The sequence below is a fragment of the Dipodomys ordii genome, unplaced genomic scaffold (assembly GCF_000151885.1).
Source record: "Dipodomys ordii isolate 6190 unplaced genomic scaffold, Dord_2.0 Scaffold93, whole genome shotgun sequence".
Lineage (NCBI taxonomy): Eukaryota > Metazoa > Chordata > Mammalia > Rodentia > Heteromyidae > Dipodomys > Dipodomys ordii.
The window spans coordinates 4,996,774-5,068,862 of record NW_012267309.1 but is presented as its reverse complement, the minus strand read 5'-3'; positions in this window follow the sequence as shown (position 1 = coordinate 5,068,862).

The window sequence follows — 72,089 nt, the reverse complement described above, 5'->3', positions numbered from 1 at the left end:
AATTAATTGCATCAGCAAAGACTACTTCCAAATCTGGTCACATTCTTAGGTTCTAGAGTTAGAATCTGAACCTTTCCATCTACTTTATTAAAAAAAATCTACAAACTTGAATGCCAAGATATGAGGAGTCATAAAGTAATCTCTCCTGCTATACAAATTCCATGATTAAAAAAAATTTTTTTTCGGGTCTGGGAAGTTGGCTCAGTGGTAGAGCACTTGCCTTGCATGCCTGAGGCCCTGAGTTCGATTCCTCAGCACCACATAAGCAAAAAGAAAAAAAGCCAGAAGTGGCGCTGTGGCTCAAGTGGTAGAGCGCTAGCCTTGAGCTGAAGAGCTGAGGGACAGTGCCCAGGCCCAGAGTTCAGGCCCCATGACGGGACCCCCCCAAAAAAATGTTCCCCAATTCTGGGGCTTGAACTCTGGACCTGGATGCTGTCCCTGAATTTCTTTTGCTCAAGGCTGGCATTCTACCACTGGAGCCATGCAGCACCACTTCCAGCCTTTTCTGATTAGGTTTTTTGGAGTTAAGACTCCCACAGACTTTCCTGTTCTGGCTGGCTTTGAATGTGATCCTCAGATCTCAGCCTCTTGAGCAGCTAGGATTACAGGTGTGAGCCACTAGCACCCATGGATTTTTTTGGGAATTGAAGGAATAGAGAAGCAGCCCCTTTGATCCTTGGATAATATTAGCCACTTATTAGACAGGCCCGAGCCCTATGCTGTTCTTCTCTGAATCAGACAAATGTGGCTGCTCCTGCCCTGTGGTTGCCATGGGTTTCAGCTAGAGGAAAGTGGCTCTCCTCAGGCACAGAAAAACAAAGGCTTTGGCAGTCAACCAAACACCCCCCCCATCACTCTCCCACACCTCTCTCTCCTGTATCTGTCTGTGCCTCAACTTTCTATAAAGCAGCCATTATGAATTGCTGTAATTTTATTTACTATACATGTAAACACTTGATACATGTGATTAAGTACCAAATATTAGTTATTATTGGTATTTCATTCATAAGAGCCATCATCTGATCATTGTTTCTTTAGACCACTTCTCAGCTTCTATGACAGCCTTACTTTTTCATCTCAAATTGGTATCTGTGTGTAACCCTTCTTGGATTAGTTTAATACCACAAGGCAAAAGTAAAAAGAGAAGATGTAGATCTCTTAACGCCCTAGCCCATAGTATGGCTCCGACACTGTATCCACATTTCACTTCACTCTCTATTTCACAAAAGTTTTATAAGTATCTACAAACCATTAGGTATATTGTAAAAACTCATAGCTAAAATTCCATTATGAAAAACTCCAGGGGACATTTGAAACACATTTGTTGTACTAAAATTTTGTTGTACTAAATGTCATTTGAAACTTAAGCCATAGCTGAGAAATACTTTCCTGAATAGATTGTTACAAAAAGCACTGCTGTAATGGGGGCTCTCGCCGTCAGCATCACTTGAAAAGATCTCATTGTTCCCACCTGGTGGCTCTATCAGTGTGATTCGTATACACTTACTAAGAAAAGTCATCAGAAGATAGAGCCACTGACTCATGAAAATTAGTACATTGGTTAGTACAGTAGGCTGTTACTCCTCAAGTGCAGGGAATATATGTCACTCATCTTCGTACCACCAGGTGTCTGCCAAGCACTTTGAGGGTATTAAAATTATTTGAGTACATTTCCTATTGAGCATTGTTACCCTCTCCTTCATTTCTTCCCTATCCTTCCCCTTCCCTCCTCCCCCAAATTACTTGATAAATGAATGAATAACTAAATGACTAAGTGCTGAATTAATTAGATTCAATTTAGAGAAGCCCTCAAGAGACCATGCCCTAAATCTGTTTACATATAAACATTTACCCAAATTATTTAATATATACTTAGTATCAATGTAGAATTAGGGTCCTATAAGAGCAGACTGTATTGTGAATCATCTGAGTATCTGCAAGCCAATCATGTCATTATTGCTTCTAATTGGTATTCCTATAAGTGGTTAATTTTTCCCCCCTATGCTTGACTCAAGCAGTCAGGTGCAGATTTTGTTCCTATCTTTAAGACCATCTTCATAATTACTCCCCATTTGAATCTTGGAACCAGAATCCCCCACTGATGGGTACAAATGAGGGAGAGGCATGTCAGCACACATGGGCAATGGCTTGTGGCAATGAAGATTTATTTGATCCAGCCAGCCAAGTGATCACTAGAAGCACATAATCAAGAGAATAAAATTCCAGGATGGGTTCTGCCAGGACTTTCTTTGTTCAGTAGCATATCCCAGCACCATCTATAACAGAGCATAGAGTCCAGGGAACAGTGTGCTTATTCACTCAACTCTTACTTGAAGATGTTGACCTTGAGAATATTAGAACGTTGGAACTCAATTTTTTTGTTCATAAATGGCTTTAAACTTTGTTGCTCAGTAGATGTCATTGGGATTTATTTGGCTGCCAGCTCTGAGTTGCTATTTGGAAAGAGCAGCACCATATGCAGCACATGCATATTCAATGGTGCAGTTCTTTTTGTGGGGGGAAGGGGGATGCCCAGACTCGTGGCTCACAATATGAATTTGCATCCCACTTTGCATAAATTTGCATATAGACTTCATAAGCCTCTAATTTCAAGTATGTAAAATGAAACGAATCAATGCAATCTACTGCAATTGTTTTCCAAGGCATTAATCACATGAAATACATCCCAGCTTTCCTTAACCAATTAATTTAATCACTTCCAAGGTTAGCAGAGACAGGAAAGTGATGAATAATGGCTGCTAAGTGCCTGGCTTAGGGCTGAAAGGATGTATAGAGCATCAACACTTCTCCAGTATGCCTCCTTTCCAACTCTTGTATCTCCTGTGGAAGATGATAGTTTCCCCAGTATTCATTTTTCATTGCCCATCTCTGTACGATTATAAAGTTCTACCCTTAGTCTGACCAATGCAATGTGAGTATAAGTGAAGTATCTCACTGAAGCAGAAACGTTACTAGCTAACACATGTCCAAATGTCTCATTTTCCTTTACCACAATACAGGCAATATTCCATAGTGAGACTTCTCCATTAGTTTGAATCCCAGGGTAAGATCAAGTGAAGGAGAACTCCAGCTGACCCTCTGATGATGGATGTGTAACAAGACAAAGAATATCCCTTTGTGTCAGTTGCTGACATTTTTTCAGGCCGTTTGTTTCCATAGCACATCCTAGGCTACCTTGCATCCTATGATGCATGTCCTGAATTAGTTCAATGAGCTATTAATTTGACTTCAGAGGCTTATGTTAGTTTTGTTTATATGCACGGCATTGGAATAGAGGCAAAACTAGGGAAAGACATATTCCATATGGCTAATGAACACTAAAGTGGTTGGAGGAGATAATATATACATTCAAGTTCAATTAAATGTCAGCATACAAAATAACACAGTATGTTTTATACTTTCCCTATTTGAGCAAGGTGGAATGACTAGATTTTTTTTTTCAGATTAGAAAAAGTCCACAAAACTTTGGGCTGGACTTGAGAAGCATAGCAACTTCTTTGCAGTGACTTGGAGTTCTTCATATTCTACTGGGGAAAAGTCTCAATTAAATGCTAATTTTTAAATACCTTTCCTTAGTACCTTCAAATCCACTACTAATTTAAGAGTGGATGAACCTAAAACCACAGGAGAGTGCACAGTAAGTAATTAAACAATGAAGCTCTTAAATCCTGAACTTGAAAACCAAAGCTCTCTGTATATCCCAAGTGCAAAATGTGTGAAATAAGTTAAAATTAGCACAGGAATATAGATTAAATAAACACAGGGAGCCAACCAATTCTAGTGGGTATGTCTCTGCTTTCTCACAGTGTTGTCCTGCAAATTCCAAATATGGAGCAGTTTGTCCCTGACCCCAAACATACAAAGTCAAGGAAGAAATGCATATTATTTTAAAATTATATTTAGATTATTTGTAGCCCCACAATGAAAAGACCATAAGTATTTATATGACAACTCTCAAAGGAGAAAAAAGTAGTCATAAATCATAAATATTTGGGTTTTCATTCTTTTCCCTAAGCACACATAGCCAAGAGATGTCTGTACAGTTTTCAAACTACTCTGTACCAAGCACATTTTTATTTATGCTTCTAGATTACATTGTAATCACCCTTGACTTAAATCTACCTCCTGCCCAGTATAATCTCTATGTAATTAGTATGTAAATCGCATAAGAACTTTACCAGATCTATTCAAAGAGGATTTTTTTCTTAAAGAAAGAAAAAAATATTTACAGTAATTTTTAATTGTGTGAAATGAGGCCTAAGGGGAGAATCCAACATTCAAACCACAGGAAAAACAAAACAGAGAGTTGGTCTACCAAAGAACTGAGCTTCCATTGACTTCAACAAATGCCTCAGGAGTCCACAGACATCTGCTATATATTCTAGGAAGGGAAACTTCCAGCAGAGTGAGATGGTCCTGAAGGACATGATAGAGAATGATATCTTCTAACCAAGTGCATTCCTTGCCCAGAGCAATAAAGGTTGGGTTAGAAGACTAGATATGCAACATATTTCTGGGGCTCCATCTTATCTCAGAAGTTTTAGAGCTAGTCCAAAAGAACACTAAACTTTCAAAACCCATTTGATTCTTAGCACCATGGGCACCAATTATCCCAACTTTAGGATGGCTGGAGGTACAGCTTAGTGATAGAGCTTGTCTATCATGAAAACTGATCCCTGAATTTGAGGGTGAGAAGGAGTAATATAAATTCCAAGTGAGTGTTGCTTTGAAAAGTTCTTAGGTCTTGTGATTATATGGTATTCACTTGGTTCACAATTAGACACTGCCTTCACAATGGTAGGGGTTGAGAAAAGCCCAACAAGTTTGTGGTCCCAGAGTCTTCATTAATGAAGAGAGAGAGCATCTATATCATTCCTTCAACCTGCTGCCTGATACTTGGCTATGTATTGATATGAATAGGCCTCAGTGTGTTCTGATCTCCAGAAGGAAAGAAAAGAAGTCTGGGGGTTTTTAGTATAATTTGGTATTTAGGGGGTAGGAGGGACAGACATCAAGTATTCAATCTTCTCTTATAGAAAGTTATTTGTATTTTGATCCATGAGATTCTAGGATTCTGACTGGGGTGAGACTTCTCTCAAATTTAGCAGAGTTATGCAGAAATACTGCTCATCTGGGGATTTTAAAGAAAGATCCTGATTTACCCATTTCTGGGATAAGAAAAGGGACATGAGATTCTCTCTATCCCTTGGATCAAGATGGTCCTTTCCTTATTCTTTGGCACAAAGGAATTTCCCCATTTTTGATGTTTTTTTCAATGTTTTTCCTGTAGCTTTGCAGTTATGATGATAGTAATTTTCCACTGGTTTGCAATGAAGCTTTGAATATGACCTATGGTCACAATGTCGCCATAATTTAGCCATCCCTAATATGCCCATTCTTTGGAACACCAACTTTTATTGCTATAATAATTCTCACATTATTTATAAATAATATGGTGTCATAAATACTGACCTTCAGGGCCAGTACAAGATGTTTTTAATCAGACTTTTGCCTGGTTGAAGTGAAATTCCAATTCTTTATAACATTTTACTGCAGACAGCTATGTTAACTTCTCTAAAGATGTCTGGGACACTTAGAAACACAGGAATTGTGAAACCATAAAAGCGACATTGTATGACCTAACTTAAGCACAGTGGCACCTCATTGTGACCCTGATGTTAAATGGCAAGGAAAACCCCTGTCAGATAGATTTGTTTCCCTAAAGTTACATGCATATACATCGGGGCTGTGGTGAGGCACAGGTGATTGTTGACAGGGAAGTATTGATTTGACCCTTCAGGGGAACAAAACCCATGACATTTTTCTCCTCCCTGTGAATCAGGTGGAATTATTTCCCCATTTACAAAAGGAAAACAAAGAGAAATGAGCAAACAATCATTTCAAAATGTAAAACTAACTCTGATACTGAGACAGAACTGGAAAAAAAAACAGTAATCATGATTGTTAACAATTTCTTCAGAAAATTTTGGGCACTTTTTTGAAAAGGAAGTAAGCAATACAGACAATTAAATGAAGGTGGTGGAGATGAGCAGGTTGTAAAGAAAGGGCATTTTATATAAAGAGTGGGTAAGTGATATGACCAAAAAGGGAACCCGAGGCACTCAAACACCACTAGTAGTGGAAAGTCATTTCTCCCTCTACACATGATGGGAAAGGAAAAGTACCTATGCCTCCAAACCAGAGAGAGAGCCCCCTGCTGGGACCTCTCACTGACTAAACCAATGAAAAGTTCAAGGAATGAATTGGTCTGGAGGTTCAGGCTTATGAAGCTTAGAAGGAAGCGGAAAATGACTCAGGAGAAAGGTGGACAAAAGGCAATGAGCCAGTATACCCAAGGAGCCTAATTGTCCACTATATTTTCTTCCTCTTATCGTCAAGAAATGTATTCCATTTTGGGTTTAACTAACAGCTAAAGGGCAATGAACAGTATGATCCCTGGACTCATCAGTAGTGAGAATTTGCCACAGATGTGCTTAGTTTTTTTTTCTAGCTTTGTTTTGCATGAAACTTTTTTCTACAATCAGCCATCCCCACTCCTTTCATGCCTGTCTTTCATGCATCCTTTTTGTTTCTTTCCTCTTATACTTGCTTATCCAAATGTATACCTCTTTTATATACACCAATAGCTGGTAGCATTATAAAAGTTTCATCCATACCACATATATTCCCAGTGGGCTCTGACATTTGGAATTATGGAAGGTCTCAAAATATTGGGGTGTTATGAAGGAATAAGGACACCAACTTGAAAGGACCTCGGCAAGGCAAGATTTTACTGCTGCAGAAGGATGTGCTATCAAGTAAACAAGTGTAACTGGAAATACTTTTTATCCCTCATGTGTTACTACCCTTTGTTCTGATTGGTCAGGACTTAGTTTACAATCTTGTGTGACTGGCTAGTTTGAAAGAAGTCAAAAGTTTATTTGAGCAATCCACCAAAACCAAGATATCTGACCCAAGGAACTTGTCAGTGGATACTACCACTTAATCCATACCTCTAACTCCTAGAAAAACAATTCTTATAACAGGATATGGCTTAAATAAAATAGCTTCATGAAAGATAGTGGCTACTTTTAAAATGGTGGTGCCTATATCAAGCATCCATTTTGAGAGAAAAAAACATGAACTCCTCCAATTCCTCTCTCTTTTATTTTACATTCTTTTCTTCAAATCTAGGCAGCATTGATTGACTTTCCCATTTGGCAATGTACTACTTTGATAAGAGACAGGTGTTTGGAGAAGGCAGTTTCAATCAGTCTCTGAATATTATCTCTTATGCATAAAAAATACATCAGCCAACCACATTCATTACTCTGAAAACAATTACTAAAAAAGGTAAATATATACAACATGATTCTTTTCTATTTTTGTTTGAGACTGGGAAAGTTGAGGAAAATGTCAGTGTAAAAGATGTCCAATTGAACACAGGTCCCCCTCCATTTGACCTGTAAGATCACCAACAGTGGTGCCCTGGAATAACATAAGACATCCACAGTGGCTATGGTTAGTGCTGATTATTTCCTCAAAGTATTGGTGCAGGCTGTATCTGGAAAGTTTCCCAGAAATGCCCATGTTTCCCCTATGTAGAGAGGTCCATGTATAGTTGGCCTTGAAGGGGCTAGACAGTTTAGGGGGATTTTGTATCCAACACTTAACTCTCAGAAACATCAATGATAGGATCTTACAAGTTACCCCAGTCTGCGACTTCCCAATAGGGAGATACAATGTGCTTCATGTCCATTAGGATCTAATGGTTATCCCTGAGGGAATGGCCTTTTACACACACATATGACAGGCATAACAATCAGTCACTTGTATTTAATAAGGGAACATTCCACCCACACATCCCACTCACGCATTCATATCCCAGGATCCAGTTTCAATTATTATGGTCTATCTCAAATCCTTTAACTCCACCATGATTCATAGGAGGACTTGATGGTATGTTTCGTCATTTGAATTTTTTGTTGTCCTTGGTGCCAATCTTGGGGCACCCCTAGCTCAGAGCCTAGGTGTTGTCCCTAAGCATTTTTTTTGTTTTCTTGCTCCAAGTGAGCACTCTACACTTGAGCCACTTCTGTTTTTTTAGTGGTTAACTGGAGATAAAAGTCTCATGGACGTTCCTGCCTAGGTTGGCATCAAACCATGAGCCTCAGATCTCAGCCTCCTGACTAGCTAGGATTATAGGTGTGAACCACCAACACCTGGTGATGATTTGAATTTAAATCTACACAGGGTCTTGGTTCTTAAACGGAGGCCCCAATTTTATACATCCTAGGACTAACTCAAGGATCTGTTCAGGCCTCAGAGCCAAGGATTGTCACTTTAAGGAAATTAGTGAGGAGTTGCTTCGTTTGATCATTGACTAGTTAGGTCTCCATAAGGTAGTCTTCAACAAGTATCAAACTATTACCAGTGCATATGAGACTGAGAATTTCTTTTCTAATATTCTTTTTTTCTTTCTTTAATTGTTAAAATAGGGTTATATTTATGACCAAGGCAGAGAACCCTCTATCTGTAGCTTGCATGTAATTTATAGGAACTGAGGCTACCTTCCTAGAAATCTTTGCAGATTATTAGGAGAGTCAGTTTGGTAGGATCAGTGCAGGGCACTGCTACTGTCTGCTACGTCTGATAGGAATCTAGAGCAACCTTGACTCAGGTTAACAAAGGAGTCCAACCTTGCTCGAACAGCTGTCCCAGTCAAAAGCAGGACTTGATGTGATCCTGCCCAGATGGGATCAATTTTCTTCCCATCAGATACCTTCTTTCCAGGCTTCTGAGTATGAGCAGGAAACCCAAAAAGAAAGGTTTGCTAAAGGCCTCACATCTTGAGAGAAAACCAAGAGAACCAGCATGTACTTCAGGTATCATCAACTTTTCCAGGACTTAAATGGCAAGTTCCTGTTGACAGTATTTTTCCCTCACTTGTTCTAAATTAGGACCTGATTAACTATGAATAGGTCACAGGTTTGAGCAAATCAATTATTAACTAGTCATGATCAATTGGTTTTCATTTATTCAAATATCCTCAAAAAACTGTCCACAAAAAATTCATCACTTGTACCAAAACCCGGGGTTTTGATAGGCCCAGTCTGACCTTGGTCTGGTAGTTGATCAGTTCTAAGCAGTTATATTTGATTGTATTTGACAATTGCTCTTAAGTATTTGGCTGGGTTTGGATAGCCACCATTTTAAAAACAACTGCCATTTTAAATAAGCTATTTTAGTTAAACCACATCCTATCATAAGAATTGTTTTTCTAGGGGCTAGCAGCATGGCTCAGGTGGTAGAGCACCATCTAAGTAAGAATTATTTTTTGGACAAACTTCCTGATTTTTCCAGGTGTCTGGTTTTAGCTGATTGCTCAGATAAACTTTGAACCTTTTCCAAACTGGCCAATTGTTCAAGATTGTGAACTTAGGCTCTGACCAATCAGAACAAAGGGCAGTAATACATTAGGATTAAGACCTTGGCAAACTGACCACCTAGCACACTTGGCTTCTTATCAGGAGCCAAGAAAATAAGCAAAATCTTGTCTTGCTGAGTTCCTTCCAAGTTGGTGTCCTTATTCCTATGTGACATCTCAATATCCCAAGACAAAATTTCCAACACACATGACACAAAATACTCAAAATTTACCTGGTCGTGGCTGATAAGAAAGAGACCTTTTACCTTGAAAGCTGTAACAGAAACACTTTCTTCATGGCTCTGACAGTAATTGCAGCTTTTCGTATTACCTAGCTTTGGTCCTGCCTCACAGGGAGAATTCATTATTTTATACTCGAACACCATTTCCTCATCCAAAAACCCCACAATTCTCAGAATTTACAGGTCATATAAAATAATATGATAAGATGCTAAACTATTCAGCGTAAACTAGGTTAACTAGATAACTAGTTATGTCATGGTTGTTTTAATTTTATTTAGGTAGTTATACAAAGGAGTTGCCATTCAACAGAGCAATTTATGAATACAGTGTCTCTTGATCAATGTCACTCCTTTTAACATTCTCACCCACACCTCCTACCCCATCCTTTCCCTCACTTTTCTTAGTTTTAGATTATATATTGAATGTTTTGCCATTTAACAAGGTAATTTATTTATTTATTTATTTTATTGTGAAAATACTGTACAGAGGGGTTACAATTACATGGGCAAGATAATGAGTACATTTCTTACCAAGCATTGTAGTCTCCTCCTTTGTTTCCCCTTCCCATCCCATCCTCCCCCCACCCCCTTACCCAAACCTCCTCCCCCCAACCAAAGTTGTAAAGTTCGTTTTCAACATAACGACTTGTACGTCTCATTGTGGCAGTGGTCCATCTGTATCCCTATTTAAACGATTTGTTTTTTCCCTTTATCTCCACAAATTATAACAACATCAAATACTGTGAAAGAAGGGGTTAAACCATGGGGGAGGGACATACAAAGCAACAAAGAAATAATCTTATAAATGGGACAGAAACAATAGCATGAAAGAAAAAAAAACATTTGAATACATTTCTTATGGCTCATTTCCCTAACATCAACTTAACTGACCTTTTCTGCTTGACTCAAACATATACTAGTTATTGCAAATAAGGGAAACCATGGCACCTATGTTTCTTTGGGCCTGGCTTACTTCACTTAATATAATTTTTTCCAAGTCTTTCCATTTCCTAACAAATGGGACAATGTCATTCTTTCTGATAGAGGCATAGAATTCCATTGTGTATATATATATGCATATATATATATATATACATATACATATGTATATATATATACCACATTTTCTTGATCCATTCATCTACTGAGGGGCATCTGGATTTGGTCTATATCTTAGCTACGGTAAATAAGGCTGCAATAAACATAGTCATGCTGGTAGCTTTAGTGTGGTCTTGTTTGTAAACATTTCGGTAAATGCCCAAAAGTGGGATTTCTGGGTCATAGGGGAGCTCTATGAGGAGTCTTTTGAGGAACTTCCATTCTACTTTCCAAAGTGGTTGAACAAGTTTACACTCCCATCAACAATGCAGTAAGGTTCCCTTCTGTCCACATCCCCTCCAGCATCTGTTGTTATTAGAGTCCTTCATTATAGCCATTCTAACTGGGGTGAGGTGGTAGCATTTCTTTTATGGCTAGAGAGGTTGAGCATTTCTTCATGTGTCTATTGGCCATCCTTCTTTCCTCTTCAGAGAAGTTTCTCTTTGAGTCTTTAGCCCACTTTTTTATTGGGCAGTTGTTTCTTTGAAGCTTTGTTGTAGGGGGATTTAATTTTTTGAGTTCCAGGTATATTTTAGATATGAGACCCTTGTCCATTGTATGGCTAGTGAAGATCTTCTCCTAATCTGTGGGCTTTCTATTGATCTTGCTAGCTATGTCCTTTGCCATGCAGAAGCTCTGCAATTGCATGCAATCCCATTTGTCCAACCTTTCTTTGATTTGTTGTGCTTCTGGATCTTTGTTAAGAAAATTTCAGCCTGTGGCAAGGAGCCCTAGAATTTCTCCTGATCCTTCCTGTAATGTTTTCATGGTGGCTGCTTTGACTTCGAGGTCTTTGATCCATTTGGAGTTGATTCTGGTGCAGGGTGATATATAAGGATCTAGCTTTAGTTTTCTACAAGTAGCTAACCAATTTTGCCAGCACCATTTACTGAAGAGGCTGTCTTTCTTCCATTCTATTTTTTTAGCTCCCTTATCGAAGATTAGATGGCTATAGGGGTTCATTTCTGGGTTTTCAATTCTATTCCATTGGTCCTGAGGTCTGTTCTTGTGCCAGTACCCAGCTGTTTTGATTACTATGGCTTTGTAGTAGAGTTTGAAATTTGGTATTGATATTCCTCCAGCACTGTTCTTTCGGTTGAGGATCGTTTTTGCTATTCAGGGTCTTTTATTGTTCCATCTGAATTTTTGGATTGCCTCTTCAATTTCCTTGAAGAATGAGCTTGGAATTTTGATAGGTATTGTATTGAATTTGTGGATAGCCTTGGGAAGTATTGCCATTTTCATGATGTTGATCTTTCCAATCTGCGAGCATGGGAGTTTTTGCCACTTTCTAAGTTCTGTTTTGATTTCTTTTTTCAAGTTTTTAAAGTTTTCATCATAGAGGTCCTTCACTTCTTTGGTTAAGTTAATTCCTAGGTATTTTATTTTTTGTGGGGCTATTACAAATGTAGTTGCTTTCCTAATTTCAGCCACACTTTTCTCATTGTTGGCATACAGAAAAGCCATTGAATTTTGGGGGTTAATTTTATATCCTGCTACTTTGCCAAAGTTTTGAATCAGCTTGAGTAATTTGGGATTGGAGTCTATGGGATTTTTAAATACAAGATCATGTCATCTGCAAAGAGGGAGAGTTTTAGTCTTCTTTCCCTATTTGGATCCCCTTTATGTTTGTATCTTGTCTTATTGCTATAGATAGGCATTCTAATACTAGATTGAAGAGAAGTGGAGAGAGTGGACATCCTTGTCTCATTCCTGAGTTAAGAAGAAATGGCTTTAGTTTTTCACCATTAGGTATAATGCTGGCTGTAGGTTTGTCATATACAGCCTTTGTTGTATTGAGGAATGTTCCATGGATTCCTAATTTTTTCAGAACCTTCATCATAAAGGGCTGTTGGATGTTGTCAAATGCTTTTTCTTCATCTATTGAGATAACCATGTGGTTCTTATCCTTGCTCCTGTTGATGTGATGAATAATATTAATTCCTTTGCGTATATTGAACCAGCTTTGCATCCCTGAAATGAATCCTGTTTGATCATGGTGTATGATTTTTTCGATGAATTATTGAAGTCGATTGGCCAAAATTTTGTTGAGAAGTTTTGCATCAATATTCATCAAAGAGATGGGTCTATAGTTCTCTTTCTTTGATGAGTCACTGCCTGGTTTTGGGATGAGGGTTATGATGGCTTCATAGAATGAGTTCGGTAGTGAACTTTCTCTTTCAATTTTATTGAAGAGTTGGAGTAATATTGGTGTGAGCTCTGCTGTGAAGGGCTTGTAGAATTCTGCTGTAAAGCCATCTGGTCCTGGGCTTTTCATAGATGGGAGGTCTCTTATTGCTGTTTCTATTTCAATGCTTGTTAAGATGGTTTAACTCATATTGGTTTAGTTTCAGCATGTCAGTATTTACTAGGAAAAGGTCCATTTTTACCAAGTTCTCAAACTTATTAGCATAAAGTTTTGAGAAGTATTCCCTTATAATGTTCGGAATCTTGGTTGTTTCTGTGGTGATGTTTCCAATCTCATCTCTGAGTTTATTTATTTGGGTGTGTTCTCTTCTTTTTCTGATAAGATTTGCTAAGGGTCTGTCAATTTTGTTAATTTTTTTGAAGATCCAACTCTTTGTTTTGTTGATCCTTTCTATAGTTTTTTTGGATTCTAATTCATTTAATTCTGATTTAATTTTAATTATTTCTTTCTGTCTACTGGGTTTATCTTGCTGCTCTTTTTCAAGGAGGCTCAGATATCTCATTATATTGTTGGTTTCAGATCTCTCCAATTTGTTGATGTAGGAACTCAGAGCTATAAACTTGCCTCTGAGTACTACCTTTGCTGTGTCCCAGAAGAGCTGGTAATTTGTGTGTTCATTTTTGTTAAATATCATCTCTTCCATGACCCTCTCATGGTTCAGCAGTGTGTTGTTCAGCCTCCATGTGTTACCGGACTTTCTTTGGTGGCTTTTGGTGTTGAGTTCTAATTTTATTCCTTGTGGTCTGAGAGAATGCAAGGTATAACTTCAATGTTTCTGAATTTGGACAAGTTTGCTTGTGGTCTATTTTGGAAAATGTTCCATGTGCTGCTGAGAAAAACGTGTATTCTGATGCTGCTGGGTGAAATGTTTGGTAGAATGTCTGTTAAATCTAGTTGATCTATGCAGTTGTTTAGATCTGCGGTTTCTCTGTTAAGTTTTTGCCAAGTTGATCTATCTAGTGGGGAAAGTGGTGTCTTAAGTCCCCAACAATTAATGTCTTTGGATCTATGTGGGATTTGATGGTAAGTAGTGTTTCTTGTATAAATTTGGGTGCTCTGTTGTTTGGCGATTAGATATTTAGAATTGTAGTATCCTCCTGAAGGAGATATTCCTTAATTAGTATGTAGTGACCTTCTTTATCTCTTCTCACTAATTTTATTTTGAAGTCTATTTTATCTCATATTAGGATTACAACTCCCACCTGTTTATGAAGGCCGTTTGCTTGGTAGATTTTGTTCCAAACTTTCAAATTGAAAATATGTTTGTTTTTATGGGCAAGATGTGACTCCTAAAGGCAGCAGATAGAAGGATCTTGCTTTTTAATCCAACTAGACAGTCTATGTCGCTTAATTGGAGAGTTCAGTCTGTTAATATTGAGAGATAGGACTGAGAGGTATTTTGGTGTTCTTGCCATTTTATCCACCTTCTTGAGGGCTGTGGCAACTGGTTTCTTCCTATGGTTCTTGGACTCTCAGTTTGGGTGCGGTTTCTTGGCCTTTCTTGTGGCCAAGGCAATTTATGTATACAATGCATCTTCATCTGCATCACCCCTTCATCATTTTCCCCTTCTTCTACTTACCCCTTCCCTTATTTCAAATTTCTCAGTTCTGTGGCATATACAATACATTCTGGCCTACATACTACTCATTTCCCCAATTCATTCTTCTATCTCTCTCTTCTTGACCGCTGCCCCTTGCAAGTATTCATTTTCTAGTACTCATTTTGTTGGGCTTTGACTTAGTCTTTCTAAAGAATTATACTATTTGCATTGTCCACAGATTATATTATACTTAAGTCAATTCATTTGTAACTGCTTGGGTGCCACCCAAGCAGTTGTAGATTTATAGACACATTCTAGTTCTCACTAATTAGGGAAATCATGCAACCTGTGCTTCTTTCATTCTGGATTACTTCACTTAACATAATTTTCCCCAGATCTTTCCATTCCATTCTTTTTAATGAATGAGTAGAATTCCATTATATATATACCACATTTTCTTGATCCATTGAAGGGCTTCTGGACTGATTCCATACCTTGGCTATGGTAAATAAAGCTGAAATACACATGGTTGTGGTAGTGGCTTTAATATATAGTATATCCTTGTTTGTGCTGTATTGGATAAATGCCTAGAAGTGGAGTTGCTAGGTCATAGGGTAGTTTTTTGAGGACCCCCATTCTGCTTTCCAGAGCGGTTGAACAAGCTTACATTTCTATCAACTTTGTATTAGAGTTCCATTTTGGCCACATCCATACCAGCATTTGTTAGTTTTCTTGATAGTGGCCATTCTAACTAGGGTGAGGTAGAATCTCAGTGTTGTTTTGATTTGCATTTCTTTTATGGCCAGAGATGTTGAACATGTCTTCATGTGTCTATTGGCCATTCTTACTTCTGCTTCTGAGAAGTCTCTCCTTAAGTCATAAGCCCATTTGTTAATTGAGTTGTTGTTTCTTTGAGGGTTCAGTTTTTTGAGCTCTAAGTATATTTTGGATATTAGGCTCTTGTCCAATGCATAGCACGTAAAAGTCTTTTCCCATTCTATGATCGTTCTACTTAGTTCATTAGCTATATCCTTTGCTGTGTAGAAACTTTTAACCCTTACAGGAAAGGATAGGGGAAAAACTAGGGCTCCTGGACACAGGTCAAAACTTCTTAAGTAAAAATCCAGAATTACAACAAGTCAAAGGTGGAATAGTTACCTAATTTTTCTGACAAGTTTCTGCTTTGGCCAGGTGTTCCAGTTTTGGTAAGCTAGGTAACCAGGCGTTCTCACTTGAAGATGGTTCCCTACTATTTGAATCAGACCTCCATTTCTAGGTTTTGAGAATTTTTCTGCCCTGACTGGCTTTGAACCTTGATCTTTAGATCTCAGCTTATTGGGGGCCAAGGTTACAGGTGTGAGTCTCCAGTTCCTGGCCATTCACTTCTTTTTAAGTTTTAAACCAGACTTGCTCTTTTCTACTGTATAGTTTGGGTATAGTTCAATGAGACTCAATCACTTCCCCCACTCCCCAAATTAAAGGAATTAGAACCTGAATTCCTCATATTTATATTTGCCACTTTGAAGTTTATTCCCTAACTAAAAACAAGTCATAAAAATATGAAGAGAAATATGTCTAATTAAAAAGAAAAAAATGACATGCTATGTCAGTGAAGGAAAACTTGCTAAAGGCTTAATTCCTCCGTGGAAAAGGAAAAGAAAAATCTAGAAGAGAGGAAGAAAAAAGAAGCAGAGATTTTTTTTCTTTTTACAAATCTGTGAACATGTCATTTTATAAGTCAAAGTGAGGACAAGAATAAGTGCTATTACGGCAATTTTCAGTCTGTTTGCTATTTTGATTGCTGTGAATATGCTAGAGAATGGCAACTACTTTCTGAAATGGCATGTATTTATGTACTGATAAATAAAGCAGCAAGCAAGTCTGGGGAGTATCAAAACCAGCAGGTTATTTCTCGCTAGAGTCAGGCCTGTGAAGCAGCTATGGCAGAAGACATGGGGTCTTATTTTAGTATCTTCATACCCAAGGCAGAATGTGACAATCATCAGGTTACATCAGCTATGTATTTGTTACCTAGTGCTGCTACAATTAGTTCCCATAAATAACTACGTGTAATAGGTGACAACTCAGTGGCTTAAAACAATGCATGTTTATTACCTGATAGTTCTGGAGGTCAGAAGTCCACAGTGAGTCCATAGGGCAGCATTTATTCTGAAATCTCTAGGGATTATCCATTTCCTTGCTGTTTCAGCATTCTTAGTATGGCCCAAATTCTTGGCTCAAGGTCTAAATCACTTTCACCTCTGTTTCTCTCATCATGGGGGCCTTTCCTTACTCTAACCCTCCTCCCACTTAGAAGGACCCATGTGATTATATTCGGCCCACCGAGATAATCCAGGATTGTCTTCGCGTCTTGAGAGTCTTAAATTAATCACAAATGCTAAATCCTTTTTACAGTCTAAGGTGGTACATTCCTAGGTTTCAGTGATTAGGCAGACATCCGTAGGGACCATTATTCTGCCCACCACAAACTACTTCCCCAAAGGTTCATGACCATCATTCCAGGAATGAGATCCTGACCCTGGAGTCAGAATTCCTTCTCATAAATCTTGTCACTGCCCATCACATCTAGATGCTCTGGGAATCTATTTTTTCAAGGTAAATTATAGCAATTTTGTCTCAGTTTGCTTTTAAATGCTGGGGGTGGGGGTGAGAAGCTGGTACAAACCCTGAATTGTAGTGACCAACCAAGGTTAATTAAAGGATAAAACCAGGTATGACTCACAATGTCAAGATGGCAGAAGCTGATTTTTTTGTTTACCATTATCATTGTCTTGTTAGTTGTAGAGTACATTGTTTACCAAGACATACTAAAACTGTTAGTTTTCTAAGCCAGAAAACAATCTTTTTCACTGATACTTCTATAGAAGAAATTATTTGTTCATTCATTTGCCTTTCTTTTCTTTCTTTTCTTTTCTTTTTTTTTTTGGACAGGAGCAGAGCACACAAATTTATTTAAGATAAATTTTACATTGCACAGGAAACCTTAGAAATGAAGACATAGGAAGAAAGAATAGACAAGGTTAATTTAATTCAGTAATGTATGTACATGTGAATTACCACAGAGAAACCCCTTTGTACTACTAATAAACATGGAAAATGAATCACAGGAAAAAAAGACTCTGTTGTTAGGGGGCAATGGAGTGGGTGAATGTGGCTGAAACATTGCATGTATGAAAATACTTGCACAGTGAAATAAGTTGGAACTGTTTTTCTTTTTTCTTAATTTTGTCAGCTGTGGGGCTTGAACTTGGGGTCTGGGCACTGTCCCTGAGCTTTTCGGGTGCTCAAGGCTAGCATTGTACCACTTGAGCCACAGCACCACTTCCAGTTTTTGAGTGGTTAATTGGAGACAAGAGTTTCATGGAGACTTTTCTGCTCACGCTGGCTTTGAACCATAATCCTCAGATCTCTTCCTCCTGAGTAGCTAGGATTTCAGGCCTGAGCCAACAGCCCCAAGTGATTGGAACTGTTTTAAGAAGGAGGAAAGGGAGGATGCAGGAGAGAGGAGTGGTTACATTTGATCTGGGTGCATTGTATATATGTATGGAAATCACACTGGAACCACTTATACAACTAGTAAATGCTAAACCAATCTTTAAAAAAAAATGAAGACAAGGGACTGGGAATGTGGCTCAGTGGTAAAGTGCTTGCCTTGCATGAATGAGGCCTTGGGTTCAATTCCTCAGCACCACATAAGCAGAAAAAGCTGGAAGTGGCTCTGTGGCTCAAGTGGTAGTGCACTAGCCTTGAACTGAAGAGCTGAGGGACAGTGCATAGGCCCAGAGTTCAGGCCCCATGACCGATGCCCCACCAAAAAAAGTGAAGACATAAAGAAGTAGAGATAACTATTTTTTTCTGTATGGAAAACCACACAGAAGTATAATCAGAAAAAAATTGATATGATCTATTAGTAATAAACTGGAGGGACTTAGCAAGGCCTCCTTGTTAAGAATCTTCACAGTATCCCTGTGTCTTCAGAGATAATGGTATTTTTCTCCTGTGGGTACAGGGTGGGCACCTCTGGATTAAGGACTGTATTGCTGGGTAATGGTAGCTCACGTCTGTGATTGTAGCTGCTTAGGAAGCTGAGTGAGGATAGCAGTTCCAAGCTAGCCCAGGCAGGAAAGTCCATGAGACTCTATCTCAATTAAGCACCAGAAAACTGAAAGTGGAGCTGTGGCTCTAAGTGGAAGAATGCTAGCCTTGAGCAACAAAAGAACCTCGGGACAGCTCCTAGGGCCTGAGCTCCAGCCCTATGACCAAAAGGAAAAAAAATTAAGGACTTTATGGAAGGTGCATGGTGACAGGCTGAGGTCCACTTTTAGTTATCTGCATGTGGCCTCCTAGTTCTCCCAGCACCAGTAGTTGAAGAGGCTGTGCTTCTTCTACTATGTCTTTGGCTTCTTTGTCAAATATTAGCTGACTATAGGCATGTGGTTTTATTTCTGGATCTTCTATTCCATTGGTCTTTAAGTCTGTGCTTGTGCAAGTACCACACTGTTTTTGTTTTTACGGCTCTACAGTAGAATTTGAAGTCTGGCATTGAGATCTCTCCCGTATTGTCTTTTTTTTTTTTGCCTAGAATTGTTTTGGCTATTCTAGGTCTTTTGTTATTCCATATGAACTTTTGGACTGTTTTCTGTATTTTAGTAATGAATGTCATTGGGATTTTAATGGGAATTGCATTGAATTTGTATATCAATTTTGGCAGCATAGCCATTTTCACTATATTAAGTCTGCCTAGCCAAGAATATGGAAGGTCTTTCCATTTCCTTGTGTCCTCTATAATTTCTTTCGTTAATTTTTTATAGTTTTCATTAGATAGTTTTTTTTTTCGTGGGGCTTGAACTCTGGGCTTGGGCTCTATCCCTCAGATCTTCAACTCAAGGAGAGCACTCTACTGCTTGAGCAACAGTGCCACTTCAGGTTTTCTGGTGGTTTATTGGAGATAGTCTCACAGACTTTCCTACCTGGGCTGACTTTGAACTGTGATCCTCACATTTCAGCCTCCTGAGTAGCAAGGATTACAGGCGTGAACCACTGGCTTACTCCACCTAATATCTTTGGTTAGGTTAATTCCTAAATATTTTTTAAGGTTATTGTGAATGGGTTGTTTCCTTGATTTCCCTTTCTGCTTGTACATTGTTGGTGTACAGAAAGGCAACTGATTTTTGTGGGTTAATTTCATACCCTGATACTTTGCTGAAATGGTTTATAAGTTCTAAGAGATTAGGGGTGGAGTGTGGGGGAATCCTGGAGGTATGGTATCATATCATCTGCAAAAAGGGATAGTTTAACTTCTTCCTTCCTATGCAGATTCCTTTAATGTCTTTTTCTTGCCTTATTGCTCTGGCTAAGAATTCCAGAACTATACTGAAGAGGAGTGGTGAGAGTGGGCATCCTTGCCTCATTCCTGATTTTAGAAGAATTGGTTATAGTTTTTCACCATTTAGTATAATATTGGCTATCAGTCTGTCATATATAGCTTTTATTGTTTTAAGGAATGTTCCTTCTATTCCTATTTTCTCCAGAACTTTTAACATGAATGAATGTTGTATCTTATCAAAAGCCTTTTCCACATCAATGGAGATAATCAGGTGGTTCTTAACCTTGGATCTGTTGATGTGATGGATTACATTTATTGATTTATGTATGTTAAACTATCCCTGATCTCTGGGATGAAGCCTATTTGGTTGAAATGTATGATTTTTTTGTACATTCTTTTTGTACATTTTTTATGTTAGCTAGAATTTTGTTAAGGATCTTTGCATCTGTGTCCACCAAGTAGATTGGTCTGTAGTTCTTTTTTTGTTGTTGTTGAGTCTTTGCCTGGTTTGGGGATGAGTGTGATATTCTGAGGAGTATGGCTATTAGTTCCTCTTTAAAAGTCTTATAGAATTCCGTAGTAATCCATCTGGTCCTAGGCTTTTTCTTGTTGGAAGACTTCCAATAGCTTCCTCCATCTCATTGTAAGATATTAGCTTAGTTAATTGATTTATTTCTTGTTTCAGTTTTGGCAAATTTTGTTTCTCTAAAAATCCATCCATTTCTGGTAGGTTTTCTTTCTTCAGTGAGTATAGGTTCTAGAAATAATTCTTTATAATTATTTGGATGTCTTGGGTATTTGTTGTAATTTTTCCTGTGGCATCCCTGATCTTATTGATTTCAGTTACCTCTCTTCTTTTTTTAGTTAATCTTGCCAAAGGTCCATCAATTTATTGATTTTTTTCAAAAGAGCTTTTTGTTTTATTAATTTTATTTATATTTATCTTAGTCTCTATCTCACTAATTTCAGCTCTTATTTTGGTTATCTTGCTCTGTCTGGTAACTTTTGGCTGAATTTTTTCATGCTTTTCTAGCAGTTTTAGTTGCAACATGAAATTATTTACTTGATTTGTCTCTATTTTCTTGATGTGTGCACTGAGAGTGATAAATTTGCTCCTCAGGACTGCTTTTGCCATGTCCCATGGGTTTCTTTGTGATGTTATTCATTTTCATTGAATTGTAGGAACTTTTTAATTTCTTCTTGAATTTCTTCTGTTACCCAGGTGTTGCTCAGAAGTGTGCTGTTCAATTTCCATGTATTTGAGTAATTTCTAGAGTATGTTTTGTTATTGAGAACTAGTTTGATTCCACTGTGGTCAGATAGGATACAGGGGATTATGTCAATTCCATTGTATTTGCTTAAATTCTTTGTATAAACTATGATATGGTCTATTTTGGAGAAAGTTCCAAGAGCTGCTGAGAAGAACATGTAATGTGTCATTTTAGGGTGGAAACCTCTGTAGATGTCAATTAGTTCCACTTGAAATATGTCATCACTTAATTTGGTGGATTATTTGCCAATCCTCTGGTTGGTAGACTTGTCCTTTGGTGAGAGTGGGTTATTAAAGTCTCCTAGTATTTCTGTATTTGGATATATTTTATTCTGTAAGTTTGAGAGTATTTGCTTAACATATTTGGTCCACCAATGTTTGAGGAGTATAAGTTGATAATGATGATATCCTCTTCTTGGATTGTTCCCTGTGTCCTTCTTTGTTTTTTGTATTGATTTTAATGAAAAATTTATTTTGTCAGATATCAGGATGGCAGCTCCTGCTTTCTTACTGGGAGCATTTGCATGGTATATCTTTCTCCATTCCTTCACTTGGAGTTCATTTTTATGTTTTGGCTGAGAGGTGGGTCTCATAAAGGCAACAGAAGGATGGGTCTTGTTTTCTGATCAAATCTGCAGTTCTTTTTCTTTTGATTGATGAATTGAGCTGTTAATATTTATGGTTATTATAGAGTGATCAATGTGTTTCCTGTCAATTTCCTCTTTTCTTTATTTTTTAAAGAATTCTTTTTAAAATTTTTGTTCATTAACAATTGTGTCACTATGTAGCCTAGGCTTGTCTCTAAACTCCTGATTCTCCCTTCTTCTGCCTTCCAAATGCTTATCACATGTGGGTACTACCACACCTGGGTTATGTTTACTTCTTGAAAGAACCTTCACACTGTTCTCATAATGGCTATAGTAGTTTACAGAGCTCTCTACACTATGCCAACGGCCCTTTTTCTTCTTCTTCTTCTTTTTTTTTGGTCCAGTTGTGGGGCCTGAACTCTGGGCCTGGACACTGTCCCTCAGCTCTTCAGCTCAAGGCTCTACCACTTGTGCCACAGCGCCACTTCTGCTTTTTTTTCTTTTTTGCTGTGGTGCTGAGGAATTGAACCCAGGGCCTCATGAATGCAAGGCAAGCACTCTACCACTGAGCCACCATCCCAGCCCTCTCTACTTATTTATATCATTTGATATGTATGTATTATATATGTAGGTGCCACACCATAATAGGCAACCACGTTCCACCTGGAACACTCTCCACTCCAGTTAATTTTTTATTATCTAGGATGAGATAGCTCACTGAAGATTTGATGTGGATTTCCTTGGTAGCTAAAGGCATTGGGCATTTTTTCATATACTTATTAACCATTTTTACTTCTTAAAAAGTGACTACTCAGATTATTTACCCATTTAATTGGATAATAAATTTTATTGCCAAGATTTAAATGGTATGGATATTAATACTTTATTATATAAGTATGTGGCAAATATCATTATATAAATTGTTACTCCAGTGTTGATTGTTTCCTTTGCTGGAAAGAAGCTTCTTGTTTGGTTTAATTCCATTACTCTATGTCTGCTTTTGTTTCCTTTTATTTCTTTTTCTTGCCTTACTGCTATAGATAAAGCTTGCAGTACTAAGTTGAATAAAAGCAATGAGAGGGAATATCCTTATCTTGTTCAAATGTTAGAGGAAATATTATCAACTTTGCTCAGTTCAGTTATGTATGGGTTTGTCATATACAGACTTTATTTGGTTGAAGTATGATTTTTCTATAGCTGATTTATTTAGTTTTATTTTAAAATTATGAAGCCTTGTTGAATTTTATCAAATGGTGTTTCTTGTGTTAATACTATGATTTTAATATTTCATTCTGTTGATGTGATATAATATATGCATTGATTGATTTGTATACATTGAAATATCCTTGCTTCCCTGGGATAAATCTAACTTGATCATGATGAATTATCTTTTTGATATGCCATTGGATTTTGATTTGCAAATATTTTAAGAATTTTGTAGGAGGCTGCAATGCTTGATAAGAAATGTACGCATTATCTTGCCCATGTAATTGTAACCCCTCTGTACAGTATGTTCACAAAAAATAAAAATTAAAATAAAAAAAAGAATTTTGTATCTACATTCATTAGCAATATTGAATCAATAGTTTTCTTTTCTAATTGTACCCTTATCTAATTTTGAGAACATGGCAGTGGAGAACTCATACAATGATTTTGGAAGGGTTTCTTCTCAATAAGTTCTTTAGATTGAGAAGAATGGTATGAGTTTTTGTCTAAAAGTTTGTTAACATTCAGCATTGAAGACCTAAGGTTTTCTTTGATGGGATATTTTATTATTAACTCATTCTTTTCAGTTATTATTATTATTATTCAGAGTTTCCTGAGTTCTCATGGCTTAATTTTGTTAGGTTACATATATCTGGCAATGTGTCCTTTCATGCTTGGCTATCAACACATAGTTGTTCAGAATAGTTCCTAATGATCATGTGTCTTTCTGTAGTATCAGCTGACATGTCTCCTTTTCAAGTCTGATTTTAGCTACTTGATACTTTTTTTCTGATTATTGTATAGTTGATTTACAGAGGTGTAACAATTACATGAATCAAGTGATGAGTACAATGAAGGGAACAATGTTTCCCCTTCCATCGCTTTATCCCAGTGTTTCTTTCCCTTCCCGTCCCCGCCCACAAGATAGCCAGTTCATTTTCCACATAGTATTTAGTATAACTGTTGTATTTGCTCATTCTTGTTCCACCTTCATGTGCCCTTCCTTACCTTCCCAAATACAAACTAATAAAAAAAGACAAAAACAAAAACAGCAACAATGGCAACTAAGTAATGTCTCTTATTCCATTTTCTTGGAGTTCATTTCATAGAATAATTTTTATATGATTATCATTACATAGCTATAGAACCATTATTCACCACTCCTATGCATAGCCTCCTTTGGCCTCTTTATGTTAATTACTAGGATTCTATATAATTTATCATGTCCCAGTGTGTGCATATAAATAAATAAATTATGTTTATATTTATATTAGTCATTTAGTGTATTTACTTGTAGATTTATAGGCACATTCTTGTTACCACAAATGACAGAAAACATGCATCCTATGTTTTTGTTTTAACATAGAGCTTACCTATGACCCAGCAATTCAACTCCTGGGCATTTAACTGGTGGGCCACAAACCAGTCCACACTAAAGCCACCAGGACAATCATGTTTATTGTAGCATGTTTACCATAGCCAAGATATGAAGTCAACCTAGATGACCCTCAGTGGATGAATGGATCAAGACATTGTGGTATATGTATACAATGGAATTCTACTCATTTATCAGAAAGAATGATTTTGTACCATTTGTAAGGAAATGGAAGGGCTTGGAAAAAATATATTAAGCCAGGTAAGCCAGAACCAAAGAAACATAGGCTGAATGGTCCCCCTCATTTGTCATAACTAAAAGGTGCCTATAAATCTACAAGTAAACACATTAAATGACTAATTTATTTATGCACACATTGGGACATGATACATTATATAGGACCTAGTCATTAACATACAGAGGCCAAAGGAGACTAAGCATAGAAGTGGTGGACAAAGGCTCAATAGCTATGGACAGGTGATCATATAAAATAACATTCTATGAAATGAACTCCAAGAAAGGAAATAAGAGACACATTGCCATTGTGTCTGCATTTGTTTTATTTTCCGTTTGTCTTGTTTGTTAGCTTATTTGTATCTGGGAGGGTAAGGGGGAGCACATGAAAGCTGGAACAAGGACGAACAAATACAACAACACTAGACACTGTGGAAAATGAATTGGATATCTTGTTTGTAGGGATCGGAGGGAAAGACTGGGAGAGAGTGATGGAAGGGGAGACATAGCTCAAAAAGCATTTGTACTCAATGCTCATTATCTGATTCCTCTAACTGTAACTCTTCTATTATCAACTCTATGATAACAATAAAAAAATAAATGAATAAAACCCTTTAGTTACTCATTTATTGCTAAATGATTAACACTGGGAATTTTCTGAGAGAGACAAAGTCATCCAACAAAACAGGTCTCATATTTACTTTGATACACATCATTCTGACATGTTACATTCATCCATCTAGGAAACCTTTATAAAATACCTCTTTCTGTTCCAGGTCCTGTCTAAGATCTATAAGCTTGGAAGAAGATAGAGAATTGGGTATCTTTATAAATCTGTGTACCTGTTATTTTGTAAAATAAAGTCAGAACAAACTGTCATCAGAGGACTCTGTGATGAGGCAAAGTGAAGTGCATCCTCAATGTAGGAGCCCTGTACAAAAGAGACACCTGCAACGGACACGAGAGGAAGTAATAGGTTCCATTTCCCATGGTCTGTGCCCTCCTGCTGGCTGGCCATGGGCCTTTTAGGCTGTGAAGTTAAACCTAAAATATTCCATCTTTCTTCTGTGACCCTGACAGATGCATGAAGTTAAGCAGAGCCAATTTATTAGAGACTCTGATGGAATACTTCCTAGGGAAACCCCCAGAGTTCCCACTGAGAAAGTGAGATTGCACGTTTCCTTTGATTGAGGAACTTTAGTACTAAAATAATGTTGAGGTCACAGGGATGAGAGCATGCAAAACAGTGTCAGACAGTTGGAGGTCATTAGTAACTCTACAGAAGTTCTAAAAGACAAGGTTAACACCCTGCTAATCACTTTAATCCTACACTGGTCACACAGTCCATTGAACCAACCATCTCTTCACTCTCTAACACCAGACTTGGCAAAACCATACGTATGGGCTCTGGTTATGAACTTTCCTTCTGCTAGATCTTTTTACTGTAAATGTCCAGACAAGCAGATAAGCCTAGGACATCCTTCACATTTCTTAGAACCATATTAATGGAAGAATATGGCTCTAAAGGACTGTGGAATTCAACACAGTTCATTCTTTGACCTCTTACAGACATTTGCAGAGATAGTGAACTGTATGCCAAAGCAATACAACCAGAATACACTAAGGATAGCACTCAGGTTTATGTGTCTAGTGGTCTTTAATTCAGATTCCTTCTCCTGTCTATACTATATATCAACATTAACTTGACGGCCTATGGTGATTCCAACACAGCAATTTTAATAATCTGTCACTGTGGATTATTTCTATCAATATTTTTATTGAATGAAAGTAAGGGGAAAATACGTAAAACTGCTTTTGGAGGGTAAGAAAATGCTTCCTAAAAAAATCATCCCTTCCTGAACAGAGAGAATCTTCTCCAACTTGATAGCTCATTGCCTAGAACTGTGGCTCCTCAAATCTAAACTCCAAACTAGCAGCATCAGCATCCAGCATCACCTTGGAATTTCTCAGAAATGCTAATGCTTGAGCCATACAGACTTGCATAATCGCAAGCTCCAGTGGAAGAGCCCAGGCCTGACAACTCACCTAGAGAGAATGGACCTGAATTATCCCCTTAGAAATGGTCAAATGGAATGTATGTAGTTACAGCCTAACACCACAAAACAATTTTTTCTTCTAAAATATGAATAACTCCGTGTCACAGAGTAATATACTCACAACCAAAATCTGATGTATGGAATGTAGCATTTAGAAAGAGCTTTCCTAGCTTTCTTTCGTGCTGGCAAGTACACCATGTGATTTAAAATGTAAAACATCATTATTAATTTTTAACTTAATGAAGGAACAAAAATATAGTATCCCAAGCTGTGTAAGACATAGGATTAAGGCAGCCCATAGCCACCAGATTGAGGACAAAAGCTGTAAGAATACCAGATAGCATTATTTTCACACCACCTCCTCTTGCTATCAAATCCCTCAGCAGGGTTTTACAGAAAAATTGCCTGTCAAGAGACTGAAATGAATAGTATGTGATCTGTGGTATAATTCTCTGGTAATTCCATTTATACTGAAGGCAGGAAGAGCCAAGGGAGGGAGGGGGAAATGACCATGGAGATTGGTCATGTGTATTAGAAAAATTAAAACTTTCAGCTTCCAAAAGGGAATCGTTCAAAGTGTAGTCCTCCAGTGCATCTGGCTACAATTCTCAATGTGCAAGTTGAGCAAGTCCTTAGAAATGAAATGTCAAGCTGTTTTCTCACTTCCTCCCCCACCCCCAATAGGCTTACATTCAAGACAAATCATAAGGCTTGGCTTGTACAACAGTACTGCTTGGTTCACCACGTTGTCTCCAAAGTGATCCCTGTAAGGAGGTGTGAACGTCTCATTGCAAATTAAGGTATGCTTATTTCGCTTCTAATTCCCAGCAATATGAAAGTGGTAGACATTGTGGGTTGTTCACACAGCAACCTTTCCCCCTTTATTCCTTACTAAGAAGATCTGATTTTTGTTTATAAGGAAAAATTAAAAGGATTTTAAAAACACCCAAAGACTATGAAGTATCTTCTGTGAAAACAAAAACAAAAACAAAAGCTGTGTGCCCTTTAGAGGTTACTCTCCTAAGATATCTGACTCGATGTTATTTGTACCTTTCATTGTCTTTGAGCTACTTTAAAATCCCATAGAGAGAATAGTTAATTTGTAGAACAAGGTAAAGCAAATATTTCTTATTTATGTATATGTCAATAAATCATATTTGATGGAGATTCAAATAACTTTCTTTCCCCTTGGTAGAAGAAGCAAGTTTCGCATTGATTAAATAAACTCACTTCAGCAACCATGATGCTATTTAATGTTGTTTTCATCTTTGGATTCCCTTTGGAAAGTGTTGTAACTTCTTTTTTTTATTCTATCATTAAAGAGTTAAGTAAAATATTTGATACATGTTCATTTTATAGTTGTGTGAAAATTATGATGAAACTTTTAAAACACAATTACTAAATAAGGTATTCTGCAGTAATACACTCAAGAAATAGGTACCTTGCTAATTCTTGGAGATAAATCATTTTAAAGCTAGTATAACCACAAAAATCTCAAGTCCTTTTGGTTTTTCATTGGTTTGGAGATGGCCATGTTACCATACTCTGTTTAATGATAGAGTATAAGATCCTGACAGAAATGTGCCATTCTGATAAATAAACAAAAAGAATTGAGGAGCCAACAGTGGGAAATCAGAAGTGCTTTTCTCTCTCTAGCCTTCATATGTTTTCATGGGACAGCCATCTTTGGAGATGCAACTTCCCTTCTCAATATCATTACCAATGAGAAGCCATTTTTGTGTCCTAACATAAATTATTGAGCTTCTAAATCCAGTCTATCAACGAACTCATGAACTACTCTCACAATCGGACTAGTGACAGGAGGTAATAATTGATCAGTGTTTAAGTTATTCCAATGGGTTATTTAGGCACACGCATCTACAAACATTATAACAAATGGCATCACAGATTCAGAAGGAATAAATACTTGGAAATCTAGTACCTAGATGTTGTAAGTGGGTCTGTGTCAAGCATGTATATACAGTAGTAGCAGTGGTGAATAGCCACGAGTAACTGTAGTGAGAGGGGCAAAGGATGGGTATTGAAAAATGATATAAAAGAGTAGGCTGTGATGTGAAGATAGAAGTGGTGGTAGAAAAATTATAGTGGAGTGGTGGTGCCATAGGCTGAATATATGTGTCATCTTCCTCACAAATATACCTGTGTTGAAAGCTAACTCCCAATTCAACCTTGTACAGCAAAGCTGCACTAGAATGCAAATCTCCAGTTTCCCATGAGAGTAAACGAAAATTAGTATATCTCATTGGCAGTGACCCATGGAGTATTATCCTCTCCAGTGTTTCTGTGTATCAAATGTTTATCTCATGTCAATGGATTTGACACAAACCTATAATCCCCCTATGCACATTAAATTATTCAGTCTGTACAACAGCTCTATTTGATAGACAATTGCATCCCTAGTTTTAGTTCCTGTGTCCAAGCCTTTGAATAGTGAGCTCTCCCACAGCCTCTGGGCTTGACTAACCAGATAATGTAACTTAGTTTGGTCCAAGAGACTCTTAACATGATAAAGTGGAAGACTGTAAAACACTTGAGCAATAGACTTGCCCTATTTCTATATTCTTAATAATCTTGAGATTGAGTAAGTCTAAACTAGTCCATTGGAAACATGTGGTGGGTTGGTCCCAATAACCATAACCTCCAACTAGCACCAAATATCATCTGGCAAGTCACTACATGTGGATTTATACATAAATAAGCTTCCAGCCACCCCTCTGACTTGTGGTAGCTACATACTTTTGTTCAAAAGAAGTCAGAAGAAAATCTGTGTCACCAAGCTGAACACAAATCATCAAATCTCAAAACTATAAGCTAATAAATCATTGTAAGCCACTAACTCATGAGCAACAAAGACTAACCATTATACTAGGATATATAACATCAATGTCCCCCTTATATTGACAAGGAAAACTAAAACTCAGAAATATTGCCTAAGACAATACAACTAGCAAGGTATAAACTTCAAGTTTCAAATTAACCCTGTCTTCAAAGATCATAGATTTAACAGTAACCTCAAACAACATATTCTGAACAAACTATTAATTGTAAAGGACCAGAGATACACCACTCAAATCTTCCTACTTCTCTTAATGTCACATTGTAATTGCTTCAGCCATGACGTTAGCTCTTTACTACATTGATAGACTATACCACCAGTTTAAAAAAATGAGTGCATGATCTCTGGTGAAATGTAACATTTCCTGTTGCTTTTCCTGGGTGTCCTGAATTCATGTTCTCAAGCATTCGGATGTGTCCCAGTTTCTGATAAAATAGGATCTTATGAAGGAATCAATATTCATCACTGCTGACTTTACCAGGCCCTTCCAATACACCTGTGCTTTGGTTCTATTTGTAGTTTCTGCTATAGGAAATGTTCCCATCCTATTCTAGTATTTTTCTTTCTCCTGTAAAAAGATTTTCTTTCTGATTCACTTCTAATGTTGGACTTCCCAAGCAGAGTTACTGCCTCCTCTTTGTTTTTTATTATAGTTTTACATATAACTCTATTACACTGTTTATAATACCTACACATAAATGTCTTCTCCACTAAGTCCATTCCATATTGAATCCTCAACGTTTGGTATAGTGTTGAGCATAGAACAAATATTATATCTTGTTGAATGAAAGAATAAAAGAATCAGCCATCTCATGATTAAATTGTTCTCAGCACACTTCTTTATCTCAAATGTTATTTCTAATCTCTTGTACCTTATTTTAACCAAATTCAATGACTTGCTTATATGAACTTCTCTGGATGTGGAATAAATGGGCACCTGCTATGATTTGTGTACAGTTTATTCCCACCAAAACCTATTTGAAGCTTAACCTACGTTGAGAGGCTGGGCCTAGTGAGAGATGCTTGAGTTACCACACAAGACCCTTTTGAACAGATTAATGCTAGCCCTTAGGAGTTAATTTCTTGCTCTCATGGAACAGGAATGGTTGCTATGAGAGCATGTGATTATAAAACAAAGTTATTCCTGGGTTTAGTCTTTCTGTGTATACATTCACTTGCCCTTCTGCTTTTCTTTCTTTCTTTCTTTCTTTCTTTCTTTCTTTCTTTCTTTCTTTCTTTCTTTCTTTCTTTCTTTCTTTCTTTCTTGTAAAAATACCGTATAGAGGGGTTACAATTACACGGGCAAGATGATGAGTACATTTCTTATCATGCATTGTTGCCTCCTCCTTTGTTTCCTTTTCCATCCCTTTCCATCACCACCCTCCCCCAGCCCCTCAAACCCCCTCCCCTGGCCAAAATTGTAAAATTCGTTTTCCGACATAACGTCTTGTACATCTCATTGTTGCAATGGGTCCACCTGTATCCCTATTTAAACGATTTGTTTTTTCCCTTCCCCTCCACAAATTATACCAACATCAAATAACAGTGAAAAGAAGAGTTATAGCATGGGGGAGGGACATACAAAGCAACAAAGAAATCATCTTATAAATATGTTAGAAACAATTGCATGAAAGAAAAAAACATTTGAATACTTATCTTGGGGTTCATTTTACCTAACATCAACTTATCTGACTGTTTCTGCTTGTCTCAGACATACACTGGTTATTGCAAATAAGGGAAACCATGGGACCAATGTTTCTTTGGACCTGGCTTACTTCACTTAATATAATTTTTTCCAAGTCTTTCCATTTCCTAACAAATGGGGCAATGTCATTCTTTCTGATGGAGGCATAGAATTCCATTGTGTTCTGCCATTCAGAAAAGAGTATGGGGCCCTCAACAGAAACCTATTGAAGAGAGGCAGCAAATTCCAGCTCTGCGAGATAAATAAACCTATTTTGTTTGTAAGCGATACAATCATGTGTTCTGTTGTAACAATTGAAAACAAGCTAAGACAGCTAGCTATTTAGTTATCAACCCAATTTTCTTTTCTTCCTGGATACACATTTTATAACATTCCAGCTTTTCCCCATAATTAGGTATAGACGTGACAGATTGCTTACTATTAGTGTATAAGTATAGGTGATTTATATTACCTCTTGGCCTAGCCCACAAAAATCTCCTAAATAATTCCTTTCATGTTTTTTTTTCCCTGTGTACATGAGCACAATGCCCTTAAGGTGTTAAAGATGGAAGGACCAATAGATGGCAAATACCTGGTCCTTCAATCACTACTTGTTATGTCATCAGTTAGGGATGTCCATTTTCCACTTGATAGGAAGAAGAATAAAACTTCCATTCTATTAAGTCACTGGGATTTTAGAGTTTATCTATTATGCTGGTAAACTTTATTGTACTCATCCTTTGAGATACAACATTTTCCACTGTGCCTTCCGTGATCCTTGATCCTTCCAATTGGTACTGTCCTTCCTACAAAATATTCTAATGCTTTTTCTGTACTTCTCTCAGACATTAAGAAAGTTCTGCTTATACCACCAATATTTACCATATTTTCCTGAACTTAGAAATGCTAACATTCAGGTAACTACATGCCACTAACCTTGTCTTAATCTTGCCTGCTTCCTCAGCAATCAACAGAGCCTTACAATGAGCCAACATTGACATTTCATTGCATGAGTATTTGTATGCTATACAGTCATTCTAATATATTTTTACTCCAAATATACTTTATTTTTCTTTATATCCAGGAATATATATATATATATATATATTTAATATTGCTTTTTCTCATAGGCTGAGTATCTTTTTTTTTGTTTCTTCTGTATAGGAAATTTTTCCTTGCTAGTCTCTTTCTCTAGACTAAGATCCAATAGATCTTTCTTGAGGGTTCATCACCAGAATGATGATCCCCAAATCCAGAATTTCAGACACAATGATCCTACTAACCCACTGGGATAACCATTAGAGGTTTGATAGGTCTCTATGAGAGATAACACAGTATCTTTTCCTCCTAAGTACCAAAGAAATGGCTCTCTCAGTTTTTGGAAAAACTATTTGCAGTTGATGAAGTATAAATTAGGAATTTTGTCGGAGGAATCCATTCTGGGGGTTTGGTTTCATCTACTTCATTACGCTACAGATCTCTAAAGGGAGTCATTTCAAGTTGGAAAAACTAAATATAATAGGTTGGGGATTTCCTGAGTTACACTGAAGGCTGTAACATTTAGAGAAAGAACTCAGAGCATTAAATCTTCTGAGAAGGAAGAAGGTTCAAATTCCTCTAGATCATTTTTTCTTCTTAGTACCTTAAATAGAAATGAATGAATAATGCTAGGTACCCAATGGAAACTAGGGTTTGTTTCGTTTTTTTACTTTCTACACACTGAAGCTTTGCATATTAGGTCATGTATTTTAAAATAAGCAGAAAAAACAAATTGTTTGCTCCTATGCAACACAAAAATGTTAAAGAAAATGAAATATGAAACCTAGAGGATTTTCTTTACTCACTTACTGACTCTTATGATCCACAGCCCCACCCTACCAGAGAGCATGCCAGAGATGAGGCAGAGAAGGCATACATGACTGTCTCAACACCTCAAGACATACTGGAACAGTGCAGTCAGACATGGTAAAGGGGATGGATGGAAAGTTATCTTGATCAGTGCTCAGTACGTTTCAAGTATACCATATATGGCAAACTATTCAATAAATGGGATGAAATGCAAAAGGATGATTAGAAAATAGTTTATTGGTTATGGTAGAAAAGTCCTAAAGCCTTCTGCTGAAGCAAAGGCAGCTGAGAAGAAAAGAGAGATTATTGCTGGAGACATAATGCAAGGGTAGTCCCTGAAGGTATTTTTCTTTTCTTTTTGTTTCCTCAAAGGAAACCAACTTCACAAACCTTATCCTGTTTTTCCTCTTTCTTGTTTTGTTTCTCCACTACTCCTGCTTTATTTAATAGCAATCAGTCCAAAACACTTGTGATGAACAATGTACTGTAATAAAACTTCTGTCATCAGGTCTGATTATTATTCCATCTCTGCTCCTTAATTACCAATTCTGTGACCTTAACTGATATTCTTGTCTCTCCAGACCTCAGCATTCCAAGGGGTTAGGTTGTCTGATCTCTAGAGTCCTTCCCAGTTCTCAAGTTCTAATGATTCTTCACTTCTTTTCTATCATAATTTACATTCCTCAGTGTCTGTCTATTACAAGTGCAACCCAGATGGATTTCTAAGATCTGCCAACATCCAGAATTCATCACCCAATAGAGGCAGCTGGCTTAGGAATCAGAAATCAATGAAGACCTATTGCTTTAACTGGCCTAAATTGAGATGAACTAGTCGAAGTTTTTTTAGATGATCTGACTGGCCCCTTGGTGAATTGAAGTCTCAACGCACCTTAAGGCTAGTGAAGCACTGAAAATTTAAGGTTAATACTTCTATGTGAAACTCTGGGCTGATGAATTATTTATTATCTTCAACAAGCATATCTCAGAACCAGCTTGATTTAGTGTTTGTATCTGTAAGAAAAGAGCATTTGAGGTTGTGAAGGATCAGGAGAAGTTGCCTCTCAATCTTTCTAGGGCAAGTTTTTCCTAGGTGAAAGTTTCCCGGTTCATTGGCTAACATATCTGATGAAATCTCAGCATTGTGAGTTCAAAATACAATTTGGTAGCACATAATCTCTCAATAAATATTAGCCAGGCTTCCAGAGAATGTTATGTAAACGTAGATGTTAATTTTATTAACTTGCAGGAAGGTATGAGAGATTCTAGCCAGGCAGGTAGCATGACTAATATATTATTTCTATCTTACTACCAGTTAAGTTGCTCGGGGAGGAAAAGACATAATGTAGGAATAAACAGAAGTTCATCAACTAAAAAATAGGCTTTAGAAACTCTTTTCAGACATAGGAATAGCCTTGCAATGAGAACATAATAAATATTCCATGGCACTCACAAATTAAATACTCTGGTCTTGACTATTTGTGACTGATTCCGCAGACCTATAAATGAATTGTGGCATGGTTAAAAGGACATAAAAGAAGTATAATTCATTCCTACTTTTTCAAAAATCATGTGTACACTCTTAGTGATATGCAGGATAACCTTAGGGAAAAAATTCAGTTACTGTGCAGAGAGATTCAGGTTAGAAACAAAATCATCATGAATTTAAGTTTATAAAATGTAGCATTTCTATTTAAACAAAGCATAAAACCTAAAAGGTTATATATGAAATATCAGAAAGTGATGGTAAGTATAAAGATAAATATAAAGGGATTAATATGGAGAGGGATGGTTGCTAGGGGACATTGAACACTTTGATAGAGTTTGCATTTTCTAACTGAATAGCTGTGGAACAGACTAAGGTTCCTCATCTTTAACAATCTTCAAGTTGATATTGATCTGGTCCAAGAGTCTAGCTTTTTATAGCCTAGAAACTTTTTACTCCATCGAAGTAGAGCTGGCCTCTAAGTAAACTAGAGGTGAATTTTTTATGATATTAAGTTCTGTAGTTCTCTATTTACAAAAATGATATGGAGCTGGATGCCAACCACTTTTACTATAATCCTACTTAGGAGACTAAGAACTGGGGATAGCGATTTGAAGCCAGCCACTACAGGAAAGTCCATGAGACTCTTATCTCCAATTAACCCAACCCCCTACCCCAAAAAAAGCCAGAAGTGGAGCTGTGGCTCAAATGGTAGAGGGTTAGACTTGAGCAAAAATGGTTAGGGACAGTGCTCAGGCCCTGAATTCAGGACCCAAGACCAGCATACACACACACACACACACACATGAATATGGCTTTGTATTTATGCTATCTGAATCTTTTTAGTAAAAAAAAAAAAGAGTTGTTTTGGGGGCTAGGAAGGTGGCTCAGTGGTAGAGTGCTTGCCTTGTGTGCATGAGGTCCTGGTTTTGATTCCTCAGTACCACATTATCAGAAAAAGCCAGAAGTGGCACTGTGGCTCAAGTGGTAGAGTGCTAAGCTTTGAGCTGAAGAGCTGAGGGACAGCACCCAGGCCCTGTTCAGGCTCCATGACCAAAAAAAAAAAAAAAGATGAACATTAAATATTAGTGTAAGTGTACATTATAATAGTAAAAGTTACAATACATATATGCATATGCAACTAACATGGAAAAGGCAGACCCAGAGGAGAAACTTACACTTACTGTCCTATTATTTAGTTGTCATGGTCTGTTCTTTTAATGCAGAATCTTATATTATGAAGATGTTATATTAATATTAGATACTGTATAAAGACCCTATTTTAATATAAGATGTTATAAAATGAAGATACTGTTTTCTGGATTTATGAAGATGATACTTTAATTTCCATTTTAAAGATGAGGAAATCAGCAAAATTCAATACAATTTGTGGATTTTTTTAAGGTTTCAGAACATTAAATGTAATAGTTCACATCTATTCACAGAACTTACCCTTTCCCCTTTTTTCTAAGCACTTTTGTATCGGCACACCTTCTCCTATACATTAAACAGCTCCCTTTGCTCTTACTCATTTGCATTCAGATGTGTTAATTCTTTCAGTATGGACTTCTCTACCTTGAAAATCACCCTAAAACTTCAAAGTGATTTCCCATATCTCTCGGCCTTTATTTATTACATGTTGATTTTATCATTGAACACTCAGGCACATTTTCCAATTTCTTGAGGGTTACTCTGTGTCATCCATGTATTGGACATTTTGGTCCTAACTAACCCTATTGCTTATCTAAAGTGGATTAGTGATGACAGAACACCAAGCAAACTTTTATCTTTACTGTTCTTTCAGTTGGTAATAATAACCTTTCACAACAATATCCATTAAAATGACCATGCTAGGTTCTCCTTTTGTAAGAAGACCTTGTTACTGAGCTAAGGCTCTGAACACAATAAGAGAAGATTGACTTCTTAGAATTGAAGTCATCAATAAGTTTGATCTTATGGTCTTAGAAACCTTGGGGTGACTTAGTTTAATTGGGAAAGAGATTCTGCTGACATAAATCCACACAAACTTCTTGAGAGGCACAGTCATTAAAGCAACCCAAGCACTTTAGGTACACAAACAAAAGAATATTTCTGCACTAAAGGGTGATACACTTTTAAGACAACTGATGAAAATAGAGATGGCATTATACACCTTGTCCAAAAGATAGAATTAATAACTGAGCTTATTAAAGAGAAAAATGATCTAGAAACCAACTGCACAGATGAAGATTGAAATAAAGGTATTTTTTTAAAGCTGTTGTTTTTTTTTTCCTTAGGTGTTTTTAATTTTCTTTGTTTATGCATGGAATCTATGCAGGAGCTGACTTTCAGATTATGTTACTGAAAGCAGTAAAGTGGCATAACACTCTTAGGGCAAGTTCATTTACCCGCCAGGATTATCCAAAAAAAGTGAATGGTAATGTAGTAGTAAGAAAAAAAATATTTAACCACAGAAGCGGGGAACTGGATTATAATGCAAAATTTGCTACTGGGTAATGGTACTGAAATGAGCAAATAACTCACCAGCTAATGATGTCTTCATTGATAAAATCATATTAAGCCAATGATCCTAGAATAATTAAAGCTTTAGCTGGGTGCTAATGTATCATACCTGTAGTTCTCTTACTAATTGAGAAGCTGAGATTGTTGGGATTGTTTTTTAAGATCATCCCTGAGAAGAAATATTTCACAAGACTTGTACATGGTGGTGCACACTTATTATCTTAGCTACCAAGATTCCCAACATAGGTAGATCACTCCCCAGGCAAGAAGCAAGATCTTACTTCAAAAATAACAGTAAAAGTCAGGGCTAGAGGTATGGCTCAGAACATATGTCTGGCAAAAATGAGAACTGGAGTTCATACCCCAGTACCAAAAGAATAATCCTTATTCGCAATAGCTAGTATATATCTGAGACAAGCAGAAAAGGTCAGGTAAGATGATGCTAAGTGAAATGAACCCCAAGATAAGGACACATGTGGTTCTTTCTTTCTTGCTACGGTTTCTAACGTACTTAAAAGGTACCATGTGATTTTTTTTTGTTGCTTTGTATGTCCCTTCTCCACAGTATAACCCCTGTTTTCACTGAGATACTACCTCACCCCAGTTAGAATGGTTATAATCAAGAAATCTAACAACAGATGCTGGAGAGGATGTGCACAAAAGGGAACCTATCTGCATTGTTGGTGTAAACTTGTTCAACCACTTTGGAAAGTGGTATGGAGATTCCTCAAAAGACTCTACATAAAGCTCCTCTATGATCCAGCAATCCCACTTTTGGGCATTTACCTGAATGATTACAAACAAGACCATATTAAAGCTACCAGCACAACTATGTTTATTGCAGCATTACTTACTATAGCTAAGATATGGAACCAACCCAGATACCCCTCAGTAGATGAATGGATCAAGAAAATGTGGTATATATACACAATGGAATTCTATGCCTCCATTAGAAAGAATGACATTGTCCCATTTGTTAGGAAATGGAAAGATTTGGAAAAAAATATATTAAGTGAAGTAATCCAGGCCCAAGGAAATGTAGGTCCCATGGTTTCCCTTATTTGCAATAACTAGTATATGGCTGAGATAAGCAGAAATGGTCAGATAAGATAATATTAGGCAAAATGAACCCAAGATATGTTTTTTCTTGCTTGCTATTGTTTCTAACATATTTATAAGATATTTCTTTGTATGTCCCTCCCCCATGGTATAACCCCTGTTTTCACTCTATTTGATGTTGGTATAATGTGTGGAGGGGAAGGGAAAAAACAAATTGTTTAAATAGGGACACAGGTGGACCCATTGCAACAATGAGATGTACAAGTTGTTATGTCAAAAAACGAACTTTACAATTTTGGTGAGGGGCAGGGATGGTAAGGGGAAACAAAGGAGGAGGGAACAATGCTTGATAAGAAATGTACTCATTACCTTGCTCATGTAATTTTAACCCCTCTGTATGGCATTTTCATAATAAACAAACTTATTAATAAAATAAAAAAATAAAAAACAAATGGGGCAGTGTCATTCTTTCTGATGGAAGCATAGAATTCCAATGTGTGTGTGTGTGTGTGTGTGCATGTGTGTGTATCTCACATTTTCTTGATTCATTCACCTATTGAGGGGCATCTGGGTTGGTTCCATATCTTAGCTGTGGTGAATAAAACATGAAGACATACTCAACTTCTCTGGCCATAAAAGAAATGCAAATCAAAACAACATCGTGATTCCACCTCACCCCAGTTAGAATAGCTATCATCAAGGACCCTAATAACAACAGATGCTGGAGGGGGTGTGGCCAAAAGGGAACCCTACTGCACTGTTGGTGGGATTATATACTTCTTCAACCACTCTGGAAATCAGTAGAGAGGTTCCTCAAAAAACTACACATAGAGAGAGCTCCCTTATGACCCAGCAATCCCACTACTGGGCATTTACCAAAATGATCACAAAGAAGGCCATACTAAAGCTACCAGCACAACTATGTTGATTACATCACTGTTTTGAACACATTCTCTCTCTCTCTCCATATAGATAGATAGATAGATAGATAGATAGATAGATAGATAGATAGATAGATAGATAGATAGATAGACAGACAGACATCTACATATATAGCTATGTATCTATATGGCATATCTTTGTCAGGATCATTTCCTTAATGTTCAGGACTCAATTTTGTCAGTCATATTTTTAGGGTTTCTAAGATTTATTTTGAAAAATCATACTACTCACAAAAATACTACTCAAATGGGTGAATGATTCACCATCAGCAATTATGATTTTATTAATCAAAAACAAAACATGACCCTCAGAAGGTATCTAGATGAACTGTACAGTGTGTTCACTTCTACATAAAGCCCCAAATCCTATGAAGCCTTTTCAAGCTTGGCTTAGAGTCAGAGCCAAAGGAGCCGGATAATTTTTAGACTTCTCAAAATTTGAAAGTTGGGCACACCTATTTCCATTTTAGGTAGGTAAGATTAAATGAAGACTTGTGTTACTGAAACAGAGTGCTTTTCTGTGAACTGGGGTAGAGACAAACATTTACTTCAGACAACAAAGGCTAGCGCTCTACCACTTGAGCCACAGCACCACATCCAGTTTTCTGGTGGTTAATTGGAGATAAGAGTCTCACAGACTTTCCTACCTGGGTGTGCTTTGAACCACAATCCTGATCCTCAGATCTCAGCCTCCTGAGTGGCTAAGATTACAGGCATGAGCCACTGGTGCCTGGCTCATCTTCTCTTTTTAAAAATTTCCTTGGAAACCACTACCCTTCAACTATGATAGTGCTGCCTCTTCACATAGGTAGAAGATAATCTTATTATCCATGTTAACTCTAAAGCTCTAACTTAGTCACATGCTGGTCATTCTAATCTTATTTAGTGTACCCCATTTGGAACCTCATTGAACCTGCAACTTATTTTATAGAGATTTTTTTGAAAAAGTAGATAGGTAGTCCAATATGAGAGTAATAACTTTTCTTTTCTAGATGGAACACACACACACACACACACACACACGGAACACACACACACACATATCCACACATGTGCACGCGAGAGAGAGCCTGGCTCCTCTAACATGGGCAAATAGTAATTTTTAAAATTTTATTTCCTGTGTCCCTAGTACTTAGAACTGTTACTGATATATAATAACCAGTCAACAAGTATTTGTTTAAATAAAAAGAGAGAAAGCTTCCAATTTGAGTTTCAGATCTAACTGTGATGCTAATTAAGGTTCATACTTCCTGATGCTGTGCACTCACCAGCATCACCTAGAGGAACTTTAAAAATACATCCACTTCTCAATCCATTTGTTCACTGAGGGGCATGGGGGCTGATTCCATACCTTGGCTATGGTGAAGAGTGATGCAAAAAAACATAGTTGTGTTGGTGGCTTTACTCTATCCCGGTTTGTAATCTGCTGGGTCAGTGCCAGAAATGGAAATGCTGGATTATAGGGTAGTTTTATGTTTAATTTTTGAGGAACCTCCACATGCCTTTCCAGAGTGGTTGAACAAGTTTACATTCCCACCAACAGTCTATTATGGTTCTCTTTTTGCCACATCCTCACCAGCATCTGTTATAGTTTGTTTTCTTGATAATGGTCATTCGAAATGGGGTAAAAAGAGAATGTGTATATACACAATAGAATTTTATTCATCCATTATAGGAATGATATTGTACCATTTGTAAAGAAATGGAAAGACCTAGGAAAAGTTATGTCAAGTGAAACAACTTAGTCCCAGAGAGGCAAAGGATCCTTGTTTTCCTTTATATGTGGAAGCCAGATTTAGCTCATAAACTTGTAAGTAAATGCATTGGGTGTTATACAAGTGTATACAACTGTATTAACAGAAATGAGGTAGAGTAACAGGAAATCTCAAATAGTGTAACTCCTTGGAAAGCCAAAATTAAAGTTCATCAAAATTAAACACCAGGAAGTAAGTATTCAGAGGGGGTGGGTGGTTCAAAGGGAAAGGGGCAAATGAATAGAGAGGAGAAGAGGGGGAGAATGAAGTCAGCAATCCAATGTATATCCTGCAACGTTAAGAAGAGTGAGAGAAGAGGTGGGTGAGGGAGGAACAGATGAGAATGTTAAAGGGGTGACACTGATTAAGATATAGTCTGCTCATAAACTGCTTTATTAAATGGCAGCTCCTTTGTACAACTCCTTAAAGAAAATAATTAAAAAATGAGTTCTAGATCTAGTACTAAGACTGAAAGAAGAATATTCAGAATCCTATAATTTTCATGAAATACTTAGGGCTTTCTGACGCGTAGCCAAAACCAGATTTCGAGGCTACAATTTCAGGAATACAGAAGAAATGTAAAGGAGAAGTTAGCATGTGGATATTGAAGGCATCCTGGCTCGGATACCTAACTCTTACATTGCCTTGCACATCTTGCATCATGCATATCGTGCATCTTTGCATATCTTGGCATCTTCATACATGGATGACTAGTAACAGTACAAATATAACAGATAGCAATATAATACAATGCTAGAAACTTCCAGGCATGTAAGAACCAAAATAACCAGACATGCCCAAATGCTGAGCAATAGTACCAGCACTACAATACAGTTGTTAGTTCCCAGGGTGAAGAGTAGACCATTGACTACTCCTATATTATTATTATTATTGCTATTAATTATCACTGTGAGTATCATGATACAGTGTCCAAATAGTAAATAGCTTTCCACTGATGCTAGAAGGGGCTGTCAGCCTACGATGAATGGAGGTACATCTGAATCAGTCTGATATCCACAATGGATAATCCTTTTTTATCAAATGTTCAGTCTATGGAAGAAATATCTGTGGAAGGAAAGCAAGAGAAAAATGAAGGAGGAGGTAACAAGTTTGACAAGAAATGTACTTACTACCTTACTTACGTAACTGTAACCCCTCTGTAAATCACCTTGACAATAATAAAAAGAAATACCTGCCTATGGCTATGTTATTTGAGTTGGAACATAATATAGGAAATTAACATTGCTTCAAGATTAATTAACAATCACAGATACCCATTATCTTTCTCTGTACATTGAGCCTGAGGAGGCATTTCATTTTTTTCCTTCTGATGTATCTCAGCAACTCTGTTTAGCCAGTAATAGTAATAGTATAACTGTGACTAATGCATTACATATTTGTGAATATAATTACAATGTAATTCCATAGAAATCTTTATTTATTTTTCTATTAAAACTGCATGGGATTGCTATGAATCAAGATTTAGTTCAGTCTCACAGGAATATGTATATATACACATATATAGAGTGTGATATTATTTATTTACACAAATGTATTTAATGCCTGCTTCATGGTTAATCTTTCACATTGTTAATCTTGTGAGTTATATTTCACACAATTCACATTTGCTCAGCAAAATTGGAAGTTTCTGGTTCACAGACTTTCCTAAGAAATTGAGGTGGTAATGTCTTTTGGGGAATAGTGAGTGTATCCTGTCATTCATTCAGCAAACCCGGGTAATACATCATTTATAGCATGCTTATTTGTTAGCAAGTGCATTAACTGTGTCGTGGACAGTTTGTCTTTTCTTTCACTGAAGTATAGCTCAATTGAACGGGAGGCATCTGAAGATGTAATCTGAATTTTTAAAAAGTGCTTCTAGATGAGAAATTACTAGACATCAGAGGAACACATTTTCAGTGACCCAGTTTGAGATCAGCAATTAATTAACTATACATAGAAATGTCACTTCAAGAAAAGCCTTTGTCAATATTCTGAAATTTCTTTTATAGATTTGTGATTAACTTCTAATTATAGACTAATTACCCTCTTCATTATCAGAGAGGATCTTGTGTGTTGATGCAGAATCTATAAATGATGCCAAAGAGACAAGTGTGGATGGAATACGCTCCCATATTGTCTAATGTGTTTCCTTCTCCCTGTGAGAGAAGAAAAAAAATAAAAACAGGACGGTGATCCCATGTTACTTTAGTAGCAAAGCCGACAGTTCAAGAATTCTGGTGTTAAAATGCAATGGCAGGATTTTCAACAACCAAGAAAATAACTAATGAAATTTCTAATTTCACTTTTAGAAAAGTTTAAGAAGACCTAGAAAGTAGAGGAAAAAATAGATTTGTTTATACCTAGCATCTCTGATCAGAAATGTGTATATGTATGCGTATATGCATGTATTATGTGTGTGTGTGAGAGAGAGACAGACAGAGACAGAGATTCAGAGAATGGAAGCAGAGAAACTGACACAAAGAGACACTGCCTGTGTGTTTTTGAGATAGCAAAGCAGAATGAGAGAGAAAAAGATTTATTTGCTCAGAAAGTTTCAGTAAAGAAGAAAATGTTATCACTACTGAGACAAGAATTCAATCATATCTGATAGCTGCTTTCTGGTTACTTGCTTGCTTCCTTGATAGAGCCAATCATATTATTGAACAAATATAGCTCCTTTCCTATAGTAAATAATGCCACCATCCACTTCTGCTCACTGGGCATGAGTTTTATCATTCTATAAACCAAGTCCCTCTTATTTCATTTGAGTCAACTAGAAACATAAAATACCCAGCTCATTTATGTTTGGCCTAAGAAAATATAAGGCTTTCAACTCTCTGGTGTTTTTCAGCAATGTACTAGACAGTTTAGATACCATCACATTGAAATAGTGGGGACCAAGAGGGAAGGGGATCATCATCTATCAGAATGTAATATTGACAAAGAGAAGCATTTCCCAAAGTTGGACTGGTTTCCAGTTGTAGTTCAATATAGAGTAAATGTCTTGTTCATACTAGATGCCCAATAAGTATTTTTGGATTAAAAATATGTGTGCCGTTTTTGTTATCTGAGGACTTTTCTGAAAACCATTTTGCAAAGGAACACACTATAACAATAACAAAAAAGATATTCTCTCTCTTTCACACACACACACACACACACACACACACACACACACACACACACACTTAGCTGTGAAAATTAAAGCTTTGTCTAGAACCCGCAACCATTTTTATAGCTTTTTGGTAGGAATATATATAAAGAAGCCTTTAAAGGAATGGTTCTCATAATTGCTTATTAAGAAGAGTCACAACCCCTCTGTACAGTAGTTTCACAATAAAAAAAATTAAAAAAGAGGACCATCAAGCCAATTATATCTGAAAAACAAACCTATAGTCTTTTGCACTAGATGCTCATCATTTTCTCTACTTAAAATATTTCAAGGTGCTAGGATCTTCCCAGGAGAGTCATCCACACACTTGATAAAAGGGAAACATAAAAGTTGAATTCCTCACATAGACACTCACATAGTGATATTCACTAGAATTCTAACTTCTTGGAAGCCTGTGGCTTGCGCACTCTGTTGGCAAGGTCTTAGAAGACTTGTGGTAAGGCTGCATATCATGGGAGGAACATGTGACAGAGCATGACCACTCACTCATGGCCAGCATACAAATAAGAGAAGAAGAGAAAATATATTCAATAGTCCAAAGACTTCCTAGGAGGCCCCATTACTTAAAGTTCCCATCACCTCCCAATAATACCAAAATATGTAGCAAAACCCTAATACATGGGCCTTGAGGACACCCAAGATGCTGTCCAAGATGTGTGTGCCATACAGATGCTACCTATGATCTCTCCTTCCTCCATTCATTCAATTTCCTTCTTGTTCATTCTAATCCAGTGAAAAGTCAGCTACTGGCTCATAGTTTTTTCTCATGATTCTAACCTTTTTACATTTCCTGATAACTTAGACATATTTATGAACAAATCATCCAACACTCTGGCCTCTTTTAAAGCTTCAGTTCTGACAGCTTTTTTCTTTTACTACATTTCAAACATTCACTTCCTTCCCATGACTTTCAATTGTCCCTATTTCTAAAATCCTAATATCCTTTACTTTAACCACCATATGTTAAACATACATTGCCCAGGTCAAGGAGCTTTCTGCCTATTAAGATCCCTAACACCCTGACAAGCCTACCTGGTCAGCCCAGAGTCCTTCATTGTCATCACTACTTTACAGAAACATTCTCGTCTTTCCCTTCTCCCTCTGCATTTTACAGTCCTGAAAAGGCTGAACTTTTGATGACTTCTATCTTCATTTTCTCCACATTCCACTAAAGCTATTGACCACTAGCAAAATCGCTCCCATTTCTAACACACAATTAATTTCAATTTAAATGTATTCCCACACATGTAAAATTTTCCTCTGTTCTCCCTGAAAATCCTACAATTCTTTAATAGCATTTTCTCTGAAACAAAACTCTAACATTTTCCCCTTTCCTCAAGCCTTCTACAGCCACTATTTTATGCTTATACACAGTTAATGACTTTTTTCAAAAGTTGTCAAAGACTAGTAATGATCAGTGGGGAAGTAAAGCATTTTCCTATCACTCATGCTGTCTTCCTCTGCCTTCCACTGTACCTAACAGTGGAGGTCAACTTACCATCCCTTCTGGTTAAAAACCTTTGCTCTTCCTATACCCACTCTTTTTTTATGTATCATCAATCTCTTCTCATCATTCTTATTTATTTTCCTCATCACACAAACATGGTTTAGCATCTCCTGTCTTGCATGTGTGCATGAATGTACACATGCATGTATACACAGATATATCTGTATCAATGTATGTGTATATATATATATATATATATATAATTTATATAGAGATAGAAGATAGAGACAGAGGTGTAGAGACAGAGGTGGAGATAGAGATAGATGAGACATTGATATTTGCCACATATATTGATAGCTAGAGATATATGCATATCTATCTATCTATATATGTGTAGATAGATATAGATAGATATGCTATTCCTTGTCAGTTCCTGTTCCATTTATTCACCCTTTTCACCATCACACGATTTTGTAAAAGAGTTGTCTGCATTTAACTGTCTACATTTCCTTATAGTATATTTATCTCTTCATTCCAATCTGCCATGTGGTCTAGATGTGTCTTTATCAAGGTTATCTGTGATTACCATTTTGGCTAATCCAACAGACACTTGTCTGTGCTTATCACAAGTGAATTCTCCATCATTTTACACTGTTACCATCACCCTCCTTGTCCTGGCATTCTGCTCTCTGGACTGCAGCCTGCCCCATACACCTGACATCTTGTCCCATTGACCATTCTTTTCCTGTTCTCATATCTCTTGCCCCTTCTGTCTGACATCTCAATGTAGCAAACCCCTAGGGCTTCATCTCAGGCTGTCTTCTTGCTTTAACACTTATTTTCCATGTATATCACAAATCATTTGGCCATAAGTATGCTAATGAATTCCACGTTTATATCTCTGGCCCAGGCCTATCCCTTGAACTCCAGGCTTAAAAACACATCCAACTACTAATTTGACAGCTCTACTTGGATAATTCCCAGACATCTGAAACCTCAGTGCATGAAATGTAGTTCCTAATTCCCATGTCAAAATTATATCCTCCTCTCCTTTATCTTTTCTGTCTCACTTGGAATGGCATCTGATCAATACTAATAACCAAGTTAGGAGCCCCTATATCCAATCTGTTTGCAAATACATTCTATTATATTTCCAAACATAGTTCACTTTTATTACCTTAGTCCAAGCCTTTATCAGCTCTCACTGAAATACCTCAAGGCCTACAAACTGGTCTTTCCTTTTGCAGTCTTGCTTTTCTCAAGTCTGCTCTCCCAATAACCTCAAGTATATATTATGTACACATGCATCACATGTTGTCACTTCCTGTCTAAAATTCTTATTTGTTGTTCGATGCACACAATGTTAGATTGATTTCCCCATCATTGCTGCCAAGACTGCCTGTGACAACTCCAAATACACCTTCCAACATGCTCCCTGTGTTCCAACTACACCCATTTTCTTTCAGTTCCTGCAATGTCTATGCTTTTATCTACCTCTGAGCCTCTTTGCGTACTATGCCCTTTGCCCGGACTACTTTCTATGATACCCTCATTCTTCATAAGTTTCCTCCCACTCAGCCTTCAAGGCAATCATTTATTTTTGACCCCCTTTTACTTCCTCTTCCTTTATATCACCCTTTATCTTTTCCCTCACTTCTTGTCTTGCTAGCTCATATTATCTATTCTAAGCAATCCTCACTATAAAGACTAAAATATAATGAAGATATATTTGGATTCTTTTTCCTTTCCTCCCAAAGAAATGTCGGTGAAACAGAAGTTCCTCAGCTCAGATCTCTGAAGTGAATCATTACCCGAGGTGCCCTGTGAATTTAATCCTTTGCTGGATCCAAATCAGACTAATGAGGTAGCAACATCAGGCTGTGCTGGAACACTTCTGGGCTGCTGATTTGACATCACTTGTCAGAAGCTCATTGGGGTCCTGCAAGTTTCAATCTTGGAAGTTTTCACAATTTAAAGAAGTACTAGGAAAAAGAGTTTGTGAGACAAGGAAAAAAATATCAGCCTTCTTTGGCTATTGATATAGCAGTGATTTGTTAGCAAGATTAGAGAAGATCAGAGGTGTTAGTAACTGGAAGCTGAAATTTCTTAGTAATGAACAATATCTTCTCTACAGATTAAATTTGATGTCATTGTTTTAGCTTTTAACATTATCTTCATTAATGTTAGATAAGTCTACATAAGATTGAATGATTAAGTTACAAAAAGTACTTTAATAAAACTGAAGAGGAACTAGATTGGCTCCAAATGAAACCGCTAACAACTTGTCATTCTCCCTCAAACTCTGGTTACAAAGTAATCTCATATGACTCTGAATATATAGAATTAATACAAGGGCAGGGAGAGATCGTTGAACTAAGTTTCAGCAGAGATGATTCATTCTGGTAGTAATCAGTTGAACATTCTTAGAAAAATCTCCCTTAATCATTGTGCCTTGTTTTCTTTCTCTGCCAAATGAATGGATAAAATTAAATATATATGAAGTCTCCATCCCGTTTTGTTTGTTTGTGGTAATGGGGATTAAACCCAGGGCCTCAAGATTTCTAGTCAAGGACCCTACAATTTAAACTATACCCTAGGCCTCTCTTCAGACAGTAAAACAATAAAAATAATCATGTTGCATTAAAAGAAACCTATTAATATATTCTTTTTACAGCCATTATTTTGAAGATGTTAATGGAAATTACAGAAAAAAATAGTTCTCTGATCATTGTAGATGTAAGCAAAATAAGATGTAAGATAAATCTGAGCCATTACTATGTAAAAAAATGTCTTCCATGGTTATTTATCTATTGACAGCTCTTTATTGTCTACATCAGGTCTCAGACACTAAAAATAGCCTGTTGAGCAAAAACAGGCATGGTCTTTCTTTTTATTGAAGTGAAAATCTGTGGGAAAATGTAGACAGTTATCACATAATTCAAATTAAAACATAAAATTAGAGTATTTTGGAGGGGTATATAGAATACACAGGAGGAGATTTAGAGCTAGTTAAGAAAGATCAGGGAGAACATTAGCCTTTAAATGGCACTGAGAGTTGAAGAATGAGTTTAGACTGAGGAGGAAATGGAAAGACTTCTAGGCAACAGAACATATTCAAAGATCCTGTGGATACCCTAACGCACGAATAATGGAGGTAAAATTCCTAAAAGTGAGAGGCAATCTGTATTACATCTCTCGTTATTGCTGTAGAAACCAGAAAAACCTCATGGAAATTATGTTCCCTGGAACAGACTGAAAGCAAGAATTCTTTACAGAATTTCATAATAGATTGCTGTTGGCTTGCATCCCACCTAATGAGAACTGTTTAAAACGCAGAGTGAGTCCTATGTCACAGGGTAATGGAACGGTCCTGAAGTACAGCACTTGTCCGTTTGTTTGTAATATCTACAAATTTTACAATATGCTCTATAATATAGAGAAGAAGAATGAATGATAAATGTACCTGTAAATTCAGGAGAGTTTTTAGGAGATCACTGTGAACACCAGTGAAAGTATTTGCATGCTACCTATTACGATAAAGGGTATTCTTTCTGAGACATACCTGAGAAATCTCTAGACTCATGAATTGGAGAGCGCATGTGAAGGAGAATGAGAAGATGAAATAGAAAGGAAAAAATGCTTATTTCAAAGCTGACAACACTCTCTTCTGAGGTAGAAGCAAATCACACTTAAGGTGAACTTTCAAAGACAAACTTTCTTCATTTGAAGGAAAAATGATATTTAAAAAAATAAAACCAAGAATTGTTTCCAAAATAGAGACGTCTGTAATCATGAGTGGCTAATAGGTCTATATAGTTTAAAAGGCTATAATTCTTGTTTATATTGAAATGACATCCTTACAAGGAAGATAGCCTGACATAAGGAACACTTTTAGCTGCTAAATAAAATAAATACACAAACAGAAGCAGCTATAATGGCTTAAAGACAGAGGTTCATTTTTCTCTAGCCACAGAAAAACAAGGGCAGCTGAATATTAACTCTGCTCTAGTGGTTTCTTTAACTTTCTTTTCCTTCACTTCATGGTCAAAAGATGATTACCAATTATGCACTTATCATATCAATACACAAGGAGAAAAAGCAAAGGATGTCCCAGATATCTTCTACCACCCTTGAAAAATTCACTTTGGGTATTGTCCAGAATTGAGACATAAGAGAGGTTGTAAGAGAGCTGAAAGAGGAAGCTAAGAGGAGACAGGATAGTCAGATTGAGGTGAACCAATCCCAGGAGCATTTGATTGATGCTCACTTAAATGGTGTTCCATCAGCAATGAAGAATGGGGAGAGGAGATTGTTACTAGATAGGCAAATAAGGTCACTTTCTCCACGTGGGGATGCTAAGGGTCAGTAGTTACTATTTTTATTGCTTCTATTCCTACTTTCTCTTTCTTTATTCAATCTAGACCTGGAAAGTTGAGGCCCAGACTCCAGGTAATGAAGATGCTATGAAATCATTCCTTTTGGTTACATGAAAGCTTGTTCCTTTAAGAGAGAATTACCATTCAAATTCCCAAATGCTTCCTTCTCAATGTTCCAATAGAGACCGTGTTTCACAAGTGTTTCATAGGGAGCTTGTTTAAATGGTCATTCCAAAGCTTCACCAGTGGAGATTTTAGACTTATGCTTAACAGGGAAATCTGTTCGCATCACAATTTCTAGGTGTTGCTTTTACAGATACCATTTGGTGAGCCTTACATGAGGAGCGGGCAGAGTCTGAGGATCATGAGAACATAATGAGCATGTTAGCCCTTCTCTTCTTCTTAATCTCCCATGCTCACATGAAGGTATTTCTCTGTTTTACATAACCCTTCAAGATTTACATCTTTGCTGTACACAGGGAAAGAAGCAATTTGAAGAAAGGCAGTAAAAGGATTAGGAGCTACAGTTTGGGTACAACAGTTATATGATGGAAAGGAAGGATTAAAAGGAATCAGCTAGCAAGCTTATAGCTGGCTCAGGTGATGCAAACAGTCAGAACGCATTCGTGAAATATGTACACCTTCCTGAGGTATTCATAAGACAACCAGAGGAGTGGAATCGAATTGGAATAGGTGAGATGGAGGCTTAGACTGTTGATAAAGGATAATGTGACTCCTCTAAAGACTGGAGCCATTCAGACTCTGGAATGACAGTGAGGTTTATTGACTACCAGGCAAGAAAAAAGATGAAACAAACACTGGATGAGGGCCCATATGTAATGTATAGCCTCATAGCTATTATAGTATTGATGAGGAGTCTGAGGCATGGTTTGAGCATATATTTAAAACCACAATGCAGTAAGTGGCATTCCATTCCTGATCTCATGATAGCATCTAAACCTCCCTCCATGTGTCTCATCTGTCATATTACAAAGTAACACTAGTAAAGTGTGAGACTCCAGGATGTAGCTCTTTATTACCCATCACTGTCACCTAGTGAGTTTTGTTAAATTTGTGTTGCTAATGGTAAATGTACTTTCCTAACCTCTTTTTCCATATTATTAAATGTCTCTGATGAATGCCTTCTACAAGGATCCTGACAGATTTTTTTTCTGTTCATAAATGGAGGTAGAAGATTAGACAAGAGGAAGTTCATGACCCAGCAAGACTTGTACAAATTATTAAGCAGTGTCCAGTTACTTAGCCATGACATAGGCCCTCCAGAGAATAAGAGGATCAGTGTCAACACTGTCCCTGTGGAGAAAGTTGATGGCTTGAGTACTCTTCAGCTCTCAAAAACAAAGCAAAACAAAACATGTAGAGAGTGGGGGTGGGGAGGGAGAAGCAAATAGGATTGATTTGCCTGAGCCACTGGGTCAGGGCAGCCATTGTGGATTCTCTAAAGCATCATTACTCTGGATATGTTAGCACCTATATCGTTGTTTTGCTGAATGGGCAAGAATCTCAGAACAATTGACTGAGACCTTCCTATAGAACAGGCTAGCTATGAAAAGGAAAAATGCTACTAATTCCCATTTTCATGCTATCCTATGTATTTATCAGCTCCTTAATCTATTTCTGGTATGTAAGCAAAAGTTATATGCATTTAGTAGATGTTAATGGCAGGCCTTATAGGCTAGGTTATGCTATTAAAACAAATATTGCTAAAGGTCAGTGGCATATAACAACCAAGGTGTTTTCCTTGTTCCTGTTCTGTGTGCATTGCAGGCTTGTAGAGTGGTTTCTCCATGTCATACTCACACAAAAGCAAAACGCTGAAGCTTTATCATCTGATATTCATATGTTAGTGAGGCAGATGAAAAGAAAGGCAGAGAATTCAACATGTTAAATTTAGTTTTATTTATATTTCATTGGCCAAAGAGAATCAAATGATCCGAGCACTAGTGGCTCATGCCTGTACTTCAAGAGGCTAAGATCTGAGGATCATGGTTTGAAGCCAGTTTGGGCTGACAAAAATCAAGAGACTCTGCTCTCCAATGAGCCAGCAAATAATCCCAGAAGTAGAAGACACCCTGAAAATATTACAGGAAGGAATAGGAGAAACTCTAGAGCTCTTTGGCACAAGCCAAAATTTTCTTAATACAGACCCAGAAACTCAACAAATCAAAGAAAGGTTGGACAAATGGGATTGCACGAAGGTGCAGAGCTTCTGCATGGCAAAGGGCATAGCTAGCAAGATCAACAGAAAGCCACAGACTGAGAGATCATCTTCACTAGATATACAATAGACAAGAACCTTGTATCTAAAATATACTTAGAACTCAAAAAATTAAGTCACCCAAAAACAATCCTCAAAGAAACAACCACTCGATTAATAAGTGGGCTAAAGACTTAAAGAGAGACTTCTCTGAAGAGGAAATAAGAACAGCCAATAGACACATGAAGAAATGCTCAATTTATCTAACCATAAAAGAAATGCAAATCAAAACAACATTAAGATTCCACCTCACCCTAGTTAGAATGGCTATAATCAAGACCTCTAATAACAACAGATGCTGGAGGGGATGTGGACAGAAGGGAACCCTACTGCATTGTTGGTGGGAGTGTAAACTTGTTCAGCCACTCTGGAAAGCAATATGGAGGTTCCTCAAAAGACTCCACATAGAGCTCCCCTATGACCCAGCAATCCCACTTCTGGGCATTTACCCAAACAATCACAAACAAGGCCACACTAAAGCTACCAGCACAACTATGTTTATTGCAGCATTATTCACTATAGCTAAGATCTGGAACCAACCCAGATGCCCCTCAGTAGATGAGTGGATCAAGAAAATGTGGTATATATACACAATGGAATTCTATGCTTCCATCAGAAAGAATGACACTGCCCCATATGTTAGGAAATGGAAAGATTTGGAAAAGAATCATATTAAGTGAAGTTACCCAGTCCCAAAGAAAATTAGGTCTCATGTTTTCCCGTATTTGCAATCATTAGTATACATGTAGGATAATCCTTGAGAGGAGCTGAAAAGCTCAAAAACCATGTAAAAATGACCATATAAGATGATGCTAAGTGAAATGAACCCCAAGATATGGACACAAGAGGTCTGTCTTTATTGTTATTGTTTTAAAGGTAGCATGTGATTTTATTTTTTGTTGTTTCCTTTGTATGTTCTTTCCCCTATGGCATACCCCCTGTTGTTACTGCGCTCAATTTTGTTACACTGCATCTTGTATGCACATATGTCTAATCTGGGGAGAGAAAGGGGTATAACAAAACGCTGAAACAAGGACACAGGATGACCCATTGCCACCAAGATACTCACAGGACAGTATATTGGAAATGAATTTTACAAGTTCAGGAAGCTGGGTGGGGGGCGGGGAGGGCAGGGATAGGAGTAAGGGAGGTGGGGGAGGGGAAGAGATAGTGAGACAACAAGGAAAGGAAGGGGTAACAGTAATCCACAAGTAATGTACTCATTGCCTTACTCATGTAACTGTGACCTCTCTGTACAACATCTTAACAATAAAACAATTTAAAAATGTAAAAAAAAATCCCAGAAGTAAAGATGTAGTTCAAGGGGTACAGTACCAGCTTTTAGCAAAAAGGACAGGCAAGAGTGCAAGGCCCTGAGTTCAAGTTCTGGTACCAGAACTATTTGGTGCCAATCCATGACCTTTTCTTACAGTTTTAGTAAGATTTGCCCCATATTTCTTCAAAGATTTGTTTCTGTGACTCACCCTTTCCTTCCCCATAAACATTACAGTAACATCACTTTTCTCTGTGACTAAGCTGAGGATCAAGTTACTGAGGTGCTTGTAAAATGTGTTGAATATCTGATAAAGATCACACACACACACACCCCATATACATAGAAAATATACATAGAAAATATAATCACTGTTAGCAAAAACGTAAAATAATAAGAGAATGAGCTTCTTTTTTTAACCTAAGTATATAAATGAAAGTGGTTGAGGGATACATAATCCAAAGCTGGTGTTACTGGGTTAGGAATCCTTTGGGTTCTTATAGGCAGCTTGCTTGTATGTGCTGTTCAGGCACGTCTCCCAGACAGATCAGGTAGTGATACCATGCTCTCTCTTATGAGAGTTTATAGAGCCTACTTAAAGAGAGGGAACGCAAAATGAAGCAGGAAAAATTCATTAGTAACGTTGTAAATAAAATGTTTCCTTTTGCTTGAATGATCTCAGCAGCTCTGTCTCTTTGCTGTGTTGTCGGGCAGAAGTTTCTGAAGGGAGTCTCCAGAGATGGTTTTCAGAATGGGATCCAACATTCATCCTTCACTCGGGTCCTGTTAATTTAGACACAACTCCAATCTGGACTGGGGGAGGGCGGGGTGCTAAACTTTTAAAAAATATGGTCTTTTTGATAAGACCCAAGAGGAGTAAATATATACATATAGAGAGAGAGACATATTTCAAACCAAATAGCATAGTTTCTCTGTTCAAGGAGCCTACATTTCTTCTGTGTTCTCCTCCCTGGGAAAAGAGCTTGTGCTTTTACAAGTTGTGAACCTTCGCCCTGCTCATTCGCACAGCAGGGTCGATTTTGTCAGCCCACACCTGGCTCAAGCCTGCTTGAGAATCGCTCAGCTAATGAGCCTCAGCTTGGCAGATTTTCTTCGTGCAAAAAAATAAGCTTTTACAGACGGATTTTTTTTCCTTCTCTCTGAGATGACTTCCCTGAAATGAGGTTCTTAATTCTCAACATATTTCTTACAGCAATGAAGGATTTTAGAGTTTGGAAATACAGGAGACAAAAGGGGGATAAATGAGCAAAGATATATATGAGTAAACACAGCAAATACACATGCATACAAAAACCTCTTTTACACTCTTGATTGTACACAGGCCTTGTAGAACCCCATGTTTTGGAAAGGGAAATAATAACTGGCCTATGTTGAGCATTTACTACATGCCAGGAGCTGAGCTAAATGCTTCCACTTAACTCTTATAATGAACTGTAGGTGTTATAATCCTCTTTTCACAGGCTTAAGGAAGTTGATCAAAGGTTACAAAGCTAATAAATGGAAGATCCAGTACCACTATGGTCGAAGTTTGGTTCACTACTAAAATTCATATGTTGAGACTAATCACCAAAGTGATCATTATGATTTAAGTGTATGTGAGAAACTTATGGTTGGAAGTGTCATAGTGGCCATTGTCACAACTAAGAGGTGAGCCTTTTAGAAAAGACTAAGCCAAGGAAAGCCTGTTCCCTCGTTAGTGGACTAAGACCTAGAATCTTCCTATAGCAACTGGCTTGCTTTCCCTTCTAACATCTGCTATGTAAGAACACCAGACCAGAGGCCAGTACCTTGATGATGGACTTCCTGACCTCCAGAACTGTGAAAAAATTATCTTCTAGTCTTTATAAATTACCCTGTCTCAGATGTTTTGTTTAATCCACACAATGAACTAGAACACTGGTAGTCATAGGAGATGGGGCTTTTGGGAGCGTTCCCAAGCTGGATAGCTTGGGAAAAAAACAACTATCAGAAATAAACATTATTTTTTAGATCTTAATCCTTCCTTATGCTGGAAAAGTAGCATTTCTACAACATTACCAAACATCCTGGGTTACAGCTTTACCAGTCCTTACCTATATATTTCCATGTTTTCAAGACATTCTCATTTTGGCCTCTCAATAAAACTACTGAATAAAGAATGTTCCAATCTTAATTTGTAGAAAAGGCCCCATTTGCTCATTCTATAGAGCACACTGGCATGACATAGGTGTTCAGTAAACATTGGTATAATTAATGAAAAACAACCAAAAAATGTACTGTCAGACAGAATTTCCTTGAGTACTTTCATGAAGTCAATGGAAAAAACATTGAAGAATTACTTTGGCAAAAATATGTGTAAGAAGCAATAATAGGAAGGACACCCAGAAGAAGGCTGTTGTGGTTTAACAAGGTCAGAGATGGAAGTTTCCCAAAGTAATACTGTTGTAGAAATGTAGAGAGTTTTTATTAGCCTGTAAGATGTTAGGAAAGAAAGGACTTGGTTAATCACACATGAGGAGGAAGAGGAACAACTTTGGGAAATGAATGTCTAGGGTTTGAACAAAGGAGGGTGGGTGGCGGGTCCCTTCCCCTGTGCATTGTGTGTTTTTCCTATTCTCATAGAAGATAGCCATACTGTGGAAATAAAGATGCTGGTTTGCAATTCCATCCCCCTTATAAAATTAACATCTCTTTGAAAGTGGGGAATATGTTTCATCATAACACTAAATGTTTGCTGTAAGGTAGGTGAAATGGAGGAATAAATTGTACATGACTTACTATTTGGGGTCAGATGGACATCAATTCCTTTCTTTTCCATTAGTTCCTCAAGTCACTTTCTCTGAACCAACTTGGACTTTGGCAAAAATGAGATTCCTTCAGGTTAGATTCTGCCTGAAGGAAATTGCTATTATTGCCATGAAAATGATTACAGGCCTGGGGGCCTAGGGCCTAAATAAAATCAGCCTATGGACAAGTAGTAAAGTTAAGTTGAATTGAGAATACAAGCCCCAAACTGATGCTCTTCTTCTTTAAGCCCCTGAGGCTTAATGCCTTCAGATATATCATTGATAAGCCCTAAATGAATAAGGCAGGTCTGAGAGACAACTGCAGACTGGTAAGAATGGTATGGAGTCTAATGGATGCTTTTCTAAACAATTCTGCAAAATAAAACAAACCAGCCTCCTTTCATTGTCTTGAGCTAAGCAAAGGCTCTGAGAGAGAGAGAGAGAGAGAGAGAGAGAGAGAGAGAGAGAGAGAGAGAGAGAAAGAGGAGAGACTCAAGATAGAAATAAGGAAATTAGCAAATCTAGTTGCCTAAATTTCAATTTCCTTACTTTATTCCTTGACATCTCTCACACACACACACACACACACACCTTTGATAATGTGGATTTTCTTTTATAAAATTTGAAATTGTAATATGCAGGTTATACATTTTGCTCAATCTTTATGTTTCTCAAGGTAGAAAACTGAAGTTCAACAGAACCGAAAAATTGGCTCTATTATACGGAAACTTCAATTTCTAATAACAGTGCAATGGGAAACAATCATTTTCCCCTGTCCATTGAACATATTTACTGAGCCAGGCAAGACAGCAACTAGAGCTTGCAGCTACTTATTCAGGCCCAGACACAGTCAGACAACAAATGGAAGGTCACAGAGATTAAATTGCCTAATAACTATTTTTTCTCATACAACTATCTCTTGCCTCTTACCTCTTACCTGAAAATGAACATTTATTCACTTATGTTCCATATCAATGCTTTTGGCACAACTTGCTTTATGGGGTTTACCTATTTTTTGGCAAACTCTCCTCACCTACACAAGGGAGCAGTCTCTACTCTGATAATTTGACAGCATAGCTAATAATTTAGATCTAATCATTAATAAGTGTAACACTTAGCATCAATTAAAATATTGTTATAAGCAATATTCCAGATGAGTTCCAATGTAGAGATTTGGGGGTCACTTATGTATAAGATCAAACTCAGCATTCACATTCATTAGGTCTATAATCCAGGGAAGTGATGTGACTTTTCAGAACCTCAATGTTAATAGTTGTAATTTTATATATTGTGTATGTGATGTGTCCAAGACCATATTAGGCTTATATCAAGTGTGCCATTATTGGTAGCTAATTTGCAGCTATCATCATTATTATTATTATTAAATCAAGATACTCCATTCACACTGACAGCACTATTGCTTTCTTCTGTTGGCTCATTGACTGTCCCAAGCACCTAAGTACTCCAAACTCTGCTTTTGCATACATAAATTTGATGAGAAGGTTCCTCATTATCTCTATCTATTGACTTCAGAAATTATCATCCCCTTTATATATAGCTCGCCACTTCTGTTAAGAGCTTCCTAGCTAATCAAAATTCTCCTTATAAAAGAAATTAGTAACAAGGGGCTAAAAAAATTTGATCAGTATGGCTAGCTTGTTCATCACAAACAATGAATATTTCCTAGGAGACAGACTGTCCTGTCTCCTTTTGTGGCTGTAAGAATCCAACCACGCCAGGCATTAGTGGCTCATGCCCGTGTTCCTAGCTACTCAGGAGGGTGAGATCAGAGGATCACAGTTCAAAGCCTATGCAGGAAGAAAAGTCCATGAGACATTTATCTCCAATTAATCACAGTAAATGCTGGAAGTGGCACTGTAGCTCAAATGGTAGAGCACTGACCTTGAACAAAAGGAGCTTAGGGACAGCACCCAGACCCAAAGTTCATGGCCTGGGACTGGCACAAAAACAAACAAACCAGAATACAAATTTCCTTTCTCATTAAACATCTACTGAGCATATACTGTGAATCAGATACCATGTGAAGGCATAAGCAAAGGAAAGGAGAGTATGTATATGTTATCTGCCTTTAATAACTTGAATGTGACCTAAATGGCTACATACCACCTTATTAGCAGAAAGGTTTTTAAGTTATCAACAGAGGTAAAGAAAGTTATTGACTGATTGTCAAAAAACATATGACTTGATCTGAATTTCACAAAACTTATTTTCAGTACATGCATAGGTAGTTTCTAGAATAGACCAAGGTTCCATATTTTAAGTTCTTTTTTTAACTTCTTCACTTTCTTATCTCATTTAGATCACTGTGTCTGTGTCATCCAACCATCTGTCCACCCATCTATCCACTCATCCATTATTGAGCACTTCCCATATATCACGGAGAAAGTTGATTAAGCAATCCATATAAGACGGTTGTCTTCAAGGCTTATACTGAAGATGAAAGACAGGAGAAGACTGTTGTAAAGTGAAGGATAATATGGATGAGGGAGCACATAAGCACCAAGGATGGACTAGCACTAACACCTGCTTTTACCTCTGAACTTGTTGGTTATCTCCGAAGAAGTCTAGGCATTTTATCACAGAACTAAGCTGGCTCAGCAAGTTGAGAAAGGGAAAAGCAATCACAGATCTGTCAAATGAGGCATGCAGGCAGATACGCCACAACATGCTTGAGCTATAAAAATAGCTGCTACTTCCCCACCCTGCAAAACTCATATAAGAATCTCTTTTGGGGCTGGGGAGGTGGTTCAGTGGTAGAGCGCTAGCCTTGCATGCCTGAGGCCCTGGGTTCGATTCCTCAGCACCACATAAGCAAAAAGAAAAAAGCCAGAAGTGGCGCTGTGGCTCAAGTGGTGGAGTGCTAGCTTTGAGCTGAAAAGCTGAGGGACAGCGCCCAGGCCCAGAGTTCAGGCCCCACGACCAGAAACCCCCCCCAAAAAAAGAATCTCTTTTGTGATCCATTCTCAGCAGAAACATTCATAAAAGAAAGAAATGAAATGCTGGCAGAACTGATACTTTACAGAACCACTATAATATTAATTGTATCAAGATCTTGGAATGATGGTGCTGTGATTCACATTATATAGATGGAAAAAGTGAAGGTAGCGAGTTTATAATTATGAGATATGAGTTAGTTATGGGAATAGCTGGAACTTAATTACAAAGTTCCCTTTCCATCTAACATTCCAGAAAGAATTCCAAATAGTTGCTAACAGGAAGCAGCATGGATGGACCAACATGCTGCTTCAGGAGGCAGCAAAGCACAATCGTAGACACTAGGAAAGAAACTGCTGTGGTGCAGTTGTAACAGAAATCCTAGCTCATCAGGCAGATGTTGGAGACAATTCTAGGACAATCAAGAACCTCTTAAGCAGAAGTGCTATATGAAGCCATGCTTTGGAAAAATAAATACTAAAGGACTGAAGGACTCAAGGTAAGTCACAGCCATTACAGAATTGCAAGAGGCACAACTCATGCAGAGTGTAATGTGCCTGTATTGTTAGAATTATGCAACACAAAGGTTCTAAAGTCAATATGTCATATGCTAAACTATTTAGCTATGCATGCACTGCAGAGAAAAGCACTGCTTCAAACAAGTTGTGGTAATTTCATGAGTAGATCAGAACTCATGAGAAACAACTCCGATTTACACAGAATGATTGTGTGTTAATCAGCTCTAGACACTAAAAAGCGTGCGCGCACACACACACACACACACACACACACTCACACACCTTCTCCAGGGAAGAGAAAATTGATCAGAATTTGGTCACACTCTTTGGTTGCTGTCGCTGCTGTCATACCTGTGTTTGGCAGATCTCTTTTGTTTAGCTCAGTCTAGTCTAATAATCATTAGGTAGCTAAACTAGCCTTGAACTAGTGATCTTTTTTTTTGAGCTTCCCAAGTGCTGGACTAGTAGGATGTGGTATCATACCAACATTTTTGGTGGCAAGTAAACTCTTTCTACTAAGTCCATTTTATTTTAAAGGACAGTCTTTTAGCAGCATATTACCAATCCACATATCTACATTTATTAGACACTTTCCATCTCCTATCTTGGTAAGAACAGGAAGGAAACATCTGCTATAAATGGAATCATTATTCCATTTATGAACATGATCTATGAACATGATAAATAGCTTCAAAAAAAAGCAGGGTCATTTGTAACAATAGATGTCAAAGGGTTTGGCACATGAACAATAGACTGATCCTGATGATCTCAGGAGAGGAAGGCTGGCATTGTGACAGGCAGGCAGTTAAGTCTCAAGGATGCTGAATTATTAAACATTTCCTGTATCAGTCAGGCAGCCATTTATAGACCTGAAAACTTGAATGATCCCAATTCCATTCATGGTAGGTGGCTGGAAGAAGGGGGGAGGGGAAGAGCTCCTTTTTATCTTAACACACACGTTGTATGAGTGGAATGTATTGTCCACTCTACTCCTCACCAAACAGATTCTCTATTCTCCTCACCTTTCATGAACTCCTATTTGGGACAATCCATTACACTTGAAAATTGAAACAAAAAAATAAATTGTTTAGAGATTTATCCCCTGATCCTTGCAATTTCTGTATCCTCAATCCAGTATTAAAACACCGCTGGGAATGTCCTTTCTTTACAAAAGGAGGGGGAAGGAGGCAGATGTTCATAGGGGACTGGAATAATCTGTTCTCTCTCACAACGGATGAACAACTCCTCCAATATGAGACTCATTTTAATTTTGTCCTATTGTAGCTTGTAATGATTAAAGGGGAGAAGCCTCATTAAATATATTGGATATAAAACAAATCCAATCTTATTGTTCTTTCCAAAGTTAGTTTGCCTTTGAAAATGTAAATAACGTGAGGATAATGTAGCATAAGCAATCTTGAGGAACTAGGGTGAAGTATGGAGAAGATAGCTGAGGTGTGCTAAGCATTTGATGGTGCAGCTTTTGGGTATCAGACATAGATTTGTTGCAGTCATAGCCAAGCCTCAAACTCATCAACCAGACTTTTCATGTAACAAGTAACTTAATCATTTAGGGCAACTAATTTAGCCAAAGACAGAGACATGAGAATCCCAAGGCAAGATCCTTGTTATTTTCTTTTGTTTTCTCCAAGTTATGAACCATAAGAATCTAGGAGCCTTTAAAGTAAGAACAATCCTCACTTACGAAGGTTCAGAAGTTAAGGAGTGATTTTGAAGCAGGGCATAAGAGATTATTTGCTACTCGATTTTTCCCTGCTCACAATTCTATAATGTCATTTTTTTCAGATGCTTAGCAGTCTTCCCAATTGGATTCTGCTTCAAGGGACAGAAGAGGGGTGAGTCAAAGCTATATGACCAATTGTCTTCACTAAGAGACAAACCTAAATATACTTGCCTGTCAGTTTAAAGGTCACTTGACAATTGCTCATATAGCACATTCAGATAAAAACAAAAACTGGAGAATCTTCGTGTACAACAACATTTCACACTGGACACCGTAGTTTTTATTTCTGTGTTAGAGAAATGACTAACAGAAGTTTGCTAAAATCTCTAATAGTAGTCTAACCCTTCAGTAGGATGGTGGAAAACTCAAATGCTCCTGCAGTTAAAGCATTGAATTTTTTTATTTTTTAAAATCAGCTTCATTGAGAATTAACTGACAAGCAAAGAACTGAACATATACCAAGTATAAAATCTGATAAGCTTTCATATATGCATGACCCTGTGAAAGCACCAGCAGATTTGAGACAGTTGTTTTAGTCAGCTTGTCATAGTCATGCTCTGCCAACATGCTCCACTTTGAGTAGTCAAAACAGCAGGCTACAATGCACTTTTCTCCACTTTATACCATCAATACCTATCAACAAGACTGATACCTAAATCCATGCAGAGGAATAAGGGTCAGTTTTCTTAAGAGATACCCCTAAGGTTTAGGAATATTTTTTCTTGCTCACAAGCCCTAGTTTCATTTGATTGAGGGATGGAGGGAAACTAGTAGATGCTTTCCTCCCCCTCCCATTTCATGTAAACCACTCCTGAGCTAGAGACTGGGAGGCTGGCGCCTAGAATAGAATGTTTTGATGCCAGTCTTGAAAAAAGTTCTTAATATTCCAGCTCCAATTAACCAGCAAAATGCCACACTGGAGTTGTAGCTCCCAGTAGTAGAGCCCCAGTTGTGAACAAGCAAGCCAAGGGAGCATCAGATCCCTGAGTTAAAGCCCCTGATAAGAGTAAGGAATAAAAGGAGGGAGGGAGGGAGGGAGGGAGGAAAAGATGGAAGATTCAAGCTACTCCTGTTCTATTCCAGTTCTCTACTTACTTCTCCCATTGCTTTTATTGTCAAAGATCATCAAACCAATCACACCAGTAATTAGAGCTTCAGTTAAGAATGACACCTTCTTTTGAACTCAGTTAATTGTTTTGTTCCCTTCTTCGTACCATTTCTACCAACATATCCAAACTCTCTTGATTTCTACAAAGAAAGCAAAGTTCTCAATAAGCATTTCTTTATCCATCTTTTTAGAAATCTCCTTTGTACTCCCAAGTGACTATTTAACTTGATTAATCAAAGAACATGTATGAAGTTTGATCTGAGGATTGCAGTTCAAAGCTAGCCTGTACTGTAGCCTGTACTATGAAATTCTTTTCTCCAATTAACTACCAAAACAAAAAGAGCCAGAAGTAGAGCTATGGCTTAAGAGGTAGAGCACCAGCCTTGAGCAAAATGTCTAAAGTATAGCACCCAGGTCCCAGGTTCAAGCCTTAGTACCAGCACACATACACAAAAAAAGTAGACTTACTGTTATTCTAATGGAGAATGATCTAATACAACTCAAAAAAACAAAGCTGATGAGTGTTGATAGTTAAGTGACTAAGTTGTCCATATGATGATTAAAGCTGTAATTTTATTGACTCTTGCATTTAGTTTTTCTCAGTCTCTTCAATTTATCATCACATGTTTGCAAACTATTGATAGAATTAAAAAGGTCTAATTCACATCTCAGAAGTTAGAGGAGATAGTTGGAATCTATGTTTCACAACTACATGAGCCAGCAGATTCTGTGCTCCTCAGATGCCCAGTAAATGTTGTTCATCATCTGATTCTTAGTTTAAAGCATCTCTGGGGGCTCCTTAGGAAAACAAACTCTTTGTATCCTTAGCACAAAGGCTGGCAGACAAAAAGGCACTTGGGGGATGTTTCTGTTGAGTAGTTGAATTGAACAGAATTGTTTACATATCTGTCTCTGACCTTACGCCAAAATCTTGGTAGGATGAATTAATTGGGAAAAAAATAGGATGGATGGTATATCTCTCAGTAATGATCAAAGAAGGAAACAGAAACATTACCTAAAGGGCAGTGAAGAGTTAGGTAAGTGTTGACTCTGGGGAGCCTTCATGCTTTAAGTGTACCATTGTAGTTATTTCATTTTAGGCAGATTTTAAACTTCTGTTAGGAAAAGTTATGATAACCTCTTTCTTATCTCTGTGTCTGTATGTCTGTGTGTCTGTGTGTCTGTGGGTCTATCTCTTTCTCCTCTCTCTCCCTCTCTCACTATCTGTCTGTCTTCTGTCTGTCTCTGTCTTTCTCTCTGTCTTTCTGTCTTTCTCTCTCTCTTTGTCTCTGTGTCTCTGTCTCTGTCTCTCTCTCTCTCTGTCTCTCTCTGTCTCTCTCTCTCTCTTTCAGAAACGTGGAACCTTTACAACTAACCTGATAGCAATAATAGAATGGATGATAAATGTCAGAATGAGAGTTCTCTTTTTTGTTTGCCAGTCTTGGGGCTTGAACTCAGGGCTTGGGTGCTATCCTTGAGCTTCTTTTGCTCATAGCTAGCATTCTACCATTTGAGCCACAGTAACACTTCTGGCTTTTTCTGAGTAGTTTATTGGAGATGAATCTCACGGACTTTCCTGCCTGGGCTGGCTTCAAACTAGGATCATCAGATCTCAGCCTTCTGAGTAGTTAGGATTACAGATGTGAGCCACCAGCACCAGGCTCTAATTTAACATACTCTTATTTAGACAAATGACAAATGACTTGTGTTCTTTTTATAACACAAGACTTTCTATCTTCACATCCAAAGTGTAAATATCACACACATAGTGATTATTAAACAGATGTATAGCTTACCTGAACATGCCCCAAGAATAGTAGATAAGAAAAGAATCATTGGAGGAGACAGCTATTGTTTATCTGAAAAGCAAGGATACCGTAAAATGCACATTGTAGATGAAATTATTTGGCTATGGTGACAGCAAACTTCCCAATGGGTTTTCACACTATACTTCACCCAAAGCTCCCTTTCAACGCTCCTATGTCTTGGAATGAGCCAGAAAATTCCCTAGTGCAAACAAACAACATTCCTGTCTGAAACCCTGCACATCTGCACAGTGCAACCCCAGTTGTGTTGATCGGCATGACACTCATCAAAAGATGATAGCTTCATATGGGTCTCTATACAAGCTAAGCACATTCTTATCTGTAGCAAGAATTTGTTCTTGTGACATTTTTCACATTTCCCAGGGCCTTGTCGACCCCCAAACCATAAAGTTCTACCTTATTATCCACTTCAGATGCATTCTGAGAGCTTTTCAGGTGGAAGCTTCATGTCTATAGATTAAGAAAATTTTGAGGAATTTGATGAGAAAGTTGACTGCAGCAATTCAAAACTGTATGAAGCAGGGAAGAACGGGAGAGTATGATGAACAAGTAGAACTGTTACATGCATTTGCAGACTCAAATTATTTTTAGGTGAATGAGTTATTGTAAACCAGTTGCAAGAGTCATAATAGAAATGAAACATAACGAAAGTCACTCTCCTGGCTCTGCAGCTTGTCTTTCCTGTACTGTGAGATTAACTATTTTATAAGATGTAGAAAGATAACATGACAGTGTGGAAGCAAGGAGAACCATAACCTTGGATAGGAAGGTAAAATTTGAATGAGCACCTATTGAGGGAGTCTAGCTTGGATCTGATATGGCTGGCTGGCTTTCATTTCAGTGGGTTTTATCCCAAAGATGAAAGGAAGCAAATATACCTTGAGCCAAAATAGAATACAACATACTTGAGAGGACTGAATAACCTCCATTCCTGTGACTATCGTACTTTTATCCCCAAGCCAAGTTCTAGCTACCATTAGTTCAAGAAACCAAGACAACATCAGAACCATAACCACAAGTCAGACAATTCTTTGTTTGAACTCTGTACTCATTGCAGTGTCCTCCACACCAGTCAAGCATTCAATCAAGAGTGAAAACACTGAATCACTTTCCTCAACCCATCCTCAGCCAATTCCTTCCCCAGGTAATGATTAGCATTTATTTTTCATTATTGCTTCTGGATCCAGCTGTGCAGTAATAGCTCAAGCACATGTTTCCTCTTTTCAGCTATATATAACATTAACCAGGAAATGTGGAAAATCTTATGTGTGTACAATTAATCATTTTAAATATTTAATTATAGTTTTAGGTAAGCCTTTTTTACAGTTAATATTTCTAATCTAGAGAAATGCAGGATATATCTGTATAAACATATGAATACGTTTATGTATATGTTACAAAACCAAATGAATGCAAACTACAGGTGGTAATTGCAAAACAAAAATCTCCGAACATGCAATAATATACTGTGATATGGATCCACTATCTAATGCCTTTCTCAGTAATCTATTTTGCTATTGTTTCTAGCATATGTTGAAAAATGAACTTTACAACTTTGGCAGGGCAGGAGGGGGGGAAGTGGTGGTGGTGGTGGTGGTAGTGGTTCGGAGTTTAGTTGTGGAGCTGGGAGGGCAGGGATGGTAGGGGGAAAACAAAGGAGGAGGCAACAATGCTAGAAAAGAAATGTACTCATTACCTTGCTCATGTAATTGTAACCCCTCTGTACAGTATTTTCACAATAAAAAAAACTTTAAAAAATCTTTAAGATGTAATTGATTCTGTATCTGTAATGTGAGTGCTTTGGGAAATTGTTTTATTTTTTCTTGTGCTATTAGAATATCTTTTTTTCCTGGAGAATATAGGAACAGAGAACTAATGAGGCTATGGGATGTGGAGAGGGGGAGTTATAAAGGTGGGTAGTAAAGCAACAGTCTGTCATGTAAAACTGGTCATTAGAGTTCATTCAATATATTTGGCAGTCTGAGAAAATAGAATTCACTTGGGTAATGGACATGACTAATTTGGAAAACAAATATGAAAGTAGAATAAAAGAATATAACAGGGAGGGTTGCTGACCTCAGCCTATCCCCAGAGTTGAGTTTATCCAGTGAGCTAGTTGTTACCTTCAAAAGCTCACAGAATATTTCAGTCAGAGTAATCAAAAGCTTGAAGGCTTTTAGGAAAGGTACATAACATAAATAAGTGAGGTCAGCTAAGAGGAAAGTAGAGCTTCCTTGGTCTGTCCTTTACTTCTTAACAAAAAAAAACAACAGGGGCTGGTGAGGTGGCGAGGTGGTAGAGTGCTTGCCTTGCATGTATGAGGCCTTGGGTTCGATTCCTTAGCACCACACAACCAGAAAAAGCCAGAAGTGGTGCTGTGGCTCAAGTGGTAGTGCACTAGCCTTGAGCTGAAGAGATGAAGGACAGTGCCCAGGCCCAGAGTTCAAGCCCCACAACCGACCAAAAAAAAAAACCACAACAACAACAAAAACAAAACTTGGGAGCAGTAACTGCCAGCTCTCTCTGAAGTCTGAGATAGGAGAAGCAATTGAGTAAGTGCAATGACCGAAGAAGACTAGTGTTCAGCTACAGCTACAGTGCTGAGGAGTAAGAGAGAAGAATGGAGACTTCAGCGTGGAAAGGGCTTTTGCCAGCTCTACAGAGGGCAGTTCATCCCTCAGATCTGCCAACCTTGGGCTAAGACTCTGTAAAGAAGCCAGGTTTGTCAAGTGTAAAGGAAAAGGTAAAAAAAAAATGAGGCGAGGCAGAAATGAGGAAGACTTTATTTCTAGTCAAATGTAGACAAGAGGAGAGAAGACTGTTCTAATATTCTCTTCACAAGAAAATAGAGACAAAAAAACAATCTCCTGATTTATTGTACCAAAATCCTGATGAAACTGTTATTTGGAGTTATGAAGAGCTATAGATTGAATCCCAGCAATCAAATTAATTAGTCTCATCTGGGCCTCAATGCCACTGGGAGGTAATGCTGAACTTGTATTGTTAGTTTGCGAGCTCTATGTGAAAATGTATACAAAGCAACAAACACATTTCCTGATGCACAGATGCTTCATGAATACGGATTTTCTTTGTTTTACTCATATATTCTAACATTTCTCTCTTTACATCCTTGGCTCTATGACAAATTTAGAAATGAGGTAGTTTTTATCTCAACTATGCCATTTATAAAACTGAACCAACTCAGGGAGTGCTTGCTTAGATTCTTGTAATCTCTCCAAGATTTCTTCTAAATATTCCACCTGAGATTTGAATAAAAGTCAGGCATTAAACGATGGTCTGTGATTTCTTTTTTTCTCTTAAAAAAGTCATTAAAATCGGTGAAGTCATTTTGGAACTATGATTTATGATCTCATATATCCCTTGACAAAACCTGGAATTTTTCTGGTCTTTGTCATATATCTGATATAAATACACTCAAAGAGGGGGGAGAGAGGGAAGAGGAGAAGGAAAAGGAGTAGAAGAAGGGGAGAGGAAAGGAGAAGGGAATAAAGGACAGAGAAGAGACAAAGACAGACAGATGAGACAGAGAGAAGATACATCACACTATTAACTATTAGTAGTATTTATCTTGCCTTTATATTTCTCCTCAGAGTATTTTCGAGTTCTTCATAATTATGGTCTTATTCATCTAACAAATAGAAATAATGAAAAACAAACTTTGTTCACAGAGGAAGTAACTTCCCAGTTGGTAACTCATGAAAGACTAAAAGTACTAATTAATAGTGATGGCTGACTGACTCACTTGCATCTCCAACTGAAAGACAACCATGCTTTGGAAACAGCACTTGATGCATCCAAATACATAACAAAATGAGATCCTCCACACACAAGTAACCCAAGGCTGTTTCTATTCAGGGATTCATTATATAATCTATGGCTGCATAACTTGTAACCTGACAATTCCCATGAAGGCACCATGATGACATCTTCATAATTGCTTAGGCTGCCCACATGTACTCCATATGATGTTCACTCCATTGATTTAGGGTCTGAAAAGAAAACAAAAGAAATGTGGCATTAGATACTTGTTGAGTAATGCTCTATTCCATCATTTTCATCTTCAGGAGGTTTACGATCATCTCTCTTAATGGCTAAGTCTCTAGAATTATTTTAGCACATGCAGGATGAAGACGAATTCTTTCATGTAGCTGTTTTTCATTTATCATTTATGTCTTTTGTCCATCTGTATTCTATTCATTCGCTTACACTGCATACCCTTCTATACTCTGGGCTCATCAATATCTCTACTTCCTATTCTTCTAAGGTACATAGCAAAATTGCCAGAATTGGAACAGGATGAGACCATGCGAGCAGAGTCTACATCTGGCATATATATGTATGTGTGTATGTGTGTATGTATGTATTATTATATACATATATGTATATAATTTTTATTTAATGTACTTTGAAATTTTGTTATTATATGTATAAACATTTGTGATGATTATATCTTCTTATGACATGATCACTTTTATTATAATGAAGTGTTTCCATTTTCTATTTGGTAACATATTTTTTGAAATATAATTTATCTGTAACTTAAGATTTGTCTATGCATACAGTTTTATGGTATATCCTTTTCTATTTAGTTATGCTTAATCTATCAGCCTTAATAGTTAAAATATATCTCTTATAAAGAGCAAGGAATTGAATCTTTTATCTTTTTTCTTTTAACCTATTTTACAGCCTCTATTAAATTGAAGTATTACATGAGTACCTAAAGTAATTACTGGTTAAGTTTGTAACATTTTATTTTTAGTTTTTATCTATTTCCCATATTTTTCTTTCTGTTCTTCCTTCCTTACATGTCTAAAATATTTTGTCTGAATCTCTGATTTTCCTCCTTGAATCATTGTTTTCTAACTTGAAGAACTCTCTTTAGGATCTCTATTAATGAAGACTTGCTAGTGAAAAATAATTCTCTTAGTTTTCTTTTGCTTTGGCAGTTTTTTTATCCCCCCCCTTGTGTCACTACATTTTGTACCTTTTGTCTTGTATGTAAGTTTATCTGATTTGGGGAATGGAAGGAGAAGCATAGAAAAGTGGGACAAAGGATGAACTAATTCATCAGTGATACTCACTAGACACTATGTTGGAAATTAATTATACAACTTGGTAGGAATGGGAATCAGAAGGAAAGAAAATCATGAGAAAATGAGGGAATGGGTGACATGGTTTAAAAGAAATGTACTCAAAAACTGACTTCGTTATTGTAATCCCTTTGTACATTACCTTTACAATAAAAATTGAAAAAAGAAAGAGGAGAACCCCCTTCTCTCTCTCTCTCTCTCTCTCTCTCTCTCTCTCTCTCTCTCTCTCTCACACACACACACACACACACACACACACACACACACAAAGAAAGTGTTGTAGGTTTGTCTTTTTTGATGGTATTTTGATGTTTTTGTTTCTTGTTACTTGTTTGCTTATTTTCTTCTTTAAGCACTTTGAAGATGCTTCAGTATCTCTAGTCTTCTTAGTTCTTAATAAGAATCAGCTGTTTGTCATATCATTACACCTCTGTATGTAAGATGCTTTTTACTCTATTTTCCAATTTTGCTCTTTACCTTGGCTTTTAACAGTATCACCACAATATTCCCCAACAAAGGATTCTTTATGGTATATTACTTGTGGTTATAGAATTGGTATGAATTCAACATCTTTTTGTACAGATTTGAACTTAAGGCTTTGCATTTACCAGGATAGCAACCTACCATCTGAGGCACAACTTCAGACCTATTTTGCTTCTGTTACTTTTTGAAGAAGGACTTTCAGTTATACCTGGACAGAAACCTCTGGAATCTTCCCATTTAAGCTGGACAGGAATCTCTTGGAACCTCTTATTTAAGCTCCCTACATGGTTGGGATATGAAGCACACACCACACCACTGTGCCTAATATTTTTTAAGCAGTCGAAATGGAGAGGGTCTAATGAACATTTGCCTTGTTTGGACATGAATTGCATCCTCCCAATATTAGTCTTTTTGTAGGTTGAATAACAGATGTGAGCAACTGCTTGTATCTATACACAACTTGTACCTATAACTTTGTATTTCATCAAATTTGGGGAATTCCTCAGTACTATTACCCAGACTCCCCTCCCCACCTCGGCTAAAGTTGTAAAGATCATTTCCAACATAATGTCTTATGAGTATCATTGTTACAATGAGTCATTCTGTATCCTTGTTTCAGCATTTTGTTTTCCCCTTCCCCTCCTCAAATTAGATAAATGTATATACAAGATGCAGGCTACCAAAATCAAATACTGGGAACAACAGAGGATATACCATAGGAGGAAAAACATACAAAAGAAACAAAAAGTAACACAGTACATATTAAAAACAATAGCAACAAAGAAAAAACTCTTATGTCCATATCTTGGAGTTCATTTTACCTCGCATCATCTTATATGATCACATGTACATAGTTTTGAGCTTTTCTGCTCATCTGATGAGATTATCCTAGAAGTATACTAGTTATTACAAATAAGGGAAACCATGGGACCTATAATTTTGGGGTCTGGCTTATTTCACTTAATATGATTTTTTCCAAGTCTTCCTATTTATTAACAAATGGGGTGATATTATTCTTTCTGATGGCAGCATAGAATTCCATTATATATATACATATATGTGTGTATACATATATATATATGTGTGTGTACATATATATATATATACACACATATATATACACACACACACACACATATATATATATATATATATATATATATATATATATGACAAGAAAAGAGCCCAGAAAAGGAAGGCAATGCCAACCAGAAGTTATGAACAATCTAGAGGGGGCAGCAATGTCTGTTCTAGGCATCTATGCATGGAGGAGTTTTCAGAGGCTTTTTAGGGCCAAGGACACTGAAGCATCCATCTAAAAGAGTCATGAGCCAGAAAGGGGAATGGCAAAATGTATTTTTGAGGACCCTGGAAAGCCTGCTCTACTTTGAATGTTTGCTCACCATCCCTAAAAGTTCATAGGTCCAATGAGATGGTCTTAGGAGATGGAAGCTTTTGGAAGGTAATCAGATTATGAGCAGGTATGCTTTATGGATGCCCTAGGAAAAAGCCCTGGAGAGTTAACTAGCCTCTTTTACCATGTGGTGACAGGGAGAAGTCAAGAAACCTCCACCAGAATCTGCAGACATCTTGATCTTGGACTTTCTAGCCTCCAGAAATACAAATTAGAAATAAATTTCTATTGTTGTTAAGGCATCCAGGATTTAGTATTTTGGAATGGCAGCGTACATGAACTTAGACAAGGCCTCAGGGGCCTTCTGAGGACCTGGAAGCTCTTTATTAACTGGTGATGGCAAATACTATAATGCATACTTCTTTACTAGCGGATGATTCAGTTCTGAAATACAGTATGATGTGACCTAAGGAAGCACAGGTTACAAATCCATGTTAGACAACTGATTGGATATAGTTACTAAACAGTAGAATTGGGATCAACAGAGAGAAGTGACGCAAAGCTTCAGGGATCCACTTTTAACTAAATTGAACATTATATGCAAAGGAACAGAGGTAAGAGAAGGACACATAGAAATATAAACTTAGAGCTCAAAAATGAAACTCTCCATAAAGAAACCCTCAAAGAAACAACTGCCCAATTAATAAATGGCCTAAGACTTAAAGAAAGACTTCTCAGAAGAAGAAGAGGTAAGAATGTCCAATAGATACATGAAGAAATGTTCAACATCTCTGTCCATAAAAGAAATGCAAATCAAAAAGCTTTGAGATTCTACCTCATCCCAGGTAGATGATCATTTTTCAAGAAAACTTATCATAACAGGTGCTGGTCAGGGTATGTTCAAAACAGAATG